The sequence below is a fragment of the Ruditapes philippinarum genome, unplaced genomic scaffold, assembly GCF_026571515.1.
Source record: "Ruditapes philippinarum isolate M1 unplaced genomic scaffold, ASM2657151v2 ctg483_1_1_1_1, whole genome shotgun sequence".
NCBI lineage: Eukaryota > Metazoa > Mollusca > Bivalvia > Venerida > Veneridae > Ruditapes > Ruditapes philippinarum.
Window position 1 is genome coordinate 80361 of NW_026855476.1, and position 69193 is coordinate 149553.

Consider the following 69193-nt stretch of genomic DNA (forward strand, 5'->3'; position numbering starts at 1 on the left):
CATTGAGATATTCAATATTTTACTTGTAAGTGTTAAAGATATTGTTTGCAGATAGAATCACTAAATTAATATGTTAGCTATACAAGGAATAGGAGATAAAAACAAAATAATGTTATGTCATTAAATAATCTGTAAATACCTTCTCTTCCACCCTCCGTTCCCAAATCGTCCTCCTCGGAAGCTGTCATCACCCCAGCCCATGTTTCTGATAATGTTTGCTGTAATAATTAATATTTCAGATGATTCAATAACACATTTTCAACCATTTTATTTCTTTTTTAGCTTATTAAAATAATAACTTTTACAGAGTATTGTCATAAGAATATATTTTTTCTCTTTATTTTATTAGTAGTTATTTACTTCTAATTTTCGGCTATTGTATTTCAATCATTATCATTATCGTTTTATCGTGTAAGATAGACCATAAAAGTACCTTACCAGTTGAAATATATGATGTCAATTAATATAACAGATTAACTATCACTTTAATATCACATTGTTTTTTTTTTATTATGAATATTGGACACAATTATTTTTATGAATTGCAAAATATCAGACATGCATTTCCTTTGATAAAATATATCTTTAACAGAACTTTAATGCAACTTATTTACCTCTTTACATGCCAGTTAATTTCACTCATTTAATATATTAGCCAAATGCACATTCCTTTTATTTCTTCAATTAAATGATCTAATACCTAAAATAGCAAGTATGTAATACAATGAAAATAAATGTAACTAAAGGCCCAATAATACTATTACAGTCATTGTTTTAACTTTCAGAGTATGACGATATATCAGTAATTCAATATCGAACAACAAAAACTTTTCTTTAGTATAATGGAAAACTACTTTCTTTTCTATTTTCAATGGATACTATTACAAAGAAGTTAGATAAAATATGTTTCAAAAGCATTCAAAACCCGTGAAGAATTGGTCAAAAGTAACACAAAGGAGGTTTGTTTTATGTTAATAATTTCACATTTCTTATTCACCTGCGCAAAATCGAACTGAAAAGTCGAAATGTCTGTACCGTGGTCCCGTGTTTGAATGTATTCAAGGTTCTCTGGGTTTCTTTTTTGTAAATTCTTAAAGTTGCAATACTAATTACTGGTGTCCTTATCATAATTCGAACATGATATATCTATATTACGTAATGATATACCTATATAACGAGATGTACAAATAATAATGACGGTATAAGTAACACCATGACGAATATATAATTTGTAAATAGGTAGAATTACGTCGTGTCATCTCTTTTAGAAGGCAATAAAAGCGTATGATATAGTCAAATACTGTAGCTCTGTAAAGTGAAAACGATAAATTGAATCTTTATTTATTCAGACACAAGAAGGCTTTGTTACTCTGCATACTGCTGTCAACGGATACAGTGTGGGGCTTTATTCGTCAATATCTTCATCATCATCATCATCAGGACATTGTGATTAGCACTACATCATTAGCAACATCGTAATCATCATTGTCCTCATTATCATCATCAGAACATCATTATTAATGTAATGATCATATCAACACCATAAGCATTACCATAAGTACAATCATTATCATCAACAAGGGATCCGGATACAACGCTGTTTCAATATGACAAAAATATTGAAAAGCATTCCTTCCTGTTTCTTTCCGCTACATGGACTGGAAGTTTCAAAAGTTCTATTACGGGATGCAACAACGCTTTCCTCAATTCAATATTTTAATTACTAGGAAACAATTTTAGAACTTCAAATAATAATGTTAGGCAATAACAAATAAGCGAGTTCGACTTAAATTGATAAAAAGATTTGCAACATGGGAAATTAAAACAAAACAAAGACAATGAATATACCAATGGAAGAAAAAAACACTTCATTTTTTTTATTTTTGTAAGGGCTGGAAACAACGGATACAACACTGTTTCATTTTGATAAAAAAACATTACAAATATAAAAAGTAACTTTTTATAGTTTGAGGGTTTATTTTTTTGTAAAATCAAAACAATAACGGCAACAAAAGCCCAACAACACTTGAATCAAACATTTAATAACATGATATGTTTACAAAGAAGTTTGTAATCATACAATAAACAAATCAGTCACATGTATAGCATGAAATAAAAAGGTGAGTTTTGTATCAGCATGAAAATCAGAATCGATTTTTGATATAATAAATTTGTATCTCATTCGTATCTTTTTAGTTCCGTTTGAAATGTAAAGGTTATTAAATGGTATTGCTGAAAACGTTCCAAACTACAAAAAAGAAGACACGACACATTTTATAATAGTTTCTTACGTTCTACAAACGGGGCATACATACAGTGAATAAAAGAATTTGTTCTGTAAAATATGAATGAATACTAGTTTAGTTCTTCATTTATAAATAATGTCTAGGTGAGACATATTTTCATTATACATGTCATACATGTATATTATATTTTGCAATATCAAATCGTTTCATTTACACATACAGACAAGATTATAAGATTGTAGAATTCCGAAGTACGGAGTTGTTACGGCAACGACAAATCAATGATAGAAGTAAATCTGTCAAATGTTATGAACAGTACGTGAATGAATAAGGTTCGTTCTCAAGTTTTGTATAAAGCTTAATAAAACTCTTCTCTAAATGACCTTATTCACGTTTTCAGTCCCACAAGCTTTTCCTGGCTAATTTTCCACCGTAAAACAGCGACAAGAGACCAAGAGCTGCACTTCCTTTATGGCTACTGTTCCATGAATGAAGCGATCTATCTCTACGACATCCAGGGCAATGTTCTTCATAATGAGTCCCGAACACTCCATGTCCCCCGAAAACCACGTGATGGGCGCTACAATGATGTACGTGTTGACCATTTGGGTGCCTATGGCTGTGACTGTTATGGCTGTAAAACAACAAGTCAAATATTATATTTGCATAAACATATACATGCCGATCGGCGGCTATAACATATTAACAATTCATAAAAAACTTTATTTTAACTTAATTTATTCGCTATGAGTCAAATTAGTTTCTCTCCGTTTCGCAAATTGCCAAATAGACTAGTGGTATTTCACCACAAACCAAATAGACTTGTTCTCTTCTTTTCACTTACAAACAGAAAACAAGAAAAACCATGCACCATAGAAAAAGCCACCCTTGAAAGCGTTAAACTAGAAGTTTTTTAGTACTATTTGCTATATGTTTTAGATGTTGATTGACATGGCAGACTAAATTGTTGTAAAGGAAGCTAAACAACATAATATTGTAAACGAAAGAACACGCGTCAGAGCATAAGAAAACAACTTACCTTCCACCCGTGTTACCAAATCCACCATTACCCCAGGTTCCTCCCCACACCATTGTCTGATGATAGAAAATTTACATTCATATATGTATAATTATTTTAAAATCAACAGGAATGCTTTGGATAATTTAAATAAGATTTGGTCAAATTAATACTTCCGAACAAAAACAATTCACATTATATGTTAAGGAAATAAATACAATTCATATTTCAGTCCATAAATAATGACCGAAATAAAAATGTACAATAGAAATTGCATGTTTTATATATCTGTAAATTCGATTTAACATAGAATGATTCAAACTTATAATATGTTTTACATGTTATTATGTTGATATAATTTGACATGTACATGATTATGATCCGCTGACTTGAGAATTTAAGATTGATGTATAAACGTTATATTATCCAGTATAAAACTTTTATACATGTACTATGATGCGGACACTGAAGAGACTGAAATAGCAGTAAATGAAGTCATACGTACCAAATATTTTTAACATAAATCGTACACTCTTTTGATTTACAAGTCTCAAGCAGCCAAATTATACCAAGTGTTTTTGAAAAAAATATGTGTTGGTTGAAGCCAATGTAAAATATTAACACTGTCAACTAAATATATATCATAACCAACTGTCATAAATTGTAAAACGATACTTTTGTTTATTATAAAAGTTTCATAAAAACAATCTTAATATATTCCAGTTTCTAAATATACACATAACAGCTCATGTCAAACATTCCAAAATGTTTCAATAATTGTTGACTAGCAGAAAATCATATTGGAATACTTATAAATCAAGAGACAAAAAAGGGGGAAACATTTGTTTTGATTTAGAAATTTGAGCTCGGCATACATAACCTGTTCAGTCGGTTTGAAAAGTTTTACTATAACTTGCCGCTTCACCTTTGACGTTTTAATTACAGTTACCGGGACTCGATCCAACTACGTAATAGGCGCACGCTTGATCCAATAGATCCTTATTATGTAAATATCTTTTTTTACCTTTACAAACAAAACATATATCGCTTACTTTTAGTAAATAATGTAATCTGACAACAACACAAAAAAAGAAAGAATAGGCGATTGAATTTTTAACAGTATATTGGGTATTTCTTTTTCGTTTTGAGTAAAAATTTCAAACGTTTAATTTTCAAAAAAGTATGTTTAAAAGGTTTTCCTATTGGATCAGATCTCAATATTTCGTGTATACTATCAATATTATTAATATGGTAATGAGACAGAAAAGTAGAAGAATAGACTGACGTTTATTTGAAGATGATCAAGAAGAATATTGTAGTGCTACTACAACTACTACTACTACTACTACTACTACTACTGAAGCTAAACGGCGACAAAACAGAGTTGATCATCTACTCATCTGAACATAACGCACAACCTGTTTCAGATGTTACAGTAACAGTCGACGGTTCGAAAATTAGCCAATCATCTAGTGTGCGCAATCTTGGTGCATTTCTTGACTCGAACATGAGGATGGAACAACATGTAAATAATGTCTGTAGGAACTGTTATGCACAATTAAGACAAATCGGTCACATCAGACCCTATCTTACTGTTAAAGCAACCAAATCTCTAGTAAATTCACTTGTTACTGCTAGGTTAGACTACTGTAATGCACTGTTATATGGAGTCTCTAAGCAGTCAATGACCAAGTTACAACATGTTCAAAATACAGCAGCTAGAATTGTGACCAAAACACTCAAATATGACCGCATAACACCTATCTTACGTGAACTTCACTGGCTTCCGGTAGAGTATCGGGTCGAATATAAAATTTTGACTTATATATATAAATCCCTCATCGATCAATCACCAGCCTATATAAAAGACATGATAGACGTGTACATCCCAGTCAGAAATCTGAGGTCCCAGAATAACTCAATGACATTAGTTGTGCCTAAATCTCGGACAGTACGATATGGTGACAGGTGCTTCCAGACAGCCGCAGCGAAATTATGGAACGCGTTACCACCTGACATTAGAGACTGTAATACCTTGCCATGTTTTAAGAGAGCTCTCAAAACACATTATTTCATAAAGTTCTATGGACGTTAGTTCATAAATCATCATACATGTACTACTTTTGCTATATTATCAGTGTTAATTTTAATTGAGCCTTGATTTTAAACTAAATGTGTCTGTATTTCTTACCATCCTTTATTGGTTTTAGATTATCATAATTGTTGTTTACTAATTAATGTTGTACATTATGTCTTATATATATATATGATTATGTTTTATCGGATTTATGTAAAGCACTCTTGAACATTTATTATTTATGAAAAGAGTGCTATAGAAATGTGGTTACTACTACTACTACTACTACTACTACTAACTACTACTACTAACTACTACTACTACTACTACTACTACTACTACTACTACTACTACTACTACTACTACTACTACTACTACTACTACTACTACTACTACTACTACTACTACTACTACTACTACTACTACTACTACTACTACTACTACTACTACTACTACTACTACTACTACTACTACTACTACCTACTACCTACTACTACCTACTACTACTAAATTACAAAATTAAGGCTTTTTTACTACTACTACTACTACTACTACTACTACTACTACTACTACTACTACTACTACTACTACTACTACTACTACTACTACTACTACCTACTACTACTACCTACTACTACTACCTACTACTACTACTACTACCTACTACTACTACCTACTACTACTACTACTACTACTACTACTACTACTACTACTACCTACTACCTACTACTACCTACTACTACTAAATTACAAAATTAAGGCTTTTTTACTACTACTACTACTACTACTACTACTACTACTACTACTAACTACTACTACTACTACTACTACTACTACTACTACTACTACCTACTACTACTACCTACTACTACTACCTACTACTACTACTACTACCTACTACTACTACCTACTACTACTACTACTACCTACTACTACTACCTACTACTACTACTACTACCTACTACTACTACCTACTACTACTACTACTACCTACTACTACTACTACTACTACTACCTACTACTACTACCTACTACTACTACTACTACCTACTACTACTACCTACTACTACTACTACTACCTACTACTACTACTACTACTACTACTACTACTACTACTACTACTACTACTACTACTACTACTACTACTACTACTACTACCTACTACCTACTACTACCTACTACTACTAAATTACAAAATTAAGGCTTTTTTATGAAAGCTAGATGTTTTAGACAAATATGGAAATCGCTTTTCTTGTTTCAAGTCATACTTTCCATTATAAATTTTAGCAAAACTCAATGTCGTAATATCTTCATGATAAACAGCTAAGTTTGCGGGAATAAAGTGTATAAAACAACAAAAGTGATGGCATGGCAAAGTGGTTCACGCGTCGGACTAGTAATCTGACTAGAATTTGACTTGACTTGACTTATAGCTTCCAGCACATTCGATTTAAAATTTAATTCGAAATATACCCCCTCAAAAAAAAATAAATTATTTTTTTTTATTTTTGTATTTTTTTGGGTTTCCCAACGGCTGAAAAAGCCTTTTGTTTTGGAAAAGGTTTTCCGGTTAGGGGGTTTTCCTTTTACTTTTGTTAGTGAAATAAAGGGAAGGGGAAAACCAATCAAATGTTTCCGCTGCAATGTGTCAATCGTAATTTTTGGGCCCTTTTCCCCTTTACTCTTGGGATTAATGATAGTAACCAAGTTCCGATTGAAACCCTGAAAATTTGGGGGGGGCGTTTCCCGGGCATATTTCCCGGAAATCAGCCCAAAGTAATTTAGGGAAAAACCCTGCAAATTTTTTTTATTTCCCGGTAACCCCTTTTGTGAAAATAGGATTTCTTTTTTTTATTAAATTTATCGTTTTAAAGGAAAGTAAAAAGGAAGAAAAAAATTTTAAAAAAAGAAATTTTTCCCCGGTTTCAATTTTTTCAAGACGCAAGTTAGTTTCTTTTATAATTGGTTTTTGTCTTTATTAGTTATATACAATAGAGAATGGTTACTGTAGTAGTATTCCGTCTCCAAAGGGCGGTCCTGCTTACCAAAAGATCGTGACCGAATCACAAAGAATATTAGTGCATGATCGAGTTATTAACCAGGTTTTCAACGAAAACCGGGTCATTGTAATTTCCGCTCAATAACTTGAGTTTGCTTTGGCCTATTGACACCAAACTTGGTGTGTAGGTAGCTTATATCAAGAGGCAGCTTGGGATTGCTACCCAGGTGTCTTGTGATCAAGGTCAAGGTCACTGTTACTAAAAATAGAAATTCAATTTCCAGTTTGCTTTGGCCTATTGACACCAAACTTGGTGTATGGATAGCTTATATCAAGAGGCAGCTTGGGATCGCTACCCAGGTGTCTGTGATCAAGGTCAAGGTCACTGTAACTAAAAATAGAAATTCAGTTTCTGCTCAATAACTTGAGTTTGCTTTGGCCTATTGACACCAAACTTGGTGTATGGATAGCTCATATTAAGAGGCAGCTTGAGATCGCTACCCAGGTGTCTGTGATCAAGGTCAATGTCACTGTTACTAAAAATAGAAATTCAGTTTCTGCTCAATAACTTGAGTTTGCTTTGGCCTTTTGAAACCAAACTTGCTGAGTGGCAGCTTTGGATTGCCACTTAGATATCTGGGAGCAAGGTCAAGGTCATCTGCTTACAATAGAATTTTAAGCTTCTACTCAATAACTTCAGTGCACTTTGACCTATTTTGATTGCTGTCACATCAAAACTTGGTCGTTGAAAACCTGGGTTTCGTCGCATTGCGGCGCTTCTTGTATTTAGATCTACTGACGCTATTCAACGTCTTGGTGAGGTAATCTAAAAATAGCCCATGTATATCATTAACCTTACCACGTGCAGATCTACAGATAGCACATCCTGTGTTGTCGGTATATCTGTGATCATAGATATTTTAGGTGTAACATAGTTGATACATGCTTATTAATTGGCACCACGTAACGAAGTCTTTTAGTGCATTTACTTGTCTATAAAGCTGCTATATAAATGAAATTAGCAACTGCCAAAACGAATGACTCTCTCTGCGAAAAAAGTGGAAATGAAATGTGCACACTTGCTTCCCTTCAGTATGATAGATAGAGAGCCAATGTTGGTATTTTTACGATTGATTATTTTCTTTATTAGTTTTATACAATAGAGAATAGATTTCAAATCGTTTTTGACAAAAAATATTCGTTTTTACAAAAAAACTAAATAAACCCTTTATGATATACAAATACCTTAATTCAAAAAAAAATGTGATAATAAATTGAAACAAAAATTTTTTTTAAAGGGTTGGGATGATGGCACAACTGAGCAAGCCTTTCCTTTTAAAAGGAAACTTTATTTTACATTTATACTAATATGTGTTATCACAATGATATATTTCACTGTATTCCTATCCGTATGATTTAATTTATTATGTATTAATTCATGTATGAAGTCGCATTCATATATATACGTGCCTCTATTGTTGCGGTCATATTTTTATCGCTGTTGATTATTAATTCACTCATTTTGAAAGATAAAAGTGAATCATTCTTATATATTTCACACGTTTGTGGCAGTTCAGATACTGAAAACATTCAGATACAGATGGAATGCAGAAAGAAAGTAAGGGAATTAAGGGTCAGTTGATGTATGTAGATTGTATGACTCTGGTTTGAAATAGTTACAAAATAGAATATAGTTACATAATAAATTGAGGAAAAAGACATCTTTTTGTATTTTAGCTCTGACAGTCAAATATTTCAAGTTAATGTTAAGAGAATGTTGATTGTTTTTGGTATTTTTGGAGTTGCAACTTTTGTTCTGACTTTAATGCATATATAATTGTTTAAACTAGAAGTGATTTAATATATTACGTTCTGAGATAATAACGTTAGGTTTGTCATGTGTATCACTTGTCGCAATTGTTTAACTTTTCGTTCAACTAGTCGTTTCGTTTAATTTGATCAGTTGGCATAATTAAAAAGGAAAGTAAACATGGCGCTTTCTGTTAGTAGTATTTATTTCCGGAAACTTTTAATTGTTATTATTTGGTGAGAACATTTAAATCTTTATTATATGTTGTTAGAAGGCAAGATGATAATAAATGAGAATGAAAACATGTTACAATAGATTATAAAATCATCATATTTTGTTTAATTCAATGCAGATCACTTATATCAAGTCATAGTAGAGTCATGATAAGTTTTTAGCAAAACTTTGTTTCGTAATATCTTCCTAATTTGACATGTTGTCAAGCTAATTTTGCGGGAATGAAGCGTAAAATACAACAAAAGTTGCGTCGTTGCCAAGTGGTTTATGCGTCGAACTAATAATCTGCCTTGAATTTATCTGACTTGACTGAGATAATTGTATATTATTTATTTTAGTCATCTTTTATTTCACATTCATGTCACTAGAATGATATCTTTCGCTGCATTCCTATTCGTATGATTTAATTTGTTATGTATTGATAATGTATTCATGTATGTATACAATCAATCTAAACCATTCCAGTCCTTTTAACATGCTTGAATATTTCGACTGGCTTATTTCACAGTTGTTTACATTTTTAATTCCGTTTTTTAAAATTTGGTTTTTAAGTAAACTTTTTGGACTGGATTAACTTTTTTGGGTGGAAGCATTAGCAAATAAAACAAGGAGGTATCCTGTTTCCTTTTACTTTCGATTGTATCTGAAGACGTTCTATCAATAATGGTCATTCAGTTTCAAATTGTATATTTCCATTTAATATGCAACCGCATTTAAATAGTTTTAAATTGTAAAATACAAATAAAATAATTTATCTCAGTCAGGGAAATTTGTTTAGCAATCGAATAATATACTTGTTGTTAAATTGCAATTTGATGAGAATATAAGTTATAGAATAATAATTTAGTCTACATTTTACAAACGTTTACGTGCTAGCATATTAAAAAATTTACTAAAAAATGTTTTTTAAAAGTTAGAAAAAAATTTAAAAACTTTGAAATTTTTTAAGCTCATATTTTTGGGAAGGGAGTTTTCTGTTAATTAATAAATGAAAAGGGAAAAATCTTTTAATTTGTAAATTTTCAACAACTGTGAATTTTCAAATTTTTTTTTTATATGGGTTAATATTTAATTTAAACCTACAGTGGGAAAAAAGTTCCATAAAAGAATATCCAAAACCTTGAAAGTAAAATTTAAAAAAAGTAAATCAAATTAGAACTTAGCACAGTTGGCTGAAAGTTGGGTTATTTTTAAAATTTGTGAGTCATTCTTTCCCTTTACTCGTTAACAAATTCTTGTCGTTTCAAAATTTTGGCAACAACCAAAAAATTTTATCGATACCAAAAGGAAAAGGAAAATTTACAATCAAACCCGTTTAAAAAATAAAAAAAAAACCCGTGGGATTTTTAAAATTTCCCAATTTCTTCGGCATTAGAGGGCAAAATTTAAAATTTTGATTTTTAAAAAAGAAAACAGAAACAGAGGGAAACAAAAATTGTTCCCAATTTCCTCCCGAAAATTCAAAAATTTAAACCTAAAAAAAAATTATTTGAAACTTTTATGGCCGGCAGAAATTTTTACGCCTTCTAGTTTCGGCATATTTTTTAAACGGCCCTGATTATTATTTTTACTCATTGTGAAATATAAAAGAAAACCTTTTTTAATTTTACACAACCTTTTTTTTTTTTTTTGGGAGTTTTAGAAAAAGAAAAAATTCAGTACAGATGGAAAAGCAAGAAAATATAAAAAGGGGGAAAAAGGTCCAAATTAACTGGAAAATTTGCTATAATGATGACAGAAGGCCCGCTAATTAGAAAAGACGGACTCGAGGATGTTTGACTAGATTCACCAGTTTGAGTTCAAGAAAAAAGACATGGGGGAAAGATAATAGTAATAATCTAAATAATTATTTGCTATACTCTAGTCGTATGTGATATGTTATATAGCGTTTGTAATAATTACTCTACTCCATTAATATGATACACTAAAATAAACGCAAAATGTTTTTAATTCAAGTATGATTCTTTGTGTGAAACATCTTTGGTATAATTTTACTTTTTATATGGTCGTGTAAATAATTTTTAAACACATTAATCATTATTTCAGGAACATCATTTTTTCCGTTTTATGTTTGTATATAATATTGTGAAAGTGTATTTGTTTGATGTAAAATAAATATTTTCATAAGAAACTTCCAAACGTCCGTGAGGTTATTATATTTTAATTGTCTCTGGTTAAAATGTTTATGTATTAACAAAACTTTAATATGATAATTTTCTTTCAATTATGTGATGTTGCATGTTATATTATAAAACATTTTTTTGTTATTTATAATAATGATGAGTTATTTTTTATGGCGGTTGTTTGAATATTAAATATTCATAAATAAAATCAATACTTAAAGTTCAAAAATTTATTGTAGTTAGTCCGCAGAAGTCTTACAAGCCATTTCTTTTATAAAATGGTAGATAAATTTTTATTTTATGCTTTTCAGTGGATTACTGATTTATCCGTGAAAATTATATTTGATAATTTCACAGTGAAAATTATCAAAATATAATTTCATTTTTTTCAATGACGAAACTACTTTTTTAAGATTTTCCCCATGTGGTACCTCAATTTTATTTTTACTGACAATTCTGACAATATCAGGCTGTTAAAAAAATAGCAAAGCTGGATTAGATAAATAACTTAAATGTCAAAAGTAATAAAGAGAGAAAACTTACTTCTATTCCTTCAAATTCCAATCACAAAATTTCGTCTCTAAATTTTTTTGTTTCTTTTTTTTTTACAGTCTGAAAAATACATTCCTTCCCCATGCAAAACTGCTCTGATGACATTTGGGGCATATTAAAGTATCCTACGAGCAATAACTGCCGTATGCTTTATTGAAAAATTGAAAAGCATTGACAGCTATCACTCGTAAATAAGTAAATTAACCCAGCGTTCCTTACAAATTATGCCTTAGGCTTAGCAAGCTTCCAAGTTTTTCCATTTTCCTAGCTCCTTTTCTGAATGTTTTCACTTCTGTCAACACTTCTTTTTTGTCTGTTACAATCCTCAATAAGTTTTCTTTCTTTTAAAAAGGTGTATGACTAACAAATCCAAATTATATCCTTCTGTATCTTACACAATTATTTTCCTCCATGAAATACACGACTTTAAAAATGGCTGCCGTTTACATTTTACAAAGCCAGGTCTAATATAAATTCGCAGTAAGTAACAGAAATATGGATGGATGGTTGGACTTTTTCTCCTACAAGAATTGTTTGTTTTATTTATTAAAAAAAGCGATCATTCATATTTTTTTTACTAAAATGAATAAATATCACATTCATTTAACCTTCATTGGCGGACTTATTTTTCAGCTCAAGACTTCTTGTTTTTAATGAGAAATTCCCTCTAAATGGTGCTCTCAATGGGGGGAAACAGATTTTAATATTCACGTTAAAATTATGGAAATTTCGTTTTAACTTGTTTTAAAGCATAAAATAAAAAGAAAATTTGTCTGTTTGTTGTGTAAGATGTAATTTTATTTCATCTCGTGAACTTTAAAAACAGTATTCTCACTCGTGGCTACGCCACTCGTGAGAATACTGTTTTTAAAACCCACTCGATGAAATAAAATTTCATCTTACACACAAACAAACAAATATCCTCTATATAATCTGAATATCCCAAGTCAGACGACACCTAAAGTAAAATAGGATTGAGTTAATTTGCTGATCATTTAAAACATGCAGAACTAGAGTCGGAAATGAATTAAAATTCAGAGTTCAGATGTATGAATAAGCAATGGATGCATGAAAGTAAATTGCCATACACGAACAACTAGTTTAATAAGAATAATCTTCCTCAAAGGTGAACATTGTCTTCTTTATAGGAAAATTTTTATTCAACGTAATGATTAAACAATCATGCTGGTATTATGTCAATTATAAGGTAGGTAGGTAGGTAGGTAGGTAGTAGGTAGGTAGGTGGGTGGGTGGGTGGGTAGGTAGGTAGGTAGGTTATGAAGAGCAGAGGAAATTCGCCGAGCGCACTAAAACTTAAAACAATACAATGTAGTTGAAACACTTTAACTCAGTCTAATTGAGCCAGTTCTTGAAAGAAGATGGAAAAAGCATGATCTTTCATGCCTTTAACTACTGGTTGTAACAGTTCTTAAAGTACTTTGCATAAATTATTTCGTAGGGCAAGAAAATGTAATAACTGATAATTGATACTTGTCTCTATCACTATGATAAGTATAATAGCTTTCCTGAGTTACGATACGAAACAAATGTATGCAGCATTTAAAGTCTGATGTATTTCTTGCATTCTGTACATGTACTAAAATAATATACAGCAAAATGCCTCCTCGTTATCTCGTTTTATCTATGAGGGAATGCGATAATGTCTACTTTAAACTAATATTTCATTTTCTTTAATCAGTTTAAGAATATCAAAATTATCTTAATGTGTTTACTTATATTCTATTTATATCAAATTTTAGTTAAGTGGGCTGTCGTGTAATATGCAACCACTGTGGTACATTTTTCATATAGACACAAAAATACTGTCAATCAATATTTTATATTTTCTTGTTCGAGTAAGGGCAAGGGGAAATTACTGATGTTGCTTCCTTTTGTCATTTACAAATGATTTGTTGTTCTTAGCCCCTACTTCGCTCGCTTGACAAAAATTGATATCAATTGAACAGAAAAGTAACAGATTAATAGGCCACCTGTGTTATAATTCAGTGAATCTGGTGTTGCTGTTTAACGTACAGAGAACATTGTGATACCACGACTAATAAGAAATATCAGACCAAGGCAGCCTAGACTGACCATAAATAATTACTTAGCTTCTCAGTCTGTTACATATCTCTGCATGTGCCCCGACATTTTTTTATAAAACAAAACATAAAAATCAGATCAACAGTCAATTTCATGAATTTCTTTAGTGGGGATTTCAATGCAAAATACGAAAAGACAACGTGAAAAAGCATTTCAAAGGTTGAATGCGCAGGCAAATAAGTAAACAAGCAAAAATATTACCAGTTATTTTAGATTTCACCTTCCACATCATACCTTAAATTTAGATAGATATGATTGTGTATATGCAATTCTCTTGTAATGTGATCTGTTTTTAATTTTTTTTTAGATAATTGTAATGCGACGAAACACTCCGAGAAAGTATCAATATCTGTTTTTGTTAGTTCTGGTGTGGTTTTACGGTGCACCAACACAATTTAGGTTATATGGCGCCGAAAAAAGCAAGGTGAGTTTGGTTAACCTAGAGTGGTAAAACATCAAGGGAAGAGTCAAAACCACACCACCTGCTGGAGCTAAGAAATGAATAGATTCCAGCTATTTGCCTCTTCCGATCACGCAGGTATAAACGATGGCTGCAATTCTGATGTCTCAACCCCTAAAGGCACCCATCAGTCACAAGGGGCATCAATATCTGTAACACGGCAGATAATAAAAATATTAAACAATTTTAGAAAATGCTTTCTCAGATGTTGCAAAAATAACCGGCCTTATTATTAGCACAGTTAGGAAGTATGTTTGAGTTAAGCCTTTCAGTAACCAACCGGCTTGACATCATAATTAAATGATTAAATCATAATTTAATGATTAAAACAGGTAAGAGTATGTTATTGAATTCGAATTTTGGAAAAGTGTTTCATCAGTATAAAAGAAGAAATGATGTCATGGACAATGCTCACAACATGTCAAAGAAAACTGAAAATAAAGATGGCGCCATCAAAGAGACAGCTAAATATAGTGCTAATACAAGACAAAGAACAAATGAAACTAATGTTTTTGATTCTGATTTTACTGATACAGATTCATGTGAATAATGTTTTTTGTTCCTTATGTGTAACTATGAATGTATAGTCCTGAATGGGAAAGAGGTCAAGGCTTAACACAACGTATAAGATTTCAATAAAGATCATAATTGATACAAAATGTTTTGGTCAATTCTTGAAAAATGAAATGTTTGGTGTGAAAGAAAGTAACTAAGAAACAAGGTATATCTTCATTGAAAACATAATAAGAGCAATGCTCTTGTTCAACGAGACAATCACGTAATGCAAGGTTGTGTTTTAAATTAGTAAGGAAACGGTATCCTTATCCACTAGAAGTGCATCCCTACACTTGACACTGTTACTGACCTAAGACAATTCAATCGAAAAATTAACAAACTTATAATAGTGAGAAATACAAATCAATTAAGAGTTTAGTAATTTCTATTCATTTTCATCGTAAAATGTACAGGATTTATGCACTTTTTATTAATACATACTACAATTTATTACATGCAAATTGGATTATTATGACAAAACTTAGACAAAGTATTATATCAAGTAAGTAATACATTGATGTACTTATTGCATATGCATGTGTTCACATGTGATCACATTGATATATTTACAAACAATGTAGTCACATGGTTATTTACATGATAATAAACTCCTCCACTTATTTCAAATTTGAATTTCTGTTATTAATTGTTTTCAAATAAGAACCTTTTTTATATATTTTGAAATTTCTTTTCTAATCTTTTGGCTTCATTTAGGATTTTTTCATTGATAAAAAGCTCATTTTAAATCAAACATTTAAAAAATAATCTCTACCAGAGCTGATACAGTTTAAAAGTTCAAGGGAAAACACCACCCATTACTCCTTTTAATACCTAGGTTGGGTCTTTACCAATATATCTTTATCTTAAATGTATAAGTAGTTATTTATGATTAATTTTCGGCTATCATCACTGTATTTTAATCATTATCAATAACATTTTTATTGTATTAGATAGACCATAAATAAGTCCTTTTAAAACATGAAAAACAGACATACATCCTGAATCTCGAGTACAATATCAAGTCCTGAATCTTGTGTACAATATCAAGTCTTGATTTTTTTGTACAATATCAAGTCCTGAATCGTGTGTACAATATCAAGTCTTGAATCTCGTGTACAATATCAAGTCTTGATTTTTGTGTACAATATCAAGTCCTGAATCGTGTGTACAATATCAAGTCTTGAATCTCGTGTACAATATCAAGTCTTGATTTATGTGTACAATATCAAGTCTTGAATCTTGTGTACAATATCAAGTCTTGAATCTCTTGTGTACAGTTTTAAGTCTTAAATCTGTTGCATAATTTTAGTCCAAAACTTTAACAAAAAAATACGCGTGCATTTTTGGCTTTGATCACTTAATATCTAAAGACAAAGAAGCAGTTTAATACTAGTTTCCATAATGTAAAGGATAATTACAACATGGCAATAGTCTTGGTATATACAGAATTTATTTGAGTCCGATGTTGTAGAAAACTATAAGCTTATAGACACACTTTCGCAATATGTAAATATACTTATTATGTTATCTGATATTTATGTGTATTCCTGCAATCTCCGTAAATTGTAGTATTTACAACAGCAATTGTGTGTCATATATCACATAATGTTAAGTTTCCATCTACAATCAGAAACAGTCAACCCAGAAACAGCCAAACGTGTACAGACGAATAAAGGCAATTGGACAGGAAAATGAAGCATTTGAACTTACTTTCTTAGAACTAGAAGGATGCATGTATAAATAAAAAACACAACGTATTGGTATGGAACTAAACTCATTATTCAAAAAATTTTGTCAGTTAGGATTCTTAAAACAAGATGTAAAGATGCAAACAAAAAGCGAGAGGGAAATAATGTTTGCCTTTAAAAGTGATTTTGGACCAACAATTGCATGTGGCTATGATAATGCTGAGGAACTTGAGGAAAGAAAAGTGCAATAAAGGGTTAGGGGCTTTACATGTCACTTTAAGAAAGGTTACAAAGAGAATGATTACCTTCAGACTTAATTGAACTTGTTTCACTGTTTGATTACGGTGCAAATATTGCAACATAGCACGAAAAGCTGATCAGTATGGTTTTGTCACATATACTTTTATTTGCTTAAGGGGTTAGTAAGCATGTCCCTACTTAATGCTGCAAATTTAAGAATTTCATAAATGACCAGCAGTCCTAAATTTCTAATTGCCATGATATAAAGTCAAAAGATATAAGATGATTTATAAGATTTTAAGAACACATAAAACGATTTATGTCGTTGGACCCTTTTTTCTTTCGATTACAAATTTTCCAATTACAGAATTGTTACGGTCAACATCTGTTTTTAGCTTTCTACATGAATTAATTTCTTAGCCAATGAGGTCATGACTTAAGGTCATGTGATGCTTTCGAACCAATCAGGGCTGGTAAGCTTTCATAGCGAAAATTTTTTGGCAAAGGAGAAGTTCTCGCCAATTTTTCCAACGAAATTCTCAAGATTTTATAGTAGTATCTTTATTTCAAGGTGAAACATTATCGCAATATATTAGTTTATTGTTATAAGAAGTTGTTGGGCGTTAATTGTTGGGGCGGCGACCCCATTCTTGTCTCCAATTCCATTGTAAAGCGGCAGTTTTTTGCGCGAGCCGTAAACAAAGGAATTTTCCATCACTATACAGCAACCATCATGGCTGATATCACTGCGCCAAAAATACAAATATTTTGACACTCATTTGTTACTCGAGGAGATTGTACGCAGCGATATGATTTGAACCTAATGCAAATAGCATTACGGACCTGTTGTACACCCTTTTGTTTGTAGCACAAGTTCAGAAAGTTATAGTGTTACAAGTCCTGCAAGACTTTCTCCATCAATAAATACTAGATATCCAGTAGATGTTGACTGGTTTAATGCTCGTGTGAATGAACTCAATTCATTATTGATGGAAAAACTGAACAAACAGGAACACAATAGATCATATTTATGGTGTATGAAAGGATTTTGGTCATCAGCCTGTAAACATCAGAATTTCTCATCAGATGGATGTCACTTGTCGAATGCTGGTCAGCTCCGCCTCATAAATAATATTAGAGCAGCTGTGGTCGCCGCCCTGAAACATTCCATCTGCAATGCTTAAGATATGTAATGTAATTCATGTCTTTTATCATGCCATAGTTAAAGCTAATATTGTAACAGTCACCAAATTCGTGGCAGTCCATTAGTTCATTATATTTAATACTTATCACTGTTTTTCAAATCAACCCGAAAAGGGTAGACAATTTTCTATTAACTCTGGATATACTTGATTCAAGCATACACATCTAAATCTCTATTGTTAATATTTCCATGAGTAATTCTTTTTCAGGAAACATGTTTGCCAACATTTAGTATCTAGTTTTGTTTTGTTAAGGGATGGCTTTTACTATACAAACACTTTGATTCTGTTTGAATTATTTAGATAGTACATATCTGTATATGTCGTACTGTAATACAGTATGGGGAAAACTGGTGTTTCCTTCAAACACATTAATACTGTTGCCATGGTGTGGCAAATTGTTATTTTTTTATTTTATATGCTTTCAAACTGATTCCAATGATAACATACAATAACAAATGTACTATAAATACAAATATACAATAACAAATGTACTATAAATACATATAGTAAAATTTAAAGTTCATGTCTGTGTGAATTAGTTTATAGTTCACATACATAATATTTACATGGTCAGTCTATAGTCCATGTCTGTGTGATTAAGTTTACAGTTCACACATAATATATAAATGGTTAAGTTTACAGTCCATGTTTGTGTGCTTTAGTTTACAGTTCACACATATTATACGAACATGGTTTAGCTACTGGTTTAGTCATATTTCTGGGCTTAATTTTGTAGCCATATATCCGTCAACTTACGTTTACAGTTTACCACACACAACCAATTATGTGTCTTATTTTACAATGGCTGTTGTTGGGATGCAGTTTACAGTGCACACATATATAAATGGGGTTTTGTTTGATTTCTTTTCAGATGAAACCCCCTAATAGGAGAAAAGGAGTAAAATGCTCCATGTACTTGTGGCACAGCATCAAACGAAACCAATGATTCTTCTCGGAAGAAAACAAGAAACGCCAGAAAGCTGGTGTTTCCGCAACTACCGTCCAATAGAGCTCTTTGGGGATACCATCTCCTTCACCAGCTCAAGTAACACAACAGATGGGAAATAACATCACAAATGCTGGTATTGAGAGGCATCAAGACGAGTGGCATACACTTCATGCTCCGAATATTCAAGCAATGGCTAGTGCTTGTCAACATGACTTTCAAAATCTTCCGTCCACGTCTGATGCGCCAAATTTTCTTCCAGCAATACAATTCCGCATTTGGCGTCATCAATGTCAGACATACAATCCAGTGATTCAGATTCGGATGAAGAAGACGTCCCGTTTGCTCCGTCATTTCAAGATGCCATCGCACAACATTCAAATACAGTCATATCAGGTAATGGCATCAGTTTTCGGAACCGATAAGCGCCCCTATCCTAAATCAAATTAAGAGGGCTACAAGTAAAGCTATTTTGAGAAACAAGTATGTCGATATGGCAGACCTATTACCTTCCTCTCTAAACCCTCAACCAACACATTACATGTAGATAATCGCTCCAATTTTACAATTAACCCTACATCATATCAAAAGGAATACAAAACATAGAAGTATGGACAACACTGAACAGCATTTATACGGTTTATGGCGTATACTTGCAAAGGTATCCACTAGAAGCACAGCAATTGCTGAAATATATGGAGATCGTCAGAGACTTAGCTCGGCGACGTCCAGGTTTTGCATTTTTATACTACGACACACAATTTAGAATGTTGTGGGTGTTGATTGCTCTTCCCTGGGACCGTAGTCATACGGAATTCTGGTTAATGGCTAGTACTTCTATACCACAACCCCAGTCCTTTCAAGCCCAACAACATGCAACACGTAGTAACAACTACAGCAGGCCAAGAAGGTTCCTGGAAAAAAATATGTTGGAATTACAATAAACGAAGTCAGTGCCATAACACCTCCTGCTCCCATCTACACATATGTGGATTCTGCAAAGGTTCCCATCCAGCCTATCAATGCAAGTTCCCCAACAAGGAAATAGCCTATAAAGCACTCTCCCAATCCTTCACAACCTCAAGACCGACCAAATAATGGTCCGGTAGTTATTCCAGTTACTCCCATAAAATTTTCAGTTCTTTTCCCACTTCTTCATGGTAACCCTCTAGCTCAATATTTATTTCAAGGTTTCTCCAGTGGTTTTAAGTTAGGTTTTAAATGTCATCCAACTTAAAGTCGTGTGACGATTCTCCAGATATAATGTTTCAAAAACTGACAAAGGAATTAGAGTCAGGCAGAGTAAAAGGTCCTTTTGTAGGTCCACCTTTCCCAGATCTACATTTAAGTCCTATTGGCCTGGTTCCGAAAAAATTGCCAGGCCAATTTAGATTAATTCACCACCTCAGTTATCCTCATGGAAATTCAGTCAATGACTTCATTGATTCTAATTTTTCTTTTGTCAACTATTGTACATTCGATTACGCAGTTCAATTATTGTTGGAATTAGGTACAAGGACCTTGTTTAGCAAAACCGATATTGATTCAGCTTTTCGCTTGATTCCCATTCATCCAGATAACCATCATTTATTAGGTTTAAAGTTTTAGGGCATTTTTATTATGATACTTGTCTACCTATGGGGGGCATCTTCGTCCTGTGCCATCTTTGAACGTTTTAGCTCAAGTTTGCAAAATATTTCTAAAAAAGTGTTACAAATTCATTACATGATTCGCATTCTAGATGACCAGTCTGTCAAAATGATTTAAATAAGTTTCTCCGTCTGTGCTCTGATGTAGATGTTCCAAATAAAAAGGAAAAAACTGAAAATGCTAGAACTGTTATCTCATTTATGGACCTGGAACTAGATTCCAATTTATTGCAAGCTCGATTACCTCAAGACAAGTTGACTAAATTGCAACAAGGGGCAGGCAGGACGTGAAGTGGTTGCACACTTGGTTCAAGCGAACGAATTGGTTGCAAACTTGACAAAATGGCGAACACGGCGTGATTTTTCGAAACGGGTGAACGAATTATTGCCAGACGAGTGGGTTTCTTTGATATTTTGAAGTTCATAAGTATGTCTATTCCATAATGTAATATATATGCCACACTCGGTTAAAGGTTTCAGCATCCCAGATTCTGTTTTGACGAAGTTATTGAAGATATAAACTGATCATGTAGATATTTTGAAATTTGACATAAGACTGTTCTGGTCGGTTTTTCTCCTTATTTATTCGAATTTGTAAGTTTTGAACTGCATTTAACAATAACAAAATATGTTTCTGTCAATGCTGTACAAATGGTTTAGTTCGCAAGTCCGAAGATAACGTTCAATACACAAAAATATCTTGTTCAAGCACATTTTGGTTGCAGACTTATACTTCAAGCATTTTTGGTTGCAAACTTTTGTGTTAATAATGTGGCATGCATATTTTTAGCGAGGAATAACTAATCATTTTTTTAAATTATTAGCAATATTAAGGAATTATACCCGTTCATCAAGCCGTGTTCGCCATTTTGTCAAGTTTGCAACCAATTCGCTCGCTTGAACCAAGTGCGCAACCACTTCACGTCCTGCCCCTTGTGCAAGAACAACTTTCAGCAGTGGCAAAACGCCGCAAAGTTACCTTTAACTTTCAGCAGTGGAAAAACGCCGCAAAGTTACCTTAAAAGAGTTACAATCACTCTTAGGGCTGTTAAATTTCTGCTGCCAAGTTGTTACACCTGTTCGTGCATTGTTACGCCGCCTCATTGATCTTTTCTAAAAGGTTTCAAAATCCCACCATAGGATCACGTTGAATAGTGAAAGTCTCAAAGATTATTATTTGTTAAACATTTTAACATTTTGGACAAACGTTGGGTTACCTCAGGTACGTTACATATACACACTGATGCCTCAGGTTCGCTAGGCTATGGTGCAATCACATTGGTTTTACGGAACATGGTCTAAGATTTGGTCAACTTATGATATCACATTCAAAGAGCTCCTCCCAATTGTTTTAGCATTGGCAATCTGGGGTTGTAATATGAAAAATTATGCATTGTTCTTCATACTGACAATAATGCTGTAGTTCACATCATTAATAAACAAATCTGCAAAGTACCGGTGGTTATGTCCCTTGTACGACGTCTGGTTTTACGTCTGGTTTTAGCTTGTATGAAGTTTAATAAACTCTTGCGGGGGGAACATATTCCTGGAAGATAAAATCTGTTACCCGACCTCCTTTCTCGTTTACAGATTAAGAAATTCCAAGCTCTGGCACCACACATGGACAAAACTTCTACATTAATTCCTCAAGACCTTGTCATGCTCCGTTAAACAAGGCAGTATGGCGTCTACTAGATTCATCTTTAGCGCCATCCACTAAATGTGTGTGCAAAAACGCTTTGAGACATTTAAGGAATTTCTATGATACATACTATCCTAATATCCCCTTTTACCAGTTTCTACAGAAAAACTTGCACAATTTATAGTGGTTTGTGTGAACCGTAATCTAAAAGCTTCAACAAACATCTCGTACACTTAAACTATAAGCTATATACACAATTTACATGATATGGTTTCGCCATCTGAAAGCTTTGTTATCAAGAAGCTGATATACAGTATCAGACGTACAAAACATTCAGATAAAAATCAACCATTCACTGTCGATGCTGTACAAAAAATTGTCACACCACTTGTTTCTACGGTTTCTGACAGTTTCACGCATATTCTAATGATAGCAATGTTTTTTATCAGCTTTTTTGACTCTTTCGGGTGGGGGAACTAGCCCATTCAGTGACAGGTTTCCAAAATGTACTACAACGGGAAGATATAACTTTCCAAAGTAACCATGGAAAGATTTCCAATATATCAATCACCATTAGGAACTACAAACACTCAAATGGTCAAATATCAGTAATTCCCAGTGCACGTCAACGGAACAAAAGGGTATGTCCAGTACGTGCTATGTTACGGTATTTACGAATATCTTCTTAGGGCAATGGTCACTTATTCCGGCACATTGACGGTGCACCGGTTACTACTACATTCTTCCGTACAGTGATACGGTCTTGTGTTCTTTATAACAATATGGACTCTAAACTGTATACAGCACACTCTTTCCGTATTGGAGGTACTACGCATGCTCATTTGTCCCAAATGCCAGCTTCAAAAAAAATTGGCCGATGGAAATCCACGGCATACCTTAAATATATCCGTCCTTCAGCTCTTCTTATTAATTCGTATTGGAATTCCTTTTGTTCGCTTTTCACCATTTCATAGCCTGTCTAGTATACACATATGTGGAAATTCCTACATTTGCATGATCTGTCGGTACAAGGCAGCAGATCAAATAAATTCATTGGGTATAACACGTCTTAGTCTCAGAAAAACTGAATGCCATTACAGTATTTTATAACAACTGACAGTGTAAGGCTGCAGTTATTTACAAATTTACTATTATCATATATTTTGGTGTACATATTCTCATTTCAACATTAATTTGATAATTTTGTAGAATCTTATAGCATCGAAGTGTCTCTCTTACAGTCTAGTCTCTCTGGGCGGCGGTTCCCTTTTGGCGGTTTTGTAACCTCCCAGTTTTACCATCGGAAAATGTTTATAACATGTTTTATATGTAATAGTTTTAATAAATGTAAGTTATGGTATTTTCAATAAATGCTCTTTTTCATTCAACACATGTGTTTGTTTATATTTTCCTCGTGCCAAACAAGTTCGATCTAGACTGCTCTTTTCCTGATCTGGACAATACATAAATACATTTAAAATGGTGGAATCGAATGCAAGAGAATGTTAATACTGTTTTAGCTGTTAGGTTTATAATATCACTGTTGAACAATCGGGTACAGCACCATCCCTGTGATGCTGTTAACGTTCGTCCGGTCTTGCAATCGCTATGTTTTTTCTTATTCAAGTTCAACAAATACTAACCGATTTCGATAAAATGTTTATATTCAATAAATCTATTTGCATGTGATGCGTTTTCTTTAATCTTTCCGCTTCTGCTGTCATTGGATAATAGCATTCTAGATAGACAATTACATCAGATGTCAACACCACACAACACGCCTGTCATTGCACATTTAAGCAGGATATGTCTAGATACCTGAAAGGCAATGTTACTACATTGATATCATTAAATAAAAAACAAACGAGAACCAAGTTTGTAAGTATGCGAATCGGCATTCGTTTGTATGACGTTGACAAAGGCGAAAAGGTTTCCATTTATTTCCTTACATCCCCGCATGACCCGAGTTGTCTTCTTCTTTTCGGCCGAAGTGCGTCTCATTTCACCTTGACTTCCGCTTAAATTAACAGTAAAGAAATGAATATAGGCAAAATTTCCATTGGTCATTTTAACACTAATAGCCTGTTCGGTTGAAACTTTAGAAGAGCTTCCATAGTTCTTTCAAACTGTTCGATTGCTCAACGGCAAGAAGTGTTGGAAGAAGATACAAGTCAAAATAAACCGGGCATAAGACGATTGATACGAATTTTCAGTTGCAAAATTCTCCGTGAAATTAGTGTTCACTATCTACTAAATGTTTTATTATGAATTCCTATTCAAATCAAATTCCATTTTTGATTTAAATCAAATAATGTAAGTTATATTGTTTAAATTAATGGGGAAAACATTGCGGGTAAAAATGACTGAAATAAAACTATTGAGGAGGAATAAAATGTTCTGTTTGCGGTTAGCATGATTAGTGGTAGCTTATCCTATGCAAGTTAACAAGTTTGACTTCGGTCGAGTATCTTTTTTTAAAGATACTTCTTGTTTTAAATTCCTATGCGACTTGTCCACGTTTACTACAGAAACTTTAAATATTCATTATAACTTCAATGTCCGTATGACAGACTGTCTGTCCTATCCTTAAAATTCGTATTAATACTTACAATTTCCGATTAATTGACATACTTCCTACAGAAAATGTCCCTTTTCGAATGTTCACGTTTACAAATTTTATACCTTGCAATTTTCCGATATCAAAAAAAAATCCTGGACCTGTAAAGTTTAATAACGAAAATGATTTACAAATGCTATATATGACAAAAAGATAAAATGACCTGGTATCTTTTAAAACTGTATTACTTTTCATTATTTACAGTATTCAGCCGAAGTAATTAAAATTGATTATCACTACCAGTTTAATATTTTAAATAGGTCATTCAAAATGAGTGTTAAAAGGACGTTAATTTATAAAATTTAAAGATCATACATTGATAAACCTAATCGGATAACATCTATGAAAAAGGCAATTATGGAAAAAAAGCTATCACTTCTCAACAATAAACTTTTTTTTAAAAGGAGACGTTCACATATTCTGGACCAGTTCCAAAATTGATTGTACTACTTCTAATTTAGGCAACATTGGATTTCCAAATTCCTGAAGATGAAGGAAATGTGATTTTGTAAGGTAAGTGTGTTAGCTAATTAGATTCTATTTAATAAGTGACTTTGATCTCATTAAAAAGGAAAAGGGCTAAAGGTAAATTTATAAATCAATAATACTACTACCTTTATATATTAACTTAACACTGTGATAGGAGAGATGCATATATTACCATTTCAAAGAAGAAAAATAAACAACCGCATATAGATTACTAGTATATAGAATCATTGTATTTTATTTTATTTCATTGACGACATGTTAAACAACTGTTACTAGTGTTAATTAGTATGATTTAATCAAACATCAATCTGACATCAAATTTATCATGAATCTGTTGAAAATATTGACCTACATGAAAATCAACTGACTCTCATTTTACTTTATTGAAATAAAATAATTAAATATATACTCATTTAATTGAACAACAAACTCAAAATGTTCTTCAGAACACGATTAAATCCGGTGTACGGTCCCATACACCGTGATAAAAATTGATTTCGACATGTAGAATTGAAAATACTTATTTTCATCAAGCAATTATCATCTTAAAGCTACCTTTGTCAGTCTATAATTATGTATTTTATGATTATTTATATACTTGCTATAATCATTTCAAGTTTAGCAAATAGATAAAAATATTCAAAAAGTATGTGTATTAAAAGGCAGTTAAACATTCATTAATCAATATAACCAATGATTGAATCAGAATTAAACGCGAAGTAAATTTCTTGAGTAATATTGTCAGTCGTTATAAAACTCTTTTTTGGGTTATTTGTAGTATGCAAACATATACCTATCAACCTAATAGTACACCAGTCGAACACTTTCATTCATAAATCAAAATTGAGTCCGTAAGAAGTAAATTGTTCCAAGACAGTGGCCTATAATAATGCGATATAATTATATATTTTTGTAAAGCATACAATTAAAACAATTAGTAATGTAGTATACTTTGCATGTCGACATGCATATTAAAACTTAGTTTTCATAATAAAATATTGAATAAGTTAAATCTCAGTAATTCGTATAAAGATATCATTAGACAATTTACTTGAAGTGAAACTTGACATGCTGACTTATAAAATGATTTGATTATAATTATTTGAAGACTTGCCAAAACTGTGTATTTTAAGTTTATTTTATATACCCACCAAAATGTAAAATGTTTTTGGAATAACGCCAGTGCCTTCAATGAAAAGCAAAGCTTTATTTAATGACAAAAATCACTGAGATAGATAATAATAGTAAATTAAAGTAAATGCAGCTCTACTTATATCATATGATATACGTTTTTTTTAAATTTAGGTCAGTACATAAAATCCTATTTATTACACGGTAGAAATAATGTTGCAATATTATTATGAGAAAGGGGTTAAGGTTTCGCGTGTTGCATTGAAAAATGTACCGATTTGGCAGATAAATTTGTATCGGTTATAACAAATAAAATTGTGTCATCTATAATACAAATTTGACAATTTGAAATATTCTAAATTTTTGTTTGTGGGGTATTATGGCCTGACAGTTGACACAGCCTGACTATCTTTCAATGACAATCAAATAACTTCAATGTATCTATCAATATTTTATACACTATAAAACTATGTTCTCTAATAAATTCAATCAATCGATCAACCAATCGGTCAGTCAGTTAGTCAGTTAACCATTCAATCAATCACTCAAAATCAAACAATCTATTATTTAATCAATATAAATATCAAACAATCAATTATTCAATCAACAATTTGACTTGTAATCCAACATCTCTAAGGCCGTTAATACAAATAAACTTAAAAACGACAAAAAATAAAACTTTGGATGTTGGTGATTCCAAGGTTATTCAGGTTTTTTAATTATAATTCTATAAGATTGTTGTATTATAATCATCAGTTGACATTAATTCTAACATTAACTTGATATTTACATTGGTTAAGAGTCAAAAATTGCTCTCACACCACAATACAATATTTGACATAGAATTTCCAAAACGTAATTTTAACAATTAAGCAATTCAAACGGGGTAAAATGCATGTGAAAAAAGCAATAATAGTACATTTTTGATTTATTTTACAGCAAATAAGGATGGGTAACTTTTGCTGCGGTTCCAGGAGACAACATGTTTTTCCAGGTATTTTTTTTTGGTCAAAATGATTTTTGTTTCAAAACAATCCAACAATTTTTTGACATTGGTACATTACACCAAATAAAAAAATGAATAAAATAAGAAAATAAATTAATAAACATAAAAAAAAATCTTCCTCAGCTCGGTGAGCGTGACTAAAATTATAGTCACGCAGACAATAACTTTTAAGTCAATATCTAAAGAATATTTGAAGATAAGTGTTCCTGGCAAAACAAAGAATTTTTAGGGCATTAATTTAGTTGAATTACATGTCAGAGTAATTGGCATTGGTTACCTTGGGCACGAAGTCATGTATGAAGTTTCAGTACCTAGTAGGTTCGGAGATAAATGCTGCTCGCAAAACTTTAACCAAATATTGTGAAGATTCGCCATAAGTCAGTCTAAATCCTTGTCAGAGTTAATGACCTTGGACAGTGACTTATATTATGATCCAAGAGACATGTTTAGAAATTAGAGTGGACACTTGCTGCACTTTCGAATACTTTTATACGCAAAACATAAACAAACATTTTCTTAGTTCACAAAGGATCATACATATTTCGATCAAAATCAATGTGAAAGTTTTTATCTCAAAGACATGTGTTATGTTTCAAAGATATATCTTCAGTAATTTAAAAATCAGTTTTGCGTGCAAACTTAAATTAGGACTTTTTTATTCACAAAAGTCATGGTTTTGTCAAAACCAATATATGATTTATGGTCCTTGATAGTAACCTGTTATGACTTCAAAGACGTGGACAGTTACAAGAAAATATCTTGAACTGGTTGGTGAGATTTGATGCTTAACAATAACTTTAACGTTAAACTGAAATTAAAGTCGGTGTAAAGCCGGTGCTTTGGTGTTTAGAATAGCCCGACGTTTCTTTGAACTGTCGAGCAAAAATTCAGCAAAAAAAAACACACACAGACACACACACACACACACAAAAAACATAAAATGCACGCTTGTCCCGCTTATATATTGTTTATTCAAGTTATTATAATTAAAATAATAAAAACTTCCAGAGAACAACTTCTTATACAGATGCATGATTTGCTCGGTTGGCTTGCTGCGACCTCACTGATTGTGCTACACACAATGCTTTAATGTTTGATGATGTTTTGTCTTAACTGAAAAGAGAAGGACGACTCAATTCCTTTCTTTAATCATATAAAGACTTTGGTTTCCTAATATGTTCTATTTTAGATAATAAGACATTATTGTATATTAATTTTTCTTTCTCCAATTTTTAAAATGACAGTTTTTCATTCAACTGAAAAGAAAAAGATAAAAACCTATTAATGTAAGTTTCCTTTCGACTTTGTAGAGGAACTGAAGATTACAACAGGAACGTCAGAACGCGTAAAGACTATTTGCCAAGGTAAAATCGTTTAATTCGGCTAAATATGTTACAACTCAACTCAACTCAACTCAAATCATTTATTTGAAAATAAAGGCCTCCGGCCCAAAATACATCATAAGGTATAACATATAATAAAATGTCAAGTAGTTGTATATTGTGAAACTTAAGTATCATTAATTATATTCATAAGTTGATAGATGTAAATAGATATATTTTTAACAATGTCAGGGTTTTGAGAAGACAAAAGAGCATAGAAATCTTGAAGTTCTGTTCCATGTATATACCAGCTAAATAAATATATTTGTCTAATAGTATCATATTTAACACATTTAAAAAAGGCATGGTACTCACAATCAATTACATTAGCATTATTAAACTGTTGGCAAAAGTTACATATACGATTTTCTTTTATAACATTATTATATCTACCTAATTCAATATTCAGCCTGTGATTTGAAAGGCGAAACTTTGACATAGCAATTCTATATTTTAACTGAATATCCATAGTTAAATATTTTTCAACAGTAAGTAGGCTTTTAAAGTTATTATAATGTTATCTATGTGATGGCATGGTTAACAAATTACACCAATATCGAATACAATTTATATAATATGTAGTACATAAAGGCAATTTACCACATTCACCAAGAACCATACATGTATTAGTAGTTCTACGTACATATAATATACGTTTACAGAATTTATTATGAATAGATTCTATTGTATCTACATATTCATAGCCCCAAATTTGAGATGCATAACAAAGTATCGGTTTGACCATGGAATCAAATATCTTAAAAGAATCAACAACAGAAAAATAACCAAAAGGTCTTTGATAATCATTTATGGCAAAGAGAGCTCTTTGCGCCTGAGATACTAACTTAGAATGAGCGGATGACCATGACAAACTTGATGTAAGTAAGATACCCATGTACTTATACTGAGAGGTAATATTGATTTGTGTCCCACGATATGACCAATGCTCATATCGACGAAGAGGACCTCCATTTCGAAAAACCGTAATTTCAGTCTTATCCATATTTATTTCCATCCCAGTATCACAACAAAAATTGTCAATAATATTTATTTGCTGTTGAAGCTTAAATGCAGTTTCGGCACACCCTGCTACATCGTCTGCGAACATCAAACAAAAAATATCTGGTATATCATTTGTGATAAAAATACCACTCTCACAATTCTCATGTAAAGGACAGACAACTCATCTATAAAGAGATCAAAAATTGTCGAACTTGTTTTGTCCCCTTGGCGGGTGCCGATATTGCACGAGAAAAAATCAGTGACATTGTTATTGAGTTTGACACATGATTTTAAATCGGTATAAAGAGACTTGAGAGTATTCATAAATTGACCGTGAATTCCCTGATGATAATCTTTTTTCATATTTGCAACCATAAAATGAATTAGTTTGGAGTTGCGTCTATTTAACAATGATAAGTGTTTTTAAAGGTTCAAAAGATTACTTTTTAACAATTCAATATCATCTTGATTAATTTAATCTGCAGGTAATATGGTCTTACTGTTGATGTTAGATATAGTTTCAATCTCATCTTCTTCAATCCTAATGCTGCACCACAGAACCTTTTTTTTAATCGATAAAATATGTTCATGACTCAAAGGCCTGCCATGACGAACCCGGGGTAACGTTTACACTTCCTTCCTTAGACTACCTTACATTACGTTGTAATATCAATGGAAGTATTGTTTCACGCATGCAGGTCCTAAAAAAGGTATGGTCGAGGATATAAGTAGAAAAATCAAATTTATCACTGTAAAAAGTCAAATGGGAATAAAGTACAGAGTTACAGAGCTAGTAATTAGAAACAAATTGCAATGTTGAATTTTTATATGTCTTGAAACACTTAACATTATTCATGCATTCTTGTCAAACATAAGACCTTCAAGTTTCTTTCAAAAATCATTTAAATGGACTGATTTAAGCGTGCTTGAAATGCGCTACACGGGTACTTTGTTTTCTCTAAAAACCACGGTTAAAGTGTATGAAGACTAGCGTTTGGAAGCACCAACTCTAAATTTAGTAAAATGCGAGTTCTTCTGTGGGCGGTATTCTCTTTCCACTGTCACACTTAAATGCAACAGCTAAAGAAATCAATGTAAATTATATTAATGATAACTCGATTTGTGATTTGTAAAGAAGTGATGTTATTATACGTTTTATATTTTAAAGACATTCTTACTCAAATATTGGTCTGTTTTAATGTCCAAATGATAATTTGAAAGTGTTGAACTTTATAAAGCTATATGTACCATATCTAGAGGCACTTCATTAATTTGGTTTAGAAACGACCAGCCAAGAGGCAATTATGTCCCAATCCTGGTACAGAGGGGTAAATATAAATTTATTTCATTCGTTTTATTCATATAAATTGATTAAACAGTTTCTTTCTTTCTCATTGTTTCATAAACAACGTATACTATTATAGGTTCATACATTTTTTTATTGACAAATAGTATTTCTTTTGTTTTACAGAAAGGACAAGCAGTGGCTATTCGTGTAAGTTCAAAATATATAAAGTTTTATTTATATAGCCGATTATGTTTTTCAAAGGAAATAACAACCATCTAATTTATAACATGGTACATATTTTGATTTTCCAAACACATTAATTAAAATAGTTAATTGAATTAAGAAATGTTAAGTATATTGTGTATTACGGGAAATCGGACAAACATAGCATACGCCAGATTTTAAACTTTACTTTGACCTATGTCAGTTTTCAGATACCAGACACTTACTTAGATGACAGAAAATAACTAAATTGAATTTAAATAAAAACATATCATCGATCACGGTCGAAGTACCTTAATTTCTTAATTCATATTTTTAATTCACATTTAATGCTTGATTAGTAACTTAAGAGCTTAACCGTTTGCCTTATCATGTAGCCATAACGAACACAGCAGACACAAATAAAGACGAAACCAAATCTCCGAACATAATTGCGAAAGATAAGCCTATAAAAGAAACAAAAACAAATGAGACCAAAGAATCTTTCGTAAGTGGGCAGGATGTATTACTTTCCGAAGGAGCATATGCTAAGAAACGTGGTCTGAAGATGGAAGATGAAAAGAAAGTTAGACGGCATTTTTGCTACCTCAAGGACAACCTAGAGATAGCATGTGGTCTTCTTGATTACTTCATTCAGGAGGGTATTTTCACAGAAGACCAGGTCGAACTTATCAACTCTGAACAAACTAGACGGCGAAAGGTTGATTGTATGCTGCGAATACTTCTTAAATCGGAAAGTGAAGCATTCTCTTGGTTTCTTAATTTCCTAACTAAAACGGACAACGATCATATCAGAAGAGAATTAGAATCGGAAGTTGATAAAAATACATTAGGTAGTTAAGTTAATGGTTAACTTCCTGATACAGGCCATGATAAAAAGTTTTAGCTTACAGCAACTTTTTTTAAAAAGAAAATCTTATTAAGAATATTAAGTAAAATATAAGAAAACTTAATTAAGTACATTATCATTTGTCATTTGACAATGTTGTATACTAAATCTGCATTTTTTAATTGAAACAATTAGAATATATTATTAATTTAAAGTTCTTTCGACACATTTGTGGAATTTGGTTGTTAAAACATAAAAGTCGTAATTTTACTTTTACTTGATAATTGATAACGAGTGTGTTTTTTTATGTAATAGAAATTTCGGATTCTGAAAACTCTTCTACAACTGAGATGTGGAAAGTTTTAAATATTCTGAAGAATAATAAAAGGGAAATTACCAAGGAATTGGAACCCGAAATAGTTCTGAATTACCTATTTCAATACAACCAGTTTTCACTTGATGAGTATGAAGAAGTGGTCTCAAAAAAGACAAGGGGACAAACTGCAAAAAAGTTGATGAAAATATTGGCAACGATTCGGCACATGCCACGTGGATATGCAATTTTCCTTAAAGCTCTTAAAGATGATGGACAGAAATATCTGTACAAACTCCTCTCTGAATACGTAGAGAACCAAACAAATGGTAAACATGTTCATTAACAATGATTTAAGTTAATGCAAAGAATGACTCTATCTTATGACTGACTGATTTTATCTAATATCCAATCGTTATGACAATCAAACGTATCATTTCTGTACTCAATATAAATCAATTTGCAATTTTTTCCGTGCATCTTTGACACATTTGTAGAGATTATTTAATGAAATGCTTAATTTACTTTCTGTACTTTGTCTTTTTTCCTTTACAGTGCAGCCAAGTACAAGTGAAGCTGTCAACCTTACAAATGTTAATTTGATATGTTTATTTGCAGAAACCCAAGACTCTGTACTACGTGAAGGTATATATTTGAGGCTATTGCTCAATTTGTCATTCATAAAAGATCAAATATTTGCTATCCTATCCTTTGCAAGATACTATTTCTTTTCATGACAAAAACAACAGCTTATTTCCAAATAGGTCAACATTTAAAACAGTTATCATCTTTATAACTGACACTTTTACTATATATCAACGATATCAAATATATTTGTATATGTATTTATCCGTTACAACACACGTTTAGTTATTTACCTGGCAGGGAAAGTTTAGCAGATAAATTGCCGTATTTATTTTTTCTCATTGTCAAGATGCTGACTCGAGTGAAATCAGAATACTATTTGATCCAAAGAAAAAGAGGAAGATATATAAAGAAATTATCAAGACTTTTAATTTACACGACAGAAGGCAATGTATTAACGATATACTTGTTCCCGAGACGGCTTGCCTACTGGACGAAGCAACAGAAGGATCTCTTATCTTAAAGATTAGAGGTTGTCATCGTGGTGCAATTTCTGCAGTATTTGGGGATAGTTTAGATAGTTTAAGGGCTGGCATATCAAGAGTTTTAGGCATAGTGTTTTCGCAAATTGGGTTGGATAAAAATGTGGAAAATATGAAAGTCCAGGTAGTGGCAGTTAACTTCGATAAAACATTGAAGAACGAAAATGATCAAAAAGGTAGGAAATCGTCAATACATTTACATCTAGTAAGTATAAATATTCTCGTCAAATCTACATTGAACTTAATGAAATAAGTTCTACTATACCCACTATGTAGTTGGAGATATTCAGTGAATAATATCTTCTTAATCCTGAATCATTAAACTTGCAATTTTTGTAGTAACAACTAATATTGATGCATACAGAATATCACATTTAATTTTTTACTTCCCTAAGTAAAACAGATTTTTTGTTTTTGACTTTAGACGAAAATTATAGGAGAAGTATAGCTGACAATCTTGAGTATTTAAAAGAGGAAATTGACGCCAAAAGTTTGCTGCATCTTACAATCTTCTCTGAACATGAAAAGGAAGCTATTCTCGAACTAAGATCAATGTCTCGGTCAAAAGGTACACAATTAATGCTTGAGATCGCTCTGAAAAAGTCTGAAGAAAATATTAGACTGTTTCTTGAAGAGTTAAAAGAAAGGAAGAACTATGTATGGGAGAATATTTTCAAAGCTGGTAAGTACTTTATGCAAAAAAAGAAATTAAAAATTCGTTTTTCAATACTTCACCAGACAGTTTATCATTACCAACATATATGTTTCGTTTAATGTCTATTACAGCTAATGTGACTTCTTGCTAGGTAAAATCTTGTATAAAAAATACTATTATCAATATCAGTCTTGATTGACAAGTTAACATCAACATTTTCACTATCAACCATTATACCATTACCTGAATTATACAAATTACAATAATCATTTCATTTATCAAATACGACATCTTTTTCTTGCGATAGTACACTATTATTATCAAAAACTTCCATAGGGATACCGGTATCACTTATTTTGTTATCTGTTATTCCAACTCTACCAATAAACTTCCAAAAATCAAGAGAATTATCTTTAGCAAGTAATAATAAATCAGTTTGTATACTTAACCCGTGAGACCTTCTACAACTCTAAACTGTACGGTCAAAATAACAAATTCATGTTTCCATCTATTTTTATGACCATCTTTACATTTGCGCAAAGTTTTTTCATCATCACACAAGTCATTCCATTACTCCGGTAAATTATTATCCACCAAGGCTTTCGCACTCTTCTTCGCGCCTTCCTTGTTCCTTATTTAATTATAGAACATTTGCAATTTTTCTTGCATTTCATTTGTAACTAATTTACAAAATTGTGAGTTAATATTGTCTATTTCTTCTTGATTTCTATTTTCTATATCAAGCCTATCTATAGTTTCTAACGGACTATGAGTTAGTAGATCATTACAAAAACCTTAGGTAATATTTTTAACATCATGTTTCTTCAGATTCATCAGAAAAGTTTGATTTGTTTTACCAATGTCTGTGTGACTATCACTACCACATGTATATCTATTATTCAAATGACTTTATTTTAAAAGGACATGAAATAATAGAATGATGCGGTATAATAGGAAGTTCTATATCAAATTCAGATACATTTCTACTAAGTAATTATGGAGGTTTTATAGCATTCAATTCTTGGTACTTATCAAGATGTGCATAAATGATAATTATGTTGTCTACAACAGAGTTCAGACAAACATACAATCATTTGTAGTATAGTTTCTGCCATTTAAAATACAGCAATTACTATCTGTCAAAAATTAATGAAATATTCACATTATAAATTGTTGTTAAAATCAACAACATGTGTGTCATTTACGTCATCAATTCCTTCTATAAAATATGTCATGTCTCTAATACGACTGTTAAAAACCCCACAAAATATCAATTTACCTGAATTTTTAAATTCATACATATTGGTAAGTAAATCTACTTGATCCTTGCGGAGGTAGGCACGCTGCACATACATGCAAAAACATCTCCAGAAATTTTATCTTGCAGTGATAGCCATAAAATACCTTAATAAGACTGTATTTTGTTTCGCCCATTGATTTTTCGTGCAGGGCACACGCTTTCTTTTACTTTGGGACCATACGCCGCTTTTCATGGAATGGCACGAAAGTGTCGCATTGAAGGTATCATGATAACTGCCGTATGAACACGTCTGCGGATGTTTATAAATTCAAAATTTCACAATTTTCGTGTTTAAATGTTGAATTCTGATTTAGCCGGTGGTAGGGGGCGCGGGCGGTAGTCCATGAACAGACTCAATCAAACCGAGCCTGCAACATTTTCAATTTTGCCGTTTTGGACTTTCTTTAGGGATTCTTATTTTCTGTATTTGCTCTAACATTATAATGTTAAAAATTCTAAGTAGTTGCTTTTTAATTAAAACTTTAACTCCCCCAGGCCCACATCTGGCCTTGACATGTAACAAGTTTCTAGAATTACCAAAATAGACATAAATTGATTTCGAAATAAATGTGTCTCTGCTATGCATACAATGTCGAGATTCAAAGTATCTATACTTTTTTCGCGAAACTTGGAATGTTATAACGACTGTCGTAGTGTTCTGTGTTCTCTCTTGTTTTCATCCTGTGTCACTTTGCTTTCTGTAAGGTGGACATCGGCCAGAACAATTTGAGATACTGTTCCTATTGCCCTGGTGATTATTTGATCTAGAGCGATAAAGATTTTGGTTTGTCCTATGAAAAGAATATTTATAGTTAATATCAGGTCCCAAATGGTCTCTACAATATTAATTATACCAATATATAGATGGAATTAATTTCAAACTAATAAATACTTTTAACTATTTTATCTATATTCAACTTTCTTTGTCAATATTTTATGATAAAATAGTGTACATTTGTTTTATTACAATATGTGTATTTTATACCTTAATATTATACTATAAATTGTAGATAGTGAGACTGACTCCCGCAAGATGCTGATTTCTAACTATTCGATACTTGTTGAAAATCTATGCCCTTCATTGATAGCCAGATATTGCAAACAAAATGACTTGATAGACTTCGAGAAGTTTCAACATTTTGTTTCAAATGGAAAACCAAGAACATGGATAGCAAAGTTCATACTTCATGAAATTTTAAGACAAAGTGACACAAAAGTCAACACGTTTTTGAACTTGCTGGCTACATTTCAACCAAGCTTACACTCGACTATTGTATCAGGAACAGGTATTCATATAATGAAAGTAAGATTCAACACGAAAATAATTTTAATTCTAAATATGTATTTTGATAAATATTTCTTTTATTGTTATATCAAGATGGGTTTTACGGAATATTTGAGATAAGATTGGCCTAAGGTATGCTAACTATAAAAACATTTTTTTGAATAATTTCTAGCTGATGATGACTTATCAGAAGATCAAGGCGTATACAGTGATTCAGATGATTTAAACGATGATAGTAAGTTCTTTGATAAGTTTAGGAAATTATGGAGTTATTTACTTTGTATGATACCGAATAAAGTAAGATATACATTTTGATATAACCATCCGTTCATGCCTCAATCACAGCCGGAACAGTTTGACAACCGATGACGCTTTATTCGAAAACATTGAAGATCCTTTATCACATTTTTTATGGTTTTATATAAAGATATGATGCTCAAATTAAGATTTATCAATAATTTAAGTTCCTTAAAAAGCATAATTTATTTAGATATGACCGAATTTAATATTTCATGTAATTAAAGGGAGGTAGTTAGAAATGTGTTATCTATCAATTCTTAGTCTAATTTTCCAATAAGAAATGAATGCATATAATTTAATGATTACTTTTAATATGTACAAATATTTGCAGTACATATTTTACATATTATTCGATGTTTAAAAATTGTTGTATTAGCATAATTATATACATATATAATTTCACGCAAGTGTGGTATACAACCTCTTTGGGGATATGGTATGCACATAACACATGTACCGATATAACATAAAGTAAACAAACAACAGATCCCCTATTTTTAAGTAATAAATGAATTATATGCTCGCCCATATGGACTTTTTCCGTTGGCAAGGGTAAACAAACGCAAACACACACAAAGCATACAACCTCAATTACAAAACATACAGGATCTTTAAAAGAAAACCATTCAATCATTTTTTATCGATTTATTTAACTTTGGTTGGTTTTGAATCGTAAGTATTGACCATAAAGCAGTACAATCAGACCGATATCATTTCGATACTAACAAGATAAAAACAAGACCGATATGTTTTTTTTTTAATACAGATTTAATTTCCGCTGCATATTTCATTTATGGTGGCTGTTTTATTCTTCATATTACTGTCACAAAAGATATAATTATATGAGAAAAAATGTTTTGACTTAAGTATCCTATTTATTGATTATTATATGAGATTATTTTGTTATTTCAGTTCTTTCGTTGCTACATAAATCATATTTTAATTTCGTGCAGTTGACTTTGCTAAGAACTGGTTCCCCTTTCCTAGCCCAACATGATCTTGCCACCAATACAAAGTTGATTAGGCCGGACATATTTTAACTCTTAAAGATCCTGTATGTTTTGTGATTGATATTGTTACTCTGTATATATATTTTCTTAAGAAATCAGTGGTGTTTTTAATATATGAAGGAAGTGATAGAACGAAAACTATTGAAAACAAAGTGAAAAAGATGGCAGATGATATGTGCAAGAAAGGATCAATTTCATTTAAAAGGATATTTGATGTCGTCTGGTGGTACATCGGGTAAACTGCAAGGTAATCCGAAACTGCATAAAAAAGGGGTGCCATTGAGAACAATAGTAAATGGGAGAAATCATCCTACGAAGAAAATGGCAGAAATAATAGAAATGGAGCTACGCGCCTATGTGACATCACTGCCTTCATATATTAAAGACACCACTGATTTCTTAAGAAAATTAGAGAATATTAAACAACCACTTCCGGCAGGAACAATTCTTTTCTGTTTAGACGTGAAAGCCCTGTACCCAAGTGTCCCACGGGCAGAGGCACGAGATGCGGTTGCACGTGCATTAAATCAACGTGCCAACCCTAACATACCCACAGAAGATGTTCTTAGTATGATGGGCACTGTCCTTGAAAATAACACTTTTTCATTTGATGGAAGAAAATCGACGCAGACAGAAGGAACAGCGATTGGCTCACGATTAGGGATGAATTACGCATTTACATATCTTGGATCATGGGAATCACAGCTGATGACGATAACAGATAAACTTCCGCTAGAGTATTTCCGGTATGTTGATGACGTTTGGGGCCTTTGGACTCACGGTATCGAGTCGTTAAAAGCATTCCATGAGCTTGGGAATAACCTTCATCCAAGAATAGAATTAGAATTAAGATATTCTACTGAAAAACTTGAGTTTCTCGACCTAATGACGAAGATTCAGAATGGCAATAACAGACCTATACACTTAACCCACAGATAAACACCTGTACTTGCATAAAAATTCTTCTCATCCGGAATCGACAAAAAAATCAATACCATATGGACTTGCCATCCGTGCTAAGCGAATATGTACTAATGAATCGACTTACAAACAACATAGAGAAAATATTAAAACTCAGTTACAGAAACGAGGCTATGAAGATCGACATATTGAAACAGAATTAAATAAAGTAGATAGTAAAAAAAGAAGTGACCTATTACATTATAATGAAGATAAAGAATACACTGAAAGAATCCCCTTGGTACTGACATTTTCCAAAGCGCTCCCGAATGTAGGACAAATAGTACAAAATCACCTACCTGAATTACACACCTCAGATGGAATGAAGGATATATTCCCGAATCCACCAATTGCAGCATTTAGAAGAGATAATAACCTACAAGACATTCTCGTTCATAAGAAACACAATAAACTATTTTTTCAACAGCCGAATTCCTGTGCTCCTTGCAGATCCAAAAAGTGTGCGATTTGTCTGTACGTTATTGAAGCAGACACATTCATTGGTGTGAACGGGGCCTCGTATAAGGTTCGAAATTAGATCACGTGCAAATCTACGAATGTTGTGTATGCAGTTTATTGTAAGCGTTGCGAACGTTATATTTATGTTGGAGAAACAGATGATGCGTTGTACCAAAGACACCTTCTTAATTTATCCAGAATACGAACCAAATACAACGATCCGTTAGCGGCGCATTTTTATACGAACGACCACACAGTAAATGGTTTTTCAATAATGGGGCTGGAAAAGCTATACGGGAATGAACAATACAGAAAAACAATAGAAAATTTGTGGAAAAATAAATTAAGAACCTATAGACCGTATAGAGTTAATACAAAAGAATAACGCGGCAGACGGAAACCAACGCCACGGCGGGCGTCGTTCATTGACGTTATGTCACTTCCATTGTTTTGTTTGATATATTTGTATGTGAAATAAATGCTGCTGAAGAAGGCCGCAAGGCCGAAAATTTAAATTAGCGTTTTTGCTTATATACGGCAATTTAGAGATTTTACTTATATATATATTAATGCGTTTATTTAAGGTTGCCGCCGGAAAGCCCATATGGGCGACCGTACACTCAAGTCGGGCCATCCTAGAGTGTCCCGCCGAGTTTTTACGCAGCTTTTATTGGTGGAGGTCCCAGGTGCCCCTCCCGGCATTATTTCAGGTACGAGCGGGCACCTGGGTAGAACCACCGACCTTCCGTAAACCAGCTGGATGGCTTCCTCTTATGTAAGATTTCGACCCGAGTGATGATCGAACCTACAGCGGTGAGGGACCTGTGATCTCAAGTCAGCGACCTTAACCACTCGACCACACTTGCAAAAATTATATATATATAAATATGCAAATAAAACAATTTTCACTCATCGAAGAATATGTAAAATGTGTACTTAAATTATATTTATTTAATAAATTATATGCATTCATTTCTTATCGGAAAATTAGACTTCTTAGATAGACTACCTCCCTTTATTGACATGAAATGTTAAATTCAGTTTTTGTTTGTTTGTTTGTTTGTTTCATTTTACGCCTTTTTCCAACAGTATTTCAGTCATATAGGCGGGTAGTTTCCTAACCATCGTTCCTGGAGAGTTACACCAGTACTAGACTACCTTCCTCCGCGCTAAACTACCAAAGCATCTCCCGGGGAATTAAATTCGGTAATATCTTTATAAATAATGTTGGAACTTACAATATTGACAAATCTTAATTTGAGCATCATATTTTAGAAATAAAACCATGAAAAAATTGTGTTACAGGATCTTTAAAGATTGGGACATACATGTGACACTTTTATTGAATACACGTTCAGGAATACATGTAGTTAGTTTGAACCACATGCTTTGTTGATACATATTAATCTAGTTTAGCATATGTGTGAAGAAAGCTTGAAGCTATTTTTTATCCACTCACAAGTCTGATATGAGGAAAAATGGTTGTGGATCAAGTAGGACCCAAACTCATGAACTGTGGGTTAAGAGACAGACATGTTAAATTATTAACCACAAGGTCAATGATTCTGTAGGGACTTTATCAATCCAATGATGCATGAGCAATGGCATTCAGTTTCAGGCAAATTCTCCAATTATGAAAACCAAAGGTCTATAAAGCATTCATTACTGAATGGTGCTTACTAATTATTTCTGTCTATCGTTATTTATATTAACTAATGCGGGTAAATGTAAAATTCGGAACCTTTGGCTTCAGTGTATGAGAAATGTTATTTTAGCATTTAGCATATGAAAAGAAAACACAGTGGGAACTTAATATCAATCATTTTGCTTCATTAGTGTTGCCATTGTTTATTCATCTTATCAGATAAAAAGAACAGGCGAACATGTAGTCCATAAGCAGCAAGTATTTATTGGCAGTTTAACACAATTTATTTTATCCCTTTTGTGTAAAAAATCACGAGTCGTGTTAGATTAAACATGACTTTCGTTAACAATTAATATTTTCAAATATTGCAGACTGCTCCAACCTTTCGGGTGATTTTCGAATAACCTTTGACGGTGAAAACGTTGGAGGCATGCAAGAATGTGTCCTTAAGACAGCCCAAACATCGGTGAAAGGTTTCGTCCATTACTTCTCTTAAAGGGATACTCAGGAAAATTACTGACAAAAATATTAGAATAATACTATTATCTTATGTACTCAAATCATGCTTAAATGACATTTGTAAAAGTGCCAGCCTTAATTTCTGTATAAATTCTTTATAGATTGGGTTTGAAGTGTAAATATATCTATATATGTTGAACGAAATTTAGACACAGACAGAATCAACGAGAAGTTTTAAAACTAGTCGCGTGACTTAAACAAATCCTGGAAGTTACAATAACAGATATTTTGGATATCGTATGAATGAAACAAACGTAAATCATTCATTTGGCATGTTATTTAAGGCTTCAAGAGTTCACTGTGACAACTATTGTCAATTCTTAAAGCTCTAACCTGACTCACGTGGGTCAAGTTAGGAAACCACGATTTTATTCTTTATTAGGAGAAAAGTTTTGTTCCTGTTGCTGCTTAGTGTATTCATTTTTAGGACATTTACAGAATAATTAATGACAAATTTAAAACTTAAAAATGAAAATTTTGCCTGTGTCTCCCTTTGATCCTCTTTTTGATATAAATCTACAAATTTAAATAAATTATTTAACAATGATTTCAAGTAAGTAAGTATATTTCAACGGAACAAGTGACCTTTGCTTCCCATTGTATTAAATGAAAACCATAGATAAATATCACTAAACACACTTTCTTTTACAACTGTCTATAATCAACAAAATGAATTATTTGTACAATAATACAACTCGTTAAATGCATTTCTATTAACATATCAATTTGTTTTTGATGGAAGAAATTCTACAAGCAGACGACAAAGAGAAAGACTGTGAAAGCGGGTACAAATCAATGTCGCTGAAGAAAAGGAAAGAAATGCTTGATCGCTTATCGGCTGATGGTAATATTAGAGCAAACCAAATTAAATTTTTCCTGATTACAAGTGTAAATGATCAATTTCATTTGTGCTAATATTAACATACCTTTAAATTTTATTCTTGAAATGCTGCAGATTGATTAATTTTGTTCAATAGATAGTTATATACTTTTTAAAGTTTTATATAAATATTTATGGGAAATACAAAAGAAAAGATGCGTTTTATCAATTTTATTTAATCATAAAATACAGTAACTGCTTTATGTGGCATAATTATATAGCAAACTCTATTTAATGTCTACCAATCAGAACTGTACAGAAACCAACAAGAACAACAAGACGATAAACATAATGCTAATAATGGTTCTTCATCAAAATATAAACAGACAACAAAACTTGGTCTGACATCTACATCTTCAGGTATTTGAAATGAATTCGAACTTGTTTTCTTGTATTGTAAGACTGAATTTATATGAAATTTTCTCTTTCTTAATTTCCTAAGTGTTTTATATTTGTTTACGATGGACTCATCATTTATGTAAATAGAGCGATGTGCGTCTTTTTTCCCGTGCATTATTAATGCAGAAGCACATCTCGAGTTCAAAGGGCGAGGCCTTTAATTAAGTCCGAGGGGTTCTGCAGATGTTAATGCACGAAACAAGATGCATTACAGCTATTCTTATGAATTTCTAGATATAAATATGAACTGTACATTATCTATCAACTTATTATTAAGGTTGAACAAACCGGAAGTACAAAATGACTACTAGTTGACATTAATTCGGATTTGTTACAATATTACATCATTTTGCATTTTCTAATTGTTTATGATTGGCATACATAGTTTCAATCCTAATTTTACCGAAATTGACTTTATTTTCCTTTGGATGTCAACTACATGTATGTACATTCGTTATACATTATCAAAGATTACATCCTCTGTTTTGTTTAAATTTAAAGCCATGTGGTAAAACTACTTTCAATCCGTATGAAGTCTGAGGTTATCATAAAAATAGCCGAGGTGTTCTGATAGCGTTAATACATATCTTCATGTTTCCTTCCCATTAGTTTATACAGGCGTGCGCAATTTTTATGCAATTTTGTTCGTATAACATACAACAATGCCGAATTTACATGTAGATGGTTTAATAAAGACTCTATTGGTTTCGATTTTTGTTATCACAGGTCAAGCAGTCATGCCAGAATCGGGAAATTGATTGATAACTCGAAGAGACAGTGCGATCAAATGTTTTAGACATTTTTATGATTTTGTTTTTTTGTGTTAGGTATGTACGATATTTTAAACGTTGTTTCATGTTTCGAACAAACCTTACTCCATTTATAATATAATGATATGTTTACATGACACTGACGTTACCTTTAACTTCAGCCATTTGTTGAAAAAAAATTGTCAAGTGATCATCCGTAGTGATGCATTACAAATACAATGTATATTTTTATATGTTTGTTTTTCCTTAAAAATAAATAAAGCGATAATCTCTGTTTAAAGATGGTTAAATATGGAAATATAACATTGTAATAAGTAACAAAGGACATCATTTTAATTGTGAAAAATACATAAAAACACACAATATCGCCAATCAACAACAACTATTCCATTAAGTCAATAAAGATTTGGTCCGACAACAAACATAATTTGATTGATTTGACAACCACTCATTTTAAATAAGAAAGACCATTCATACAATATTCATTTAGAAATAATTAAAAAAAAACATTCTAACACTCTCGTAATTTTGTCACTATAGACAAAGAAGGAAAAAAAACTGGTGTTAAATTGCCAATAAACACCGGTTAGGGACTACTTGTATATGCGCTGTTTTATTTTCATCCTCGATTGTATAGTTTACAAAGCATTTTAAAGCAACAATAAAAAACATTTTTATTTATATGTTCAGTTCGTATAATGTTTTCTTTTCATACAATACCTTACTAATATCTCACATACACTAACGCCACATATTAGATCCATATCAGTTAATAACTATTTTGACAAAACGGCGCCAATCCGTAAGCAGCGTAATGACGTCATCCTTAGTAAACAACTCATTCATATATAAACAAAATAGATAAAATACAGAATCCCTAAAGAAAGCCCAACACGGCAAAATTGAAAATGTTGCAGGCTCGGTTTGATTGAGCCTGTTCATGGACGGTAATGGAAGTTGCAAGTTACCGTCCACGCCCCCTAGCACCGGCTTAAGCAGAATTCAACATTTAAACACTAAAATGGTGAACTTTGAATTTAGAAACATCCGCAGATGCGTTCATACGGCGGTTAACATGGAACCTTCAATGTGACACAGTAGTGTCATTCCATGAAAAGCGGCGTATGGTCCCCAAGTAAAAGAATGCGTGTGCCCTAAACGAGAAAACAATGGGCGGAACTAAATAAAATGGAATTTTGAAAGGGGATCTGAGGTTATGAAGCCTGCATATCACAGATAAGACGTCAAAAGACAAATTTAAAAAGCAGGCAACATATCCTAAGGGTGATTCAACATTATTCAAGTAGGAATATTGGAACCACCCAAATAGAAAATGCCGAAAAGTTGAAACAAAAAATACCACAAGCAAAACAATAATGTCGTGCTGAACGATCTTCAAGGATCGAAAATATAACATCATTGATTAAATGTACGGGGAGACTTTTTACAGCCGCCACACGGCAAAAATAACACGGATGTGATCATAAAATAGATAAAATACAGAATCCCTAAAGAAAGCCCAACACGGCAAAATTGAAAATGTTGCAGGCTCGGTTTGATTGAGCCTGTTCATGGACGGTAATGGAAGTTGCAAGTTACCGTCCACGCCCCCTAGCACCGGCTTAAGCAGAATTCAACATTTAAACACTAAAATGGTGAACTTTGAATTTAGAAACATCCGCAGATGCGTTCATACGGCGGTTAACATGGAACCTTCAATGTGACACAGTAGTGTCATTCCATGAAAAGCGGCGTATGGTCCCCAAGTAAAAGAATGCGTGTGCCCTAAACGAGAAAACAATGGGCGGAACTAAATAAAATGGAATTTTGAAAGGGGATCTGAGGTTATGAAGCCTGCATATCACAGATAAGACGTCAAAAGACAAATTTAAAAAGCAGGCAACATATCCTAAGGGTGATTCAACATTATTCAAGTAGGAATATTGGAACCACCCAATAGAAAATGCCGAAAAGTTGAAACAAAAAATACCACAAGCAAAACAATAATGTCGTGCTGAACGATCTTCAAGGATCGAAAATATAACATCATTGATTAAATGTACGGGGAGACTTTTTACAGCCGCCACACGCGGCACAAATAACACGGATGTGATCATAAAATAGATAAAATACAGAATCCCTAAAGAAAGCCCAACACGGCAAAATTGAAAATGTTGCAGGCTCGGTTTGATTGAGCCTGTTCATGGACGGTAATGGAAGTTGCAAGTTACCGTCCACGCCCCCTAGCACCGGCTTAAGCAGAATTCAACATTTAAACACTAAAATGGTGAACTTTGAATTTAGAAACATCCGCAGATGGCGTTCATACGGCGGTTAACATGGAACCTTCAATGTGACACAGTAGTGTCATTCCATGAAAAGCGGCGTATGGTCCCCAAGTAAAAGAATGCGTGTGCCCTAAACGAGAAAACAATGGGCGGAACTAAATAAAATGGAATTTTGAAAGGGGATCTGAGGTTATGAAGCCTGCATATCACAGATAAGACGTCAAAAGACAAATTTAAAAAGCAGGCAACATATCCTAAGGGTGATTCAACATTATTCAAGTAGGAATATTGGAACCACCCAAATAGAAAATGCCGAAAAGTTGAAACAAAAAATACCACAAGCAAAACAATAATGTCGTGCTGAACGATCTTCAAGGATCGAAAATATAACATCATTGATTAAATGTACGGGGAGACTTTTTACAGCCGCCACACGGCAAAAATAACACGGATGTGATCATAAAATAGATAAAATACAGAATCCCTAAAGAAAGCCCAACACGGCAAAATTGAAAATGTTGCAGGCTCGGTTTGATTGAGCATGTATATGGACGGTAATGGAAGTGCTAGTAACCGTACAGGCCCCTTAGCACCGGTTAATCAGAAATCATTATTTGAACACGGAAATGGTGACATTTTGAATTTAGAAACATCCGCAGATGTGTTCATACGGCGGTTAACATGGAACCTTCAATTTGACACAGTAGTGCCATTCCATTAAAAGCGAAGTATGGTCCCCAAATAAAAGAATGCATGTGCCCGAAACGAGAAAACAATGGGCGGAACTAAATAAAATGGAATTTTGAAAGGGGATCTGAGGTTATGAAGCCTGCATATCACAGATAAGACGTCAAAAGACAAATTTAAAAAGCAGGCAACATATCCTAAGGGTGATTCAACATTATTCAAGTAGGAATATTGGAACCACCCAAATAGAAAATGCCGAAAAGTTGAAACAAAAAATACCACAAGCAAAACAATAATGTCGTGCTGAACGATCTTCAAGGATCGAAAATATAACATCATTGATTAAAGCTGACGTTATTTCATAATACAAGAATGATAAATGGGGCACTGATGTAAATACAATACGACGTAAGTTTTTATTGTTGAAAACTTGATAAAATAACGTTTTTTTTCTTATTATTTCTTTTGTATGATAATTTCTATATCTTTGCAACAGTAGGGTGCGAAAATCGAACAGCTTTATACGAAATCGGCACCAGAAGTTATTTCCGCTTGAAAAATAAAATTTCCTTATTTTATCGTGTTAGAATCGAAATAGCATCGGCCGGAGAGGTGTTTATCGGCTATTTAACACCGGTTTTGTCGTTTTGATGCGACAAAATTAACCACTCAGGCCTACGGCCTTCGTGATCAAATCCTACGCATCAAAACTCCAAACCGGTGTTAAATAGCCGATATACACCTCTCAGGCCGATATTATTTCTTAAATATACACCCATAATAAGTATTATATTAGAACAGCATAGTTATGATGTTATTTATCTGATCAGCAATATATGTTGTTTTTTTTAAAATTTATTTGTTAATATAGTAGTCTATTCCAAAACTTTGCATTATTGATTTACCATAATTTGTGCGGTGTTTGGGAATAAGTATGTTATGATGTGAAGCAGTTAGTGCGTCATTAACCGAGTGCTTAAGTTCGTTTGCTTTTAACCACTTGCTCTTACCTGGATGGGTTCGCCTCCCATCGATACCTTGGCTTCTTTCCTGGGTAAGCTCCTGAGGTGTTCCTTTGCCAGTAAAGATGGAAACTCGCTATATAACCTATACTGTGTTGGTGTGACTTAACATCCCCCCGCACCTCGTAAACAGGATTTAAAAATCAAACATAAACAATAACTATTACAACAAAAACATTTATTTTTTGCTTTTGAGTGGAATACAGATTTATCCGTGAAAGTTAAATTTGATAATTTCACACTTTTCAATGAAAAGACTACTTTTTAAAAATTTTCTCCGAACCTCACATTTTTATTTTGCTTACAATCCCAAACTTATCAGGACTGATTAAAGCAAAACAAAGCTGAAATTGAATGATAACTTAAATTAAAACATAATCAAAAATAACTTACAAGCATTCTATTTATCGATTAACAAATATCATATCTTAAAGTTCTGGTTACATTCATTACAGTTTTATAATTACACTTTTTTTTCCATATTGATGACATTTATGTCTCTTACGAGCTATAACTGTAATGCAGTGTGTAAAAGCCATGACAGCGAGTAAATAGCTAAGCGTTCGTAGGACAGTCTTTCAATAAATTCCACGTTTCCAAATAAATAGTCGCTTATTGAATGTACATGTATATACACATTTATCATAAATTATTCAGTGTCTGTAAGAGTCCTCAAATATCTTTCTGACCAATAGCAATTCAATCAATCTCATTAAAATCATTTCCTAACTGTCGCTCCACTACTTTACGCTCGTAGCGAAGAGTAACGGAGCGAAAACGATGATCTGATTTTAATGAGATTGCGAGTCAATATATCTGCCTTTTTCTCAGAAGAATAACATGCAAGTTGTCCAATAACAATGCATTTTTCATTATTCCATTTTGAGTTTAATTTTCCTAGTTTCTTGTTTAGAATCAGCACTTTCTGTCCAAGTTTTTATGTTATTATCTGAGTATTTGCCCGTCTGTCTGCGTATTTCTTCATTACGAGTTCATTTTCCTTACTTTGTGTAATTCTTCTTTCTTTCAAAGTGCGGTCGTTTATTCCAAATCTTACTGTTGAATAACAACGATGCAGGTGCAGATCCTGTGGATACATGAGGGGTTGTTCGATACGTCAATAAAAATTTGTAGATTTCTTTTCACCATTTTTTCTTTCTATTGTTAGCAGTCTTAACGCATTTTGCTATTGTTTTATTGAAATTTTCTACCAATCCTGCTGCTTGTGGATAATAAGGCGTAACACGCTGATGTTTAATTCCGTTTGCAGTAAAGAAGTTTGTGGTTTCTTGAGATACCATGTTTGGTGCATTGTCCGTTTTGATCACTGAGGGAAGTCCATGTGTGGCAAATATTTGCATAAGTCTTTGAATGATACATCTTGAAGTGATTGATTTCATGATTTCAACTTCTGGATAACGAGAGTAGTAATCTATTACTACAAGAATATATTCTCCCCCTGGGAACGGTCCTGTTAAATCCATCCCAGCAATTTGCCAGGGTGTTTCTGGTAATTCTGTTGGTGTGATAGGAAGTTGTTGTGACGGGTTTGAAACAAGCTGGCACTGGAAACACGTTTTAATCAGCATTTCAATTTCGTTGTCAATGCCAGGCCAACAAACTATTTCTCTTAGTATTTGCTTTGTTTTCACTATGCCTTGGTGTGTTTCATGTGCTATTTGTAATACTTTTGGCCTATGTCCCTGTGTAATTACAATTATGTTGCCCCGTAACACAATGTTATTATGAACATACACTTCATTGCGTAACTTGTAGAACATCTTGGAATTCTGATGTTTCGGCCATTCATCATGCTGAATGCACTTGATTAGTTCTTGAATGAATTTGTCCTGAGGTGACTCTTTATCAATTTGATCCAGGGTCATAGCCATTGTCACGGCATTTTCGCACACATAATCCATGTAACCTTCTGTGATATTTGATATCTCACATTTTTCTTGACTATAGACGTTTTTACAATACGATTCTTCCATAGCAACCAATGTTGCATTTCGCGCATGCGCATTCTGCGTAGGGCAAAAGCGCAATAAAATTGACAACATTGTATGATACTTTAAGGCTTTAAAAGTCGTGATTCCATGTTATATCAACCAGAAAACAGTAATTTTGGGATGACTCAAAGCGGTAAGTACTTAAAACGTCAAATGATATTTATATCAGATATAATAAATATGCAGGACTAATAATTCAATGGTCAAAAGGCGCTTACAAAAGACACAGCAGGGTGTTAAAGATTAAATTTTATTACCCCTGTATTACATATTATTACACAATGTGTATTGTACACTTCCTTTGGATTGGCCAGGCGACAAGTGTCAAACAGATTGACACGCGACCGTGGTTGTTTGTTTCCAGCTAGATATTGTATAAATATCATTCAACCGGGACGTTTTAGAACCATGACATAGTAATCACGCACAATTATGAAAATCGTAATTTAAGTAACTTTAATATATACCGATCTCATCAATATTTATTGATTTTGTGAAGTGACAATCAGTGTGACTTGCATTAAAAATATTAACATGTGTTACAAGGAACTGGATGTAATGAATGTTATTTCACTTTCCTTAAAGATTTTGAAAAAAATAACTATTTAAAATATATTTATGTGACTTAAGAATTATCTGTTTTGCATCACAGTCAAATAAAGGATAAAATCAGGTAAACTGAACACTAAAAATGCATTATCACCTGACCTGTTCTGACTATTTTCAGAATGCTAATTAACCTCGATTTCATATGTTATAAAAAAAATATTTTTTTATGAACTTTTTCAACAACAATTTAGTTGACTCCCATTTGAATAAAAGATATAATTCCACATTTTCCTAAAAAATTCTCAATGTCAGGTCCGAAACCGTAAGCGGACCCACCGTAAAGGGGAATTCTTAAACAATTTTCTTTTTCCGTGCCTTTTTATGGCAATCTTAACAACAAAGCTATAATAAAATCTTTTCTATTTTGTTTAAAGCTATTTTATATAATTTTCTACCTTTTACCTAAAACTAACTCGGAATTGTCTATGAACTTCTTCTATGATTCTATGTTAGACTATGCCTTTTTGCCCTAGGCCGATTGCTCATGTGCGGGGAAATACTACTTCCGGTCGATTTTTCATAGCAACGGACCGCGTCGTAAAAAGGTCTATATGTCGGCCTTGAGAGGATGTCAGCTGGGTTTAATTATCCTGATTGAAATTCTATATTGAATTTGTAAAATTTGTAGTCTAGGAAGCATTCTTTCTAGTCTAGCTTGAGGTTTGTGTATTGGCTTGAAAATGTTGACTAGCGGTTTATGGTCTGTAATTACTTTAAATGTTAATCCAAACAAATAAGTGTGAAACATACCTTTATCCCACGTTACTGCTAAGCATTCTCTTTCAATTTTACTGTATCGCCTTTCTACATTATTTAGTGTTCTGCTTGCATATGCTACAGGTCTTAAATGTCCATCATTTGGTCATCAACCATAAGAGTTGTTTCAGCTTCTGAGATGTAGAAAGCCGTTACACTTGCACTTGTTATCAATGGTTTTGATTGTTCAAACGCAGATTCTTTTTCCCTGTCAAACGGAACATTCTTTCTTGTTAGTTTTCTGAATTGTTGCGAAATTCGGAAGGAATTTTGAGCAGTGGTTTAGCAGTCCTCAGAAAGATTTAACTTCTTTCACATTTTTGGGTTATGTTGTTTTTAGCACTGCCTGTATTTTGTCATCATGTGGCATAAGTCCATCAGCGGTGAAGGTGTAACCCATACATGTGATGGTTGTCTTTCAGAATTCGCATTTACTTTTGTTCAGCGTTAGGTTTTTGTCTCTAATGCGTTTTAGAACTTTACGCAATGTGGCGTCATGTTGTTCTTTTGTTGTGTCATATAGTACATGTTTATCATCAGACATATTTTTTTCAGTTCGGTATGTCTCGAAGTGTATGTTGTTTTATACGTTGGTAGACTTCTGAAGCACAGGAAATTCCAAACATAAGTCGACGATAGCGATATATTACGTCGTTTGTTACAAATGTTGTTATTTTTCTTGATTGTGGGTCAAGCTCTATATTGTGATACCCCATGTTTAGATCTAGTTTAGTGAAGAATTTGGCTCCACTAAGTTTTTCTAGTGTTTCGTCAATGTTTGGCATTGAAATCCGTTCACGTTCAACTGTTGTATTTGCTTGTCTCATGTCTACACACATTCTAATGTCACCATTCCTTTTTGGAATAATAACCAGGGGTGACACCCATGATGTAGCACCTTCAACATTTTCTATGACGTCAGAATCTTGTAGTTGTTTTATTTTTTCTCTGACTTGCTGTCGCATTTTGAAAGGTATTCTGGGATTTGGCTGTGCAATGGGCTTATCTTTGTTGATTTGTAGATGAACCTGGAAATCTTTGAGTTTTCCCAATCCTTGAAATCTGTCACTGAACTCTGATAAAATATTTTCCATGTTATTGTGATTTGTTTTCACATAATTTATGCATAATTTAAGTAACCCTAGATCAACTGCGGTTTGTTGTCCAAATAGTGGTGTGCATTCTTTATGTGAAATTTTATTTTTACTTCCTTTTCATTTAATTTCATTTTCATTTCTGCAATTCCAAGAACTTTCAAAGGTATTTTTTTAGCATAAGAATAGATCTTTGAATGACATTAGTTGAGTGATGTTGATTTCGTTTTTTTTATCAAAGGTTGCGCGATCTAGGCAGTTACCACTAGCTCCAGAATCTATGAGCAATTTACATTTAATTCCTTCGATTTCAACTTGCACATATGGTGACTGATATTTTGAATTTATTTTGAATACACATTCGTCTTGTATATTTACATTTTCTTGATGATCATCACGTAGTGCACTTGGCTTTTTCGGGATTTGCACATATTTGCATAATGTCGAAGCTTGTTGCATTTACGACACGTAATATTATGAGATTACAGACCAGAATGACCTTTTCCTCCGCAACGGTATAAGCTCTTAAATTGTGTCGGTTTTGGAGCTGGTCTGGCTCTTGGCTGGTACTGCTTTCGCTGTCTAGTTGGTTTGTTTTTAATATGGTTTACGTCATCTTGATAGGTATAATCTAATTATTGTTGATTTCTTGTAGACCGTTATATTGCATTGTCATGTAAGTTTGCAAGTTCTGTTGTGCGGGCAATATGTTGAACTTTTTCTAATACCAGATCTTATTCGCAAAGAAATCTGATATTTAATTCTTTTGAGGTACAGTGTTCAATATCTTGGTAGCGTATCATATCTTCTGCAGTGTTGTCTGGAAAATTACAAGATATTGAGAGTTTTTTTAGTCTCACAATGTAATCGTCTACAGTTTCATCTGAGTATTGTTTTTCCTGTCTAAATCTATGTCTTTCATATGCTATATTTTTCCTTGGATTGAAGTAATGTGTTAACTCTCTGACTGTTTGGCTGTATGAATTGTCTTGACGGATTGTTGTCTAGTATATGTCTTTTTATTCTTCTCGTCCAATATGTTATAGGAGAGCTTTTTTCTTTCGTCTTTTGTTATTCCGGCTGCATGTATGTAATATTCAAAACGTTTGATGTAATTGTCCCATGAACTGGATAAGTTGGTACTTTGCCCAATAAGTTTGAAAGGTTGTGGCGTTGGCAGATCAAAAGGTGCCATCTTGAAATATTTATATTAATCCTTGATTCTTGAAAATAGACACAATAACTTTATCACTGAACTTATTATTAACAAGTCCTCTAGAATTAACTGAATTAGTAAAAGTATTATCCAATCGACCTGGTCGACATTATAATGTCTGCTATATTATAGTATCTGGACAAGCATTAAATAAAAGAGATATTAAACAGCGCAGCCGTTCGGTTTCTAAGTCTATTTACTAATGATACTTTCAGGTGAATTTAGTTGGGGCTTATCAGCTAGTGGCTACTACTAGCTGACCATTAGCGAGTACATATATTACAGAACGTTTAAGATAATTAATCAATTATTGATGCATCGTACGATTGTTTTTGAAATATATATGTATGTTCTACATTGCATTTTACAGCGTATTTGGATCATACGAGGGTTGTTCGGAAAGTTTTTTAGCAATATGATTTTTTCTGTTTTTTCCTACGAAATTATTATAAAATTTGCTTAAATGTTATTTATCCCGGGTTTTGGGCTTTAAAACGTTGTAAAGTTACTTAACAGCAATATAACGTTTTCCCTAGCAACACCCGTCCGCCCTGGCGCCCCGGACTATTTTCTTGTTATAAGTTTTCTTACTGAATAAAAAGAGCCCCTAAAATTGCGCCAAACACCGGCCATCAAATCCGAACTACGAGTAATCCGGTTTGAGGGCCTAGTTGAACTGCGCTCTAGAGTTATAAGCATTATTGCAACATTTAAATCTGACTGGTATAGAAATGTATTCGCCAAGTGGGTTACGAGGCATGAGAAATGTGTACATTGTGAAGGAAGATACTTTGAAAAGGAGTAGCAGTTGACTTTTCTACGGTGACGTTAAACTCTGGAAATAACGGCAACGTCGGATAACGTCGTTGCGTGCGCCGGGTCACCGGTAGTGTCTGTACCTAACGCTTTGTAGCTTTTGTATACATGAAGCTATTAAAGTAATACAGAGTAAACTCTTGTTTGATTTTATCTTTTCCAACGCTAAATATTGACCCAGTCTCAAAACTTTCCGAACAACCCTCGTAAAATAAAATTGATTAAAATTTTGAGTATTTTGATTTTTAAATTTTGGCAGATATTTAAGTCATAGTACATGTATTAAAAAAGAGCAAGGCATAGATTTGTCCGTTAGAAAACAGTTTTAAACAAAACATGCAAAAATGGTATTTAAAAAAATACTTAGCCGTTGTAAACCTTGTTTTTAGCTTCACCAGAGCCGAAGGCTCAGGGTGAGCTATTAGTATCAAAGGGGGATGCTCCGGCGTCCGTCGTCCATCGTCATGCGTCAAAAATCGTCTTCTTCTCTGAAACTACTGGGCAGATTTACTTCAAATTTGGTCTGTAGCATCCTTGTGACAGTCTCACTTGAATTTGCTCGTGTCATTCCAATTGGCCCCTTTTAGGGGTTAGCAGAGCTAAAAATAGAAAAACCTTTAAACATCTTCTCCTACAGAACTAATGGATGGATGATCACCAAATATTGTCTGTAGCATTCTTGGGTGGTCTTTTATCAAGTTTGCTCATATTATTTTGATTGGCCCCTTTTAGGGGTCTCTAGGGCTAAAAATAGAAAAACCTTTAAACATCTTCTTCTACAGAACTAATTGATGGATGATCACCAAACATGCTCGGGTAGTGTTTTATCAAGTTTGCTCATATATATTTGATTGGCCCCTTTTAGGGAGCCGCTTAAGCTAAAAATAGAAATACTGTTAAATGTCTATTTCTAGAGAACTAATTGATGAATGATCACCAAACTTTGTCTGTAGCATTCTTGGGTAGTCTTTTATCAAGTTTGCTAATATTATTTTGATTGGTTCTTTTAGGGGTCTCTTTGGCTAAAAATAGAAAAACCTTTAAACATCTTCTCCTTCAGAACTAATTGATGGATGATTACCAAACTTAGTCGGTAGCATGCTGGGGTAGTGTTTTATCAAGTTTGCTCATATTAATTTGATTGGCCCCTTTTAGGGGCCGCAAAAAGCTAAAAATAGAAATACCTTTAAATGTCTATTTCTAAAGAACTAATTGATGGAAGATCACCAAACTTTGTCTGTAGCATTCTTGGGTAGTCTTTTATCAAGTTTGCTCATATGAATTTGATAAGCCCTTTTTAGGGGCCGCTTAAGCTAAAAAAGAAATACCTTTAAATGTCTATTTCTAGAGAACTAATGTATGAATGATCACCAAAGTTTGTCTGCAGTATTCTTGGGTAGTGTTTTATGAAGTTTGCTCATATTATTTTGATTGGCCCCTTTTAGGAGCTGCTTAAGCTAAAAATAGAAATACCTTTAAATATATATTTCTACAGAACTAATGGATGGATGATCATTAAACTTTGTCTGAAGCATTTTTGGGTAGTCTTTTATCAAGTTTGCTCATTATAATTTAATTGACCCCTTTGAGGGGCCGCTAAAGCTAAAAATAGTAAAACCTTTAAACATCTTCTACTTCAGAACCAATTGATGGATGATCACCAAACTTTGTCTGTAGCATTCTTGGGTACTCTTTTATGAAGTTTGCTTATATTTATTTGATTAGCCCCTTATAGGGGCCACTAAAGCTAAAAAAAGAAAAAACCTTCGAACATCATTTCCCACTGAAATAATTGAAAGATGATCACCAAACTTTGTAGCATTCTTAGGTAGTCTTTTATCAAGTTTGCTCATATAGTTTTTATTAGCCCTGTTTAAGCTAAAGCTGAAATACCCCAGGTCATGGCATTTCTTCAAATTATTGTTTAAACATATTCTATGCTCAAATTTAATATTAGAATATATTGACATTCCAACACTGCAAAGCAGTTGTTTCTGGTGAGCGACTCAGGGCCATGATGGCCCTCTTGATTTATATTTAGCATCAACTCGTTGTCAGTTTTACATTATTTCTAAGTCGGAATAGATTGTTTAGCATCAAAACTTTTGTCTGCACTACATGTATTTCGAAAGCTAGTTCGGACTTTCAACCTTGAATCTATGTTTGCATATTAATAATGATTTTTTTAGCTTACCATATGAATTTACATGTATATAACATCTTGTAGATGTAGATGTGTCTATTTTTCTTCATGTTTTCAATAAAATGATTTATATTCTGAACATTTTCTATTAATGACTATAGTAGACTCAAACGTTCGCCAAAAGACCGAGCATTCTTTTGATAACAGTGTCAAGATCAAATGAAAGTATGTATGATAGTATTGAGTACAAAAGTGACAGCAATGAACTCGTCCACTTATACTGTCATATTCCGAGGGGCGATTCTATGCGATCGACAGAAATAACATCAATGTCATTAATTAGTATTTGTTGTTTAACTAATAATTAACACGTAGAAAATGCCTCTAAGTTTCATTCCTTTTGAACAGTTTTAACATTTGACTGTTAACTTTAGCGGGTAAACTGGTATGTTGGGACAAAAAAAATTGAAAATTCGTTTACTTTTGGCTAATTATTGTTAAAGACGTTTTTGGGAGTTTTCATATAGACATATAGGCAAAATTAAAACTGTTCAATAGAATTTCTTTAAACTTGGCATGTTGATAGAATATGATAACAGAAACATTTTAAGCGAAAAAAAATGGGGTCACCGTTCTCATTTTCGAGTTATCTGCCCTTGAATTGGACTTTTTTGTTAAATTCAAGGAAAGATAATTTACAATGAATGGAAACAATACAATTTTTTTCTTATTTTCAAGAAGCTTACCTTCATTTTAGTTGATATGCAAAATTCCAAGAACGAATTTAGAGTGGGTAGTTTTTATTCCCACTTCTTCTTTTAACCTATGTATTTTTTCTTAAAAAATGGCCTATTTTTTAAGAATTTAAAGTACCTTTATTTTCATTGAAAAAAATTAACAGAAACGATGTAAGGAATGGCATGTTATTATGTATTGTACTCAACAATAAAAAGAAAAACATAATCCAGAAGTAAAAACAAGAATTCATTTAAGTATGTGTAAGTTATCTGCCCTTGATATAACCTCAAATAAGTAAAAAAGTCTGATGTCCTTAAACAAAATTATCTAAGGGAATACTACATGAAAAAAAATTCTTTTATATATGTCGATAATTATATTCATTTTGCAAATTTTTTATATACAAGGGGGAGAATCACGCCGTTCGTTACCCAAACAAACAAGATGGCGTATGCAGCCAAAAAGTAGGTTTTTCCCTTTTTTCTCTGAAATTCGTGATGTTCTGATGTAAAGGTACATATAACAACCTTTTCCACACTTTTCCTGGCACACAAGATTTTATTTCATGTTGTTTCGCCCCGTACTTCATCTGAAATGCGCGTCACCAGATTCAAAGCGAGAGAATTTTCCACCGGTTTGATCGTGGTAACGTACGGCTTTTTCTCTTCACTGTTTCTTTTACATATATGTATATTAACTGAAACCACTGACTTTAAAAAGTTGTAATATGTCGTCATCTAAGCATACATGTCCATTCTGGCTAGATTTACTGCTGTAAATATTAATATCGGGGCATTTCTCGGAAATGATAACGTATGGCGCACACTATATCAATGATAATGTACGGCGCACTTTACTTCTTGGTGGATTTCCATTTGTCCAATCAGGTGATAATAAACTTTTTTTTATGTAGGAAATGATAGATATCTGAAAAAATGTTGGTCAGGTCAGAAATAATTAATTGAACAATGCTGTACCATCGGATATAAATATCTTTCTAGCTGGTGGCATAATAGATATCCGTTGTTAATATACCAATTAAAACACACGTGTATAGTTTGAGAATATTTTGTATAAAAAGCAGAATGGAAAGAAAAGCCTCCACTTTCAGGAAACATTTGTGTAGTGTTGTCTTCACATTAAATTTCGCCAGTGTTGTGCGATAATTATGGTCTTATCCCCTTATCAGAAAGAAGAAACGCATTCAGCAGAGCAAAAATGTTAAAAAGGTACGGACGGCTTGATATATTTTCTTTTCTAAAGAAAAAGTCTAAAATCATTCCTAACAAATTTCTGATAAGGAAATCTTAATATTTGAACCCGTCAAACATTTACAAAACGAAAACTGATTGTGACTAGCTTACACCCAGATGAGATGAGCCTGTGTTTATTCAATCTGGTCGCTCATTGAAAGAAAAATACATAACAGAGAAAAATGAATGAGTGTTGGTTCTATAATGAATGTATTAAATGAGTAAGAAAATAATATAATGCGAAAAACTTAAATGAATTTAGTAAATAAGAATTTTTCTGTTTATTTGACGGGCGGTTAATATTGAAACGATACCATTTAGCGTGACGTTGTGCCACTATGACATCAGATATATTTACACGACATAGCCTTACAGTTTTTCTGTACGAAATTTGCTGTATTATTTTTACAATAGCTTTAGCTCTTACATTTGGTTTGCTATTGCTAATCATGGTCATGCAACTACATAGTTAGGTAAAGAAGCAGGCGCTTGTTTTGGTTGAGTATATTATGTTTTGTTTAGGGGGTGAGTTGTCATACACAAATTTACAATTTATATGCATTTATTTTTTCCAATGATTGTTATTATCTTAAATGCTTCTGGGATTGTTGTTTTATCAATTCATTTGTAAATAAGATTGTTATATGTCTATTAACTGAATAATTTTAATGAACACGAAATAAGTTAAAACCTTTATGTAGATTGATAACGGGATAGTTTACGCCAATGCAAACACATCAATATTATTACAATCAGGCAGAGAAAAAGTTTGAAAAGAGTAAATCGATAATCTTTATGTAGCAAACAAACTTTGAATTGCAAGTATTTTTTTATATCTTTTCGGCAGGATAAACTGTCCGAGGAGGGCCAGGCATTTTCGTATCGTAAAATAGCTTCCATTTACAGTATCAAGTGAGTATCCCAAGCATCACCGCGACTTAGCGCGGGAAATATAAATATAGCTAACCTCGGCGCGTCGCATAGGATGGAAAATACCTTTTTCATATTTTATTGTAATAAATATTTACAAACTGTGTCTTTTTTTTATCAATATATTACCAATAATGATGTTAATATGAACAAATAATCATATCTCAAATCTGTGACTATGACTTACAATGAAATTTACCTTTAGTGTATTAAAAAGGTTTTTATAATTATCTACTACACAAACTTTTCTATCTCCAACGTTTCGAGGGGTTAAACCCCTCTTTATAAAGGAGTTACTGTTTATTTTTATATAAATCACATATTTATCTTCTTACATGTCTTATCTTTAACTATGTTATGCATACAGGAAATGACGTCGTTGACGTCAACAATAAAAATTGCGCAAAATATGATGATGACGTTTTCCGTCAAAATTGTTCCACTGCATAACGTTGCTCCCCTTATTTAATATTATTTATAATATTAACATACCAAGAATTATGAAACTTATTTCAATGAAAATACATTAAAAATAATAATAATTATTATTATTATTAAAAAAAAAATTTCTACTAAAACATTCCAATAATATTTACAATAGCAAATAATTTAATAATATTAAAAATTACAATAGTTATAATCATAATAACAATGGCAATAATAATAACAATGGTAATAATAATAATAATAATGATGATGATGATAATAATAATAATAATAATAATAATAATAATAATAATAATGATGATAACAACAATGGTAATAATAATAATGATAATAATAATAATAATAATTACAACAATAATAATAATGAAAATAATAATAACCATGATGATAATAATAATCATAGTAGGAAATAACCGTAACAATAATAATAAGGAAAAGAACAATGGTAATAATAATAACAATAATGGTAATAATAATGATAATAATGATAATTATAACAATAATAATCATGAAAATAATAATAATCATGATAATAATGATAATCATAGTAGGAAATAACCGTAATAATAATAGTAATAACAATCATAATAATAGTCATAATAATCATAACAGCAAATAACCGTAAACTTAATAATAGTAATAATAACAACAGCAATAATAATAATAAAAGGTATAATAATAATTATAATAGTAATAATAATAATAATAATAATAGTAATTATGAATGACAAGCGACACGTGATAAGCTGTGTCTAACTAAAATTACCATGTTTAAGTAGTTAGAAAAATATAATTGAAATAAAATTAAAAATTAGATTGCAACAACGCAGTTTTACAAAAATACCGATGAATGCAATATCAAAACAATAATAATATTGATAAATCCTTAAGTGCATTTCACTATCAAATCATCTTGTGAAAAATAATAACAAGATCAACAACAATACCAGCAAAGTGATTATGACGGCAACAATGATAATGATAACTCTTATTTTGTTTTGATATTTAGTCCAATAGGTGACCATGTTTGTAATTTATTTATCCAAAATTCTTCACGGATCCGTCTGTAGATTGTACTTTTATTGTTATTTATTGATTCGATGATGTTGAATTTTATGTCATTTTCTGAATGGGCTGATGAATTAAAGTGGATAGACGTATCACAACTGATCTCAACTTTACAATTCAACGTAAGTTAGATAACTCAATATTTAATAAAATAGACATGAAAAATTACATTACCAAAACGTACAACAATTATACGGAAAAGTATAGTGCAATTAAGAAGAAAAAACGGATACAGAATGGTCTAATTGGAAACAGAGGTATGACATCTTTAACTAAAAAGAATAATGATTCAATGATAAAAGCTGTTTTTGATCATACCCAAAAAATAAAAAGTGCATGTGATATATTTAATATTGAACTTGAAGATACTGATCAGGTTTGTAATAATTTAAGAGTAAATTGTGATGATAATAACAATATAGTGATAGAAGTGGAATCGGATGGGAACTGTTTCTACAGATGTATAAGTGCCTTTTTGACTGGATCAGAAAAATATCATAAGCAGATCAGAAATACCACAGTACACCACATGGAGGGCAATAAAGAAGAATATTTTCCATTTGTTGATGGTGATATTAAGAATCATTTACAAGAACAATTAAGAACTGATGGTACATTAGGCTCATGGGCAACAGAGGCCCAGTTATTTGCAATCTCAACTATTCTTAACAGGAATATTATTGTCAATGATAATGGTATAAAGAATGTGTTTTCTCCCTTGATGACTCTAAGGCATTTGAATGGAAATGAAAATGAACCAATTCATCTTAACTATTCCAGCAACCATTTTAATCTTGTATTGGAACTGAAAGATCATGCTGTCAATAACATATCACAAAATGATAAACTAGTATATAGTGATGCTAATATAGGTAGCCAGTTCATGCAGAGAAAAAGTGACAAAGAAAATGAGCCAAACGGCAATGAATGTTTAAAGAAGATGAATGAGGATAGTAAGAAGACGGATACAAGGTACAAAAAATATAAACGTAAATATAAGAAGAAAGGTAACGGATTAAATAGGATAGATAATAAAAGTGTAGTAATTAATTTATCAAAAAAAGACTTAACCAAGAACCAAATAAATCTACTTTCAAAAGGTGAGACTTTTGTCCCAAATAACAGAAAACCAGATATATCAAATATCATGTGTGAATTAAAAGAATGGGAAAGGAGAATGAGGTTACGAGAGTTTTTTTACGATTCACAAAAGAAAATAATGATAATGAAGTAAGTGAGGAATGGTGGGATAAGAAAAAAAGTAACAGTTGTTTCACTCCTAATAGTGGAAGAGATAAATGTTTGGATGCTTACATAGATGCAGTAAAAGAAGAAATCCTAAAAGGTATGAAGAAAAAAGTAGTGCATAATATCTCTAGATTAGAAGAAATTGCGATGAAAGACCTCCTTGAAGATGGAACTATTGTCATTAGACCAGCAGATAAAGGATCAGGGATAGTGATACTAGACTCTGATAAATACAATGAAGATATTGAAAATGAATTAAAGGATGCAAGTACATATAAACATGTAAGTGAAGACCCAACAGCAATGATTTTAAAGACAACAAAGAAACTCATAAATAGAATGGATAAAGATAGAACTCTCCCTAAAAGACTTTCACAGTATTTAATTCCCGACAGCCCAAGACCAGGACAAGTAAAAGGAAATCCCAAAATACATAAACCAGACAACCCACTCCGACTAATCATAAGTGGTATTGGAACAGTGACAGAACGAGTGGCAGAACTAGCTGAGAAAGAATTAGACGAATTTGTAATTAATACGCCTAGTTTATATAAAAGACACCTCCCACTTCCTTAATGAAATTAAAGACATAAAAAATCTACAAAAAAAATGCAATACTATTTGCTTTGATGTAGAGAAACTATATCCATCAATACCAAAGAATGATGGACTAGAAGCATGCAAAGAAGCTTTAGCATACCGCAAGTCAAAACAAATTCCTGATGAAGAGATTCTGAATATGATACAGCTAGTTCTTGAAAACAACAACTTTGAGCATAATGGAAAACATTACATACAGGTTGATGGAACGGCTATTGGATCAAAGCTTGGGAAAAATTATGCTTGTACATACATGCGAATTTGGGATAGAAAGTTGTCAGAATTTAGGTTAAAACCACTTATATACAAAAGATTCATAGATGATGGCTTTGGTATCTGGACACATGGAATAGAGACTTTACAGCAATTTACAGAATATGCAAATAACATCCATTCAAAAATAAACATAAAGCTACGACACAGCCATAAACAAATCGAGTTTTTGGATACGTTGGTAGTTTTAGAAAATGGGAACATTGAAACTGACCTTTATAGCAAAGAAACAGACAAGCATATTTATCTACACAAAGATTCAGACCACCCCAGAAATACAAAGCAAGCTATACCTCATGGCCTTGGAATCCGCTTGAAAAGAATATACAGTGACGATAACAATGTTATAAACAAAGATCACTCCTCGGAGAACAGCTTAAAAGTAGGGGTTACAAGACTGGGTGGATAAACAGACATCTCAAAAGGGCGGACCAAACATCCAGAAAAGAAGCATTAGAAAAGAAAAATAAACCAATGGACCAAGGGAGAATCCCATTAGTGCTTACATATTCAAGCTACCTGCCAGATACACACACAATTGTGAAGAAAAATATGAATATTCTGCAAAAATCTAAAAGGATGACAGATGTATTTAGGTCACCACCAATTGTAGCATACAAAAGATCAAAAAACTTTAGAGACATTTTAATTCATGGAAAACTAAAAAAACAGAAAGGCATAATACAGAGCAGCCGTTGTAGTGGTCCATGTGATACACCTGGATGTAAGACTTGCATGTTCCTACCACAGAGCGAAATGTTTCAAGGGAAGGACACTACGTATAGTATATATAGAGGTGGGAACTGTAACACCAAGAATGTAGTCTACCTGATATGCTGCGGGAAATGTAATCAACCTGTATATGTGGGTGAAACAGGAAGGAGCATTAAAGAGAGGGTTAAAGAGCATATTTGGGATATAAGGGCATTCAGAGACAAACCTGTGTCTATCCACTTTAATTCATCAGCCCATTCAGAAAATGACATAAAATTCAACATCATCGAATCAATAAGTAACAATAAAAGTACAATATACAGACGGATCCGTGAAGAATTTTGGATAAATAAATTACAAACATGGTCACCTATTGGACTAAATATCAAAACAAAATAAGAGTTATCATTATCATTGTTGCCGTCATATCACTTTGCTGGTATTGTTGTTGATATTGTTATTATTTTTCACAAGATGATTTGATAGTGAAATGCACTTAAGGATTTATCAATATTATTATTGTTTTGATATTGCATTCATCGGTATTTTTGTAAAACTGCGTTGTTGCAATCTAATTTTTAATTTTATTTCAATTATATTTTTCTAACTACTAAAACATGGTAATTTTAGTTAGACACTGCTTATCACGTGTCGCTTGTCATTCATAATTACTATTATTATTATTATTATTATTACTATTATAATTATTATTATACCTTTTATTATTATTATTGCTGTTATTATTATTATTATTAAGTTTACGGTTATTTGCTGTTATGATTATTATGACTATTATTATGATTGTTATTACTATTATAATTACGGTTATTTCCTACCATGATTATCATTATTATCATGATTATTATTATTTTCATGATTATTATTGTTATAATTATCATTATTATCATTATTTTTATTACCATTATTGTTATTATTATTACCATTGTTCTTTTCCTTATTATTATTGTTACGGTTATTTCCTACTATGATTATTATTATCATCATGGTTATTATTATTTTCATTATTATTATTGTTGTAATTATTATTATTATTATCATTATCATTATTATTATTACCATTGTTGTTATCATCATTATTATTATTATTATTATTATTATTATTATCATCATCATTATTATTATTATTACCATTGTTATTATTATTACCATTGTTATTATGATTATTACTATTATAATTTTTAATATTATTAAATTATTTGCTATTGTAAATATTATTAGAATGTTTTAGTAGAAAATTTTTTTTTTAATAATAATAATTATTATTATTATTTTTAATGTATTTTCATTGAAATAAGTTTCATAATTCTTGATTTGTTAATATTATAAATAATATTAAATAAGGGGAGCAACGTTATGCAGTGGAACAATTTTGACGGAAAACGTCATCATCATATTTTGCGCAATTTTTATTGTTGACGTCAACGACGTCATTTCCTGTATGCATAACATAGTTAAAGATAAGACATGTAAGAAGATAAATATGTGATTTATATAAAAATAAACAGTAACTTCTTAATAAAGAGGGGTATAACCCCTCGAAACGTTGGAGATAGAAAAGTTTGTGTAGTAGATAATTATAAATTAACTGTTTCCAGATAGAATTTAAAAAGGTTTTTAATTTCCTGTATTTTTTTTTCTGTGATTTTGCTTCAATGCAGTCAATTGACCGTGAATTTTCTTTTCATATTTTGATTTCCTTGAAATCATTTTTCTCATCTGAAGGCATGCAACTTTAATATGATGATACATTAATTACATTCCATGAAAATATTAAAAGATATAAAATATCTCATGACATGTTTGTTCCTTTAATGCAGCAAACATAAAAAGTCTTCACAAAAAGTAGTATGCAATCGTACCTTTATTACATACGAATGTATGGTAATATTTTTCTTGTTTATTATAGTAGACAGTAGACATTTTATTTTATTCCAATAGGCTTTAAAGCCGATGAGGACATAAAACATGCACAATAACGAATTGTTCATATAAAAATAATATCAGAAAAAAAAGTTTGGACACAATTTTAATTGATAAAGTAAATACCAGCCGAAATTTTCTTAAGGAGTTACATAATGAACATTTTCGAAATTGATCTTTAAACCAGTAACTTATAGGTTTCTTGTATATACATATACATACACACATATACATGTACATACATACAAAAAATACATTACATGAACCATTAATGCAAAATTGTTGTATATTAATCGATTTTTAACACATAAACGCAATAACCATATTTTATGTTTATACACATATCCTAAAAATGAAGGTCCCTTCGCACCAATTGCGGATTTCATAATTGAAAATGAAAGGAACGTCATAATTTGATCAAAACAATTACATGCAAGAATTTGCCTATCATATTCTGGCGTTTTTTTCCACAAACGCCCCAACAAAAACAATATTTTCTGTAAAAAAGTATTGCAGGTATCAGCAATAAAAGAGTGACACTGGAATTTGCTTATTAATTTCTGGTGTTAATTATAAAGTTTCAAATCGGGTTTGGATTTCGATGTTTTTATCCATGCCGACAACCCGTCTGAAACCTTTAATGCCAGACCGCTCATGAGCTTAAATGGCGTCATTATCTTTATGAAAGAACGGTTTTAAAAATGATCACGCTACTCTTAGACTAGTGTTTATGAAGTATATGTAAGTGTTCATCCGTGTTGTTTACAGAAATTAGAAACTTCGACGGGAGCGAGAGCGACCGGAGATTATTTCTTATTTCTGTAGAACAGCTACGGGTGAATACAAACATACTTAGGGTCAAGTCTTATTCGGCTTCATTAATATTAACTTTATTTCGTCACTATACCTGTCCATTTGCACAAACGCGGTTATATGAAACACTATGAAAAATAGAAAGCTGCTATGAACGGACTTTGATATATCATCGACTTTTGTTCTTCTATGAAAATTTACACAAAGAATTTTTAAGAAATACAACGCTTTCATTGGATGACAAATAAAGCTGGACACTAATATTATTTATTTCAGTTTCTTAATTTGGTTCTACACATCCGCTTATGTCTTGTAAACATAACTTTTCAATTATAAAGAAAATCAATTAATAAGAAAAAAAATGCGCCGTACGTTATCATTGATATGTTGTGCGCCATACGTTATCATTTCCGGAAAATGCCCCGATATTAATATTTTCAGCGGTTATTCTAGCCAGAATGGGCATGATATAGAACATTCAAATAAATGTTTTCAAAGAAACTTTCAAAATAGCACAAAATGTCCTTTAATTTAAAACATTTGATTCAAACCTATAATTGTTTTAGGTTCAAATATTTTAATTGTTAGTGTGATAAATGACAAAAATAAAATCAAAAACATAATATAAACCTACCGTATTATATAACAACATAGTTCATTGATTATTGTGATTATTACTATTTTTCTTTATTTCTTTATATTTTTTTTTCTAGATGTACTTCCTTTTGACATAGGCAAATATTTATGTTAATTTAGAACAATGCATCACCTTTTACCCATTGAAAAAGGCAGAAATTTGGCAATTGATCATAATAATAGGCTCTGTTCCTTATGTCCGTATCAAATTTCACTACTTATTTCAATGTTCGTACTTTAATGACATAAGACGTAAATCTCTTCTTCCCAGGTTTTACATTCATCCCAATATTTTTAAACTTGACACTTTAATGAATAGTTGTGATAAAAAGATTCTACTAAAATTATCTTTATTTTGTAAAAACATTATGTTAAAATTTAGATAATTAATACTTATGATTCTCCGTTCCCATTTGTTACAATGTAAAATGCATGTTGTATTGAATTCAGTACTTGAAATGAACAATATGATCTCCTTTTTTGTTTATTTAGCTAGTTATAATTGTATTCTTATATTGTGATATTAGTGATTTTTGACTGTTATTTTTCTGTTTGTTTGTTTGTTATAACCAGTTGCATATTATCTGCCTTTGTTTAATAAAAACTGAAACTGGTAAATGTTTGAATGTCATATTCCAAAGAGTTGAAATCAGAATACAGATTCTAAATCAAAATTAAAAATTTCATTTTGGTAGTCTGTAAAAATTATTCCATTTATAAATGACAGGAAAAAAACAAGAGATGTATTTTCAAACGATAAACTTGTGTGTAGAAGAATTAGTGGTGAGTAAACTATTCGCCCGAAAGTGTACAGAATAGTGTATGAAAATTCTGCTAAATACATAATATTTATTATATTTATACATATTTATAATAAATTCTATCAGACAGCTCGCTTTGAGACTTTGTCTTATTCATATACATGTATTATTATCTAAATCCCCAAAAGGAAGTGACACCTAATGAAATAAGAAAGCTGGTTTATCTGAACATGCTGTCTCAGAGAAGAGTTTTACTTTATTGTAGAAAAGTCCTTTGTTGTGCTTCCGGCTTTTTCATTATAACTATGTTGAAAGTTCGTGATCCAGGGGGGAAATATATATAAATTGTGAAGTAACCAAAAGGAAGCAATTTGCACATTATCAATGTCACTTATATTATATGTAGTTTACCAAACAGATGTAAAAATATGTACAATAAGCCCTTAATGCGTTAGTAACGCGTTAGTAACGCAGTAGAAATATAAATATAATTACTGAAAAAATCAACATATTACATGTAAATCAATACTTGAAGCTTGAATCTTTTACTTTTCCTAGAATCTTAGCACATTTTTAAGCTGGATTTTATTGATATATTTTGGCTGATCTGGAGGCTGCATCTTTAATGTACATTTGTATTTATACACCGATTTGATTATAGCGGTAGTGTTTTCATCTTCAATTTTCACAGAGACAAATTAATTAAAATTTTCGTGTTTTACTATTCTGTTGTTTCGCTATGAATTATAATGAGGGACATAATAAAACAGTTCTGCTCTAAACATTATTATTATTATTATCATTATTATTATTATTATTATTATTTTACTTTTTTCATTAAAAATATCTTATCATTTAAAATATTTTATATAAATATTTATCATAATTTACCTACTGCAAAAGTTTAATATAACCGATTAAATAACAAATGAAGTCAAAAATAAATAATTTGGCAGTTGTTTAGAGACATTTTGTCTACATATAACGAAATAT

The 69193-nt window shown here is 32.0% G+C and overlaps 2 protein-coding genes and 2 long non-coding RNA genes across 4 annotated transcripts in view; 1 reads left to right on the forward strand and 3 right to left on the reverse strand.

Moving 5' to 3' along the window:
* LOC132743473 (uncharacterized) overlaps positions 1 to 764 on the reverse strand; it is a 4725-nt gene extending 3961 nt beyond the window's left edge. The window contains exons 1-2 of the long non-coding RNA XR_009627578.1: positions 615 to 764; positions 140 to 218 (exon numbers count right to left, since the gene is read on the reverse strand). This is a non-coding gene — a long non-coding RNA (uncharacterized LOC132743473). The remainder of the gene's footprint in view (positions 1 to 139; positions 219 to 614) is intronic.
* A 1193-nt stretch (positions 765 to 1957) lies between these two features.
* On the reverse strand, positions 1958 to 4030 carry LOC132743474 (uncharacterized). The gene is made up of 3 exons (XR_009627579.1): positions 3770 to 4030; positions 3286 to 3341; positions 1958 to 2880 (listed from the first exon to the last, which is right to left on the reverse strand). It is a non-coding gene; the product is annotated as an uncharacterized LOC132743474 (long non-coding RNA).
* A 25074-nt stretch (positions 4031 to 29104) lies between these two features.
* On the forward strand, positions 29105 to 44985 carry LOC132743462 (uncharacterized). Its single transcript, XM_060731983.1, has 13 exons — positions 29105 to 29154; positions 31646 to 31669; positions 32062 to 32517; positions 32829 to 33155; positions 33382 to 33471; positions 33761 to 34129; positions 34378 to 34635; positions 36919 to 37194; positions 37366 to 37428; positions 41939 to 42040; positions 42829 to 42930; positions 43216 to 43326; positions 44092 to 44985. Exons 3-13 carry the CDS (start codon positions 32232 to 32234, stop codon positions 44121 to 44123), a joined length of 2016 nt encoding a protein of 671 aa, XP_060587966.1. The 5' UTR covers positions 29105 to 29154; positions 31646 to 31669; positions 32062 to 32231; the 3' UTR covers positions 44124 to 44985.
* A 4289-nt stretch (positions 44986 to 49274) lies between these two features.
* Positions 49275 to 50126, reverse strand: LOC132743490 (uncharacterized protein K02A2.6-like). Its single transcript, XM_060732008.1, has one exon. The coding sequence runs from the start codon at positions 50124 to 50126 to the stop codon at positions 49275 to 49277; it is 852 nt and encodes a 283-aa protein (XP_060587991.1).
* Positions 50127 to 69193: the final 19067 nt, after the last annotated feature.

Coding starts and splice junctions, on each gene's coding strand:
- LOC132743462 (XM_060731983.1), top strand. CDS start 32,232: ATGGAAGATGAAAAGAAAGTTAGACGGCATTTTTGCTACCTCAAGGAC. Junction 33,472..33,760: donor AGACTCTGTACTACGTGAAG/GTATATATTTGA, acceptor CTCATTGTCAAG/ATGCTGACTCGAGTGAAATC. Junction 37,195..37,365: donor GACTATTGTATCAGGAACAG/GTATTCATATAA, acceptor AATAATTTCTAG/CTGATGATGACTTATCAGAA.
- LOC132743490 (XM_060732008.1), bottom strand. CDS start 50,126: ATGGAAGAATCGTATTGTAAAAACGTCTATAGTCAAGAAAAATGTGAG.